Source organism: Natator depressus, chromosome 2, assembly GCF_965152275.1.
Source record: "Natator depressus isolate rNatDep1 chromosome 2, rNatDep2.hap1, whole genome shotgun sequence".
In the NCBI taxonomy this organism is placed as follows: Eukaryota; Metazoa; Chordata; order Testudines; family Cheloniidae; genus Natator; species Natator depressus.
Window position 1 is genome coordinate 15,172,432 of NC_134235.1, and position 72,089 is coordinate 15,244,520.

The following is a 72,089-nucleotide window of genomic DNA, read 5'->3' on the forward strand; positions in this document are numbered from 1 at the left end:
GAGATCAGACTCAGACCCCATTTTGTATCACTGGCCATGTCCAATTCCTTGGCAGGCTGCCACTTATTTTGAAGCTGCTCCAGCAATTTCTTTCCTCTAGAACGTGAACAGAGTTTTTCCCGCTTGCATTAAAGAAGTAAGCCTTTAATCAGAGCTGGTAGCCGGAGGTGGTCTCTCCATCTTCAGTTTTGATGGCATGTAATGTCTGAAGTTAGAAGAGCACCGCCTACCCCCCCCCCCAGCAGTCCTACATCTGTGAAGCAGCTAAAGAGGAGCTTGCCCCTAAGGGATTCATCCTAGTTTCCATAGGCACAAGGAATGCATCAGCAGGACTTTGGGATTTTAGTTAGTGCTTTGCATGTGCCCATGTGGTATGGACAATTAAATAAAGCTGACCATGACTTACTCTAATATAGAGATGTAATGCACTAACACAAAGCTCCTGGTGTATTGCTTAGCCAAAATAATAATTAGAAGTGGGCTGTAGTGGCAAAGCTCTGGTCTGAACAGGAACTTCCCCAGAGTTTGGAGATGTTCAGACCTGTCTCTTTGCTTCAGTCTCCTCTGGCTTCATAAGCCAAATATATGTTCATCGCACAGGTTCTACCTTGGTTGAGATGGGTTTCATACAATGTATCCATTATGAATCTCTTACTCCTTCTCCTTTTACAGCATTCATAAACTCTCACTTGCAGGCTGTTGATTTGTCCTGTTTGCCCAATCCCAAGGATTATCTCACATTATCTCCAAGAGTCGTAAAGAAGAAGATGCACACCAATTCATCTAATCTACTGATCTCACTGGAACGTCTTTCAACTGGTTTAGGGTTTAACAACATCTCGGAGTAAGTTTCATCAGTGTTAATAACTGTTAATCCATTCATGTGCTCATTTGGCTTAAGACCTAGTTTAAAGAGCATCCTACCTGAGAGAACACTCAAACTCACTTGAAACCATCCATGTTTTGAGAGGTTCCTGCTAAACCACAGTCTGAAGACTTGAAAGGGCTCCTGTAGTGCAAGGAAATGTTAATGTCCACATTTTTCCTATGGGTAAGTAAAGTTGCGATCTCTCAGCAAGTCAGTGCTAAAGTTGGGTGGAAAGCCCACGGGTCCTGATTTTAGCCTGCCCCAAGGACTAGACCGGACTGCCTAGCCATGAACTGAATGCAAAATGAGCACCAGCAGATGTCTGCTTGGCAAGTAAAAGAGTATGTGTGGTTGGTGACGATGGAAAGAGAAACATGACAAGGTGCAGACATTCATGTTACATAAGACATCCCCCAAATGTGTCACTCTCTCAGTACTGCTATTATTATTTGTATTACAGCAGCACCAACTGAGATTGGGGCCCCATTGTGTGAGGTGCGGTACAACACGTAGTAACAGACAGTCCCTACCCCAGAGATTTTATAATCTAAATAGACAAGAAAGACAAAGGGATGGGAAACAGAAGGGAAGTGACTTATTCAAAAATCACATAGCAGGTCAGTAGCAGAATTGGGACTAGAACTCAGTCTCCTGCTGCCCAGTCTCGGGCCCTGTGCACGAGTCCATGTTGCCTCCTTAACTACAAAGGAGAATACTTTAAAAATCTTATTCAGCATTTCCCCTCCAACATATGTTAATGGAAAACCCCATTGAGGAAAAGACACTGGCAAGTTTGTCAGCTCAGGAGTTCTGCCTGGCAGATCATCTTTGGGGAGGATTTACACAGAAAGTTACAGAATAAACCTGATCCAGTTAGCCTGGATGAAAACTCTTTTTAAAGAGGCAGACTCTGCCCCCCTTACTCACATTGGGTAGCATCTTATTCCACGAGCGGTTCCATCAAAATCAAATCTACAGTAAATAATGATATCCTGAAATCACATAAGAGAACACTGCGCGACTCAGCTGAGCACAAGACATTTTGTTTGTGTTCAGTGATTTTTGCGCTCTTAGGGAACCTAATGTATGGCTCCCATCCTGATAAATGAGTCAGGCTTTAAATAGGCACGGGGTGTGAACACACATTACCTCAAAGGTTAATTTAAAAAGATTAAGAATTACTCATTTTCATCATTGCTGTCACATTTGGCTGACAGCATCCAGAAGCACAGGGCAAACAAATCTTAGGGCTGGCCTACACATAGATTTTGTACTTTAACTATGTACACCAGCATTTTAATACAGGTGTAACTGCAGCTACACTAAGGAGTTGTATCAATTAAACTCTAGCAGTTACTAAGCCTAGAGGAAGTCTGCTCTCAAGTTTTGTTTGGGGCTCAGTAAGACCCCTTCCCTCAGTGGGAGGACCGGAACCACTACATCCCTTTGCCAGCTTGTTGCTGCCCTCACTTAGGGCTGCTCCATCCAGCTCTGGAAGGAGCAAGGCTTACAGATAGCTGGTACCTGGCAGACTTGCCTCTCCTGAAGGCCTGCCCCGTGGTTTGTACCAGCAGAACCCAGGGAATCACAGAATCATAGAATATCAGGGTTGGAAGGGACCTCAGGAGGTCGTCTAGTCCAACCCCCTGCTCAAAGCAGGACCAATCCCCCATAGTTGCCCCAGATCCCTAAATGGCCTCCTCAAGGACTGAACTCACAACCCTGGGTTTAGCAGGCCAATGCTCAAACCACTGAGCTATCCCTCCCCCCATTGCTGACATAATACCAACTTCAGCCAGATCACAGTGGGCACAGCTTCCATTGATTTCAATGGGATTTGCACCTGCCTAGAACAAGACCAGATTTGGGTCTCATCCTCATTGACAATGCAGCAGCCAGTCCTGTTTTCTTCCTACCGCTGCCAATCTTTTTATTCAAGAGATTGTATAACACAACATCAGTCCTCCCTGTGCCTTTTCAAAGGCTCAGCAGTGGCTAGGAAGAGAGATGATATAGGATGCTGCTGTGCTGAGCTGAACCAAATCGGCCTAAATCAATTTGCTTGCAACACAGTTTGACATTTTAACAAAACAGAGACAGCAGAAACTAACTCTCATTTCCCCTGATTGTGCTAAGCACAGGGCTAGCCAGTCCTGCAAATGAGAGCCTCACTAATTACGGAAGGGGAAAATCCAGACATCACTTTTGAGTTTGCATTTCAATGCCACTTTTATTTTTGGCCATCGGTGATGCTACAGACCTTTAATTGAGGCTGTTGGTTTAACTGGTTTAATGTAGGATGGCCCTTTGAGAAGAACTAGAAGGGAAAGAAACGTGTTCCGAGTTCCAGGTCTCATCAAGCTAGGGGTCAATAGCTATCGCTAAAGAATGGGATCGCATTTTTATTTCCAGAAGACAGATCTATGCCTTAGGAACACAACTTCCTGAGTAATCATACGTACTGACAGCACTTTTACATAATGACTGCATGGACCACAGCAGCTTGAGTTCTACTGTAGCACTTTGTCAGCTTTACAGCGTACAATATTTAAGCAAAACAAGGGCGGGTGAGGTATACAGGCAAAAACATTAACATTCAAATAACTGTCTATGGGTTTTTTTAAATGGTGTGGATTTAGTGAAAGGAGCTGCACTGACAGTCCTGGAAATTCACCTGAGATATAGCATAATAATAATACCTATCTCTCATAGAGTGCTTTTCCTCCATAGATCACAAAGCACATAACAAACTAGGTAAGTATCATTATCCCCTTTTTACAGGCGGGGAAATTAATGCACAAAGCGGGGAAGTGACTTGCGGAGGGTCACCCAGCCGATGGCAGAACCAGGAATAGCACCCAGGTCGTCTGAATCCCAGTCCAATGCTCCGTCCACTAGACAGGCCCTCAAAAATGCACTAGCTCACCTGAAATCCTTTAATCATATAGGGTGAAACTCACCCATGGGCAGAGGTTTAAGCTCTAGGGCCCTGACTCATCTCAGCCATGCCACATAAGAAGGCAGCAGATGGTGCTGCCAGTAGGTTCCAACTTGTGCTGGTTTGGAACAGGCTACCTAGGAGTGACATGCTCCCATTTCTGCTACCAAGCCACTGAAATCCCTTGTTATTGCAACTAACTGCTCCACCCTGATTTCACCCCGAGGTACCGAGTGGTGCTGCCAACCTGAACACTGGCTTTAGGGGGCTTTTTGTCTCGGGATTATGCTAATCGCTCCCCTTCACGTTGGCAAGGTTAGGGGAGCAACTGAGAGAACGTAGCTGGCTAGCTAGATGGAGGAGTGGGGGCCAGGCTGTGGCAGAGGGACCTGAAACACTTGGGGAAGCAGGAGAGGCCTGGAAGGGGAGGGGGCATCATCTGGTGTCCTTATAGCCCACTAGTATGGAGTCCGATCCTTGGGGGTTTGAAGTGCCCTGCCTGTGGGAGGCGAGATGGTTGCCCTGCTGAGCAACTAAACTGCAGGGTATTGCCCTGCCTCACGGGGGCTTAGGAGCTGCCTTCATGCTCAGGATGAAAGTAAGAGGAAGTGGGGTGGGATCGGGCTCTCATGGCTTGGAGGAGACGTGCTGCCTTCACAAGCCCCCTTCCTCTTGGCTGGCGTGGCGAGAACTCTCCCTCCGCTTGCAATCTACTGTAACCAACACTCCCTCTTTCTTCAGCCCCTTCTGCTGTGACCTGGGCCCCTTCCTATAAACAGACATTAGTACCCCTCTACAACAGGGCCAGTTAATGACAGGTCTCATCCACCCCAGGGCCGAGGGATGTCCCGAAACCCATTCACAACTTAAATCAGTGGTACGCAAACTTTTCCAGTCGTGTTCCCCCCTTACCAGTATGAGAATCTGTCTGTGCCCTCCCCTGCCAATCCCCATTACTGCACAGCCAAGGCTTCCTCAGCAGTGGAGCTTGGGCTGAAGACAGAGCTGGGGGCCGAACTGGGGGTGGGAGAGGAGCTGGGGCTAGAGGTGAAGCTGGCCTGGGGGCAGAGTGGGAATGAGGCAGAGCTGGGCTGGGAGGCAGAGTGGGGCTGGGGGTAGAGTGGGACTGGGGGCAGAGCAGGACTGGAGGCTGAATGGGGTTGGGGGCAGAGCTGGGCTGGGGGCAGAGTGGGGCTGGGGGCAGAGCAGGACAGGAGGCTGAATGGGGTTGGGGACAGAGCTGGGCTGGGGGTAGACTGAGACTGGGGGCAGAGCAGGACAGGAGGCTGAATGGTGTTGGGGGCAGAGCTGGGCTGGGGGCGGAGCGGGACTGGAAGCATGGCACTCCCTTCCTGCCCCCCAACCGGGCTGGCCCAGGTGGTGCTGTGCCACCCTCTCCCCCAAATATTCCTCTTATATTTAGCTGTGTACATTTCCCAGACTTACAGAAAAGCTCTGTGTAAGCTTGAAAAACTTGTCTCTCTCACCAACAGAGGTTGGTCCAGTAAAAGATAGTCCCTCACCCCCTTGTCTCAGAAATACGAATGGACAATTAACAAATGATTTCCTGTTAGGCTAATGCCACAGTATAATCCTGCTTGCCAAAGAACCCATTGTAGCTCTGCCACATACATTGAAGGCCCATGTTGCAGAGGCTTAGCTTACTACACCACTGAAAACAGACCTGGTAAACTTCTGGGAAGATTTTTTTTTGTGTCATGTTGTTTGTCTTTTTCCCCATTTTGCTGCCAAAACATTTCCATCTGCCCGAGAACTGGACACTGAGCACAGCAGATGTTGTGTATGTTCCTGGATAAGAGGACTTCATTAGCAGTAGGATACATACATGAAACCTCATCAGAACAGATCCTTTCCTTTCTCACATTTCCTTCCCTTGGAGCAGCGTAAACACTGACACCAACAGTGCACATTTAAAAATGATTAATGGTTCGGCAGCTGGTGCACAGAGACCATTGCCTATTATGCTGAGCAATATTGTCTCTTTATCTTGTATTCCCCTGTCTGTATCCTTCCATTGTCTCGTATCTTATACTTAGATTGTAAGCTTTTTGGGGGCAGGGACTGTCTTTTCATTCTGTGTTTGTACAGTGCCTAGCACAATGGAGTTCTAGTCCATGCCTGAGGCTCCTACATGTTAGGGTAAGACACGTGATATATGATATATTTTTCAAAATCCCACATTGTTTTTAATAGACAAATGCTCTGGTCCTCAGTGATTCAAGGAACATCTCCCCTACAGATTTTCTCTTGTGATTTTTATTTCTTGGTTTGTTTCTGAGAAATCTCATGCTTCAACTATAAATAATAGCCCTGAGCACAGCACAGTCCTGCACTGAGCGTGCCGAATCATAGTCAGCAATACTAGGAGCTGCTTTCATTAACTAAAGGAAGGCATGAATATTTATATGTAATAAGTGGCGTCACAAGCAGAGAACATGCTCTCTGACTAGAACCATGCAAAGATATTGTTTGGAGGACAGCAACTTATTCTCCATTCAATAAGAGCTCTATATTATTCTGGTTCTTACAGAGCCCTCATCACTGTGGCAGCAGAGCATCTACCAGAATTGCATTACGTGACTAGCTAAATTAAGTCAAACTATTATTAGCAGTTATGTTTATTATGGTATTGCCTAAGAGTCAAACAAGAATGGTTGGTGCCAGGTGCCAGGTGCCAGGCGCTGTACAAACTATGTAGTACGTGGTCCATGTCCTGAAGAGTTTACAGTCTAACTAGATAAGACAGACACTGGGTATCATAGAATCATAGAATCATAGAATATCAGGGTTGGAAGGGACCCCAGAAGGTCATCTAGTCCAACCCCCTGCTCGAAGCAGGACCAATTCCCAGTTAAATCATCCCAGCCAGGGCTTTGTCAAGCCTGACCTTAAAAACCTCTAAGGAAGGAGATTCTACCACCTCCCTAGGTAACGCATTCCAGTGTTTCACCACCCTCTTAGTGAAAAAGTTTTTCCTAATATTCAATCTAAACCTCCCCCATTGCAACTTGAGACCATTACTCCTCGTTCTGTCATCTGCTACCATTGAGAACAGTCTAGAGCCATCCTCTTTGGAACCCCCTTTCAGGTAGTTGAAAGCAGCTATCAAATCCCCCCTCATTCTTCTCTTCCGCAGACTAAACAATCCCAGCTCCCTCAGCCTCTCCTCATAAGTCATGTGCTCTAGACCCCTAATCATTTTTGTTGCCCTTCGCTGGACTCTCTCCAATTTATCCACATCCTTCTTGTAGTGTGGGGCCCAAAACTGGACACAGTACTCCAGATGAGGCCTCACCAGTGTCGAATAGAGGGGAACGATCACATCCCTCGATCTGCTCGCTATGCCCCTACTTATACATCCCAAAATGCCATTGGCCTTCTTGGCAACAAGGGCACACTGTTGACTCATATCCAGCTTCTCGTCCACTGTCACCCCTAGGTCCTTTTCCGCAGAACTGCTGCCTAGCCATTCGGTCCCTAGTCTGTAGCGCTGCATTGGATTCTTCCATCCTAAGTGCAGGACCCTGCACTTATCCTTATTGAACCTCATCAGATTTCTTTTGGCCCAATCCTCCAATTTGTCTAGGTCCTTCTGTATCCTATCCCTCCCCTCCAGCGTATCTACCACTCCTCCCAGTTTAGTATCATCTGCAAATTTGCTGAGAGTGCAATCCACACCATCCTCCAGAGCATTTATTAAGATATTGAACAAAACCGGCCCCAGGACCGACCCCTGGGGCACTCCACTTGACACCGGCTGCCAACTAGACATGGAGCCATTTATCACTACCCGTTGAGCCCGACAATCTAGCCAGCTTTCTACCCACCTTATAGTGCATTCATCTAGCCCATACTTCCTTAACTTGCTGACAAGAATACTGTGGGAGACCGTGTCAAAAGCTTTGCTAAAGTCAAGAAACAATACATCCACTGCTTTCCCTTCGTCCACAGAACCAGTAATCTCATCATAGAAGGCGATTAGATTAGTCAGGCATGACCTTCCCTTGGTGAATCCATGCTGACTGTTCCTGATCACTTTCCTCTCATGTAAGTGCTTCAGGATTGATTCTTTGAGGACCTGCTCCATGATTTTTCCAGGGACTGAGGTGAGGCTGACCGACCCCTGGGGCACTCCACTTGACACCGGCTGCCAACTAGACATGGAGCCATTTATCACTACCCGTTGAGCCCGACAATCTAGCCAGCTTTCTACCCACCTTATAGTGCATTCGTCTAGCCCATACTTCCTTAACTTGCTGGGTAGGGGAAGGGTGAACAACTGTGATGGCAGCAAACAACATGTTAGGGCCACACTTTTATTTTTTGGGCTTTAATTGGGAGGGGATCCACTCAGTGGAAAGAAAAGGGAAGGGAAGGGAAAGGGGTGAGGGAACAGGGCAGGGGAGAAGAGGGCAGTACGGGCAGGCATGGAGTGATGCTCAGGTGACAAGGGGAGGGTTGGAAAAACAGCCAATCAGCACAAGGGGGCAGAGAAAGTCCAGTCAAAACTGGAGAAAGTTCTGTGATCCTCCAAAGTCCCTGCTTTTGGCTGCTTCTGCAGCTGCTCCTGTGGGAGTCTCTGGCTGGTTGCTCTCTGCAGTTTTTCCCCATGGAAGGGGGGGAAGGGGCGGCACTGCCTGGGTCCTAGTGCCCAGAGTGGAGGATCTCTCTTGCACAGCTCTGGATTGAAGCGTGTGCTGGGGAAAGGGGTGGATTTGTCACACACATACTGGTCCTGCCACACGGTGTCCATAGGAATAGGACTCACTGAGCCAGGCTGTGTTTTTTGGGCTTAATTCCTAGCCAAGACTCTCAGTATATGTCTACACTGCAATGTAAGCCCAGACTCAAATTCAGGCTTGAGGCCAATCCGCCTTTCATCTACACACACATCTCTCAGACTCAGGCTCAGACCCAGTGTCCTAGGACCCTGCTGGGGTGGAGCATTTGAGCCTGAGTAGAGTTGGGACCCAGCATTCAAGCCCTATTGCATTGTAGTGTAGATGCACCACCACCCTGGACTCAGGTCCTGGGAGTCATCCTAAAGTATCTCCCAATCCCATGGGCAAATGTCCTTTGATCTCTTTATACGAGGCATCCTCAATTGACTCCATGGAAACAGCAGCAACTGCTTTGTTGGAGTGCAGCAGCTTGGCGAGTCGGGTTTTAACCCTTCCATTGTTTTCTGACTGCCAAGTTGCAAACACACCTATGGAGAACCTTCTGAGTTTGCAATGGTCACTGACCAGAAGACATCCTTTGCAAAGCACACAGCTTCATAGTCACAGGCGCACAGCCAGATTTTGCTTAATCTCTGGTGTGAGGCCAGCAAATCAGTGGATTTTAGTAAGAGTAGTAAGAATGACCACACAGACCAGCAAATAGCGAAGAAGCTGCCGGTGTTGGAAATTTACCAGACCGGTGACCAGTGTAAGGAGCAGATTAAGTGGCTCAAGACAAGTACAGGAAAACAAGGGACCAGAACAGCACATTGGGCAACTTGTGGACATCAAGCCTGTTTTAGGAGGACTTTGGCTAGGTGCTGGGCCCTGCATCGAGCATGGAGCCGACAGGGTGCATGATGACCTGGTCACCTGGGATAGTGCCCTGCTCTCCCCAGAATCCAGCATGGGGACTGATGGGAGACAGCAGCAGGAGCTGAATGAAGCCAGCAAAGTGAAAGAGCAGCTGCAGCACGTCCTGGGGCCATACTCGGAGGAGCTTTTTGATGACCCCCTGAGGAATGGCCCACTGCAGAACCAAAAGCAGGAATGGAAGAGACAGAAGCTTCCCTGGAGCCTGGTAAATTTCTGTCTCCATTTTAATGTTTATTAATATATGAATGGGAAGGATTTCCATTCTATGAACTAATGCAAAAGTTATTACAAGCTCTATTTAGCAGCATGTATCTGCTAATGGCGGATTGTATGCCAGCGCCTTGGCATCCTGATCCCCATGTGGAGTTCAAAATGGCAACTGAGAAGTGCAAACAGTCAAAAATGCCTCGAAAGTGAATTATTAGTGGAAAGGCCCAGATTTTTGCTACGTCATTCCTGTTTGTGAAAAATAGTAACCTTGCCTTGCTCTGTAACCATTCAACGTTGTAACAAGCCTCCTGGAAACAGTGAACCCTAGTGGGGGGAGCGTGGCAATGTATTCCAAGTACACATCTTGTCCGTTTCAATTAAATGTAGTCCAGGCAGTCCATAGGTGACAAAATCATTTGTCCCAAATATGACAGAGGGCAGGGTAAAATTTCGTCCAGAAATGTCCGGGCAGGGGGAGAGGAGAATAGCGGTGAAGCTTTGTGTTTTTGCAGGCAGTGATAATAGCCTAGACCATGTGTAAGCTAACTCAGCATCCTGTTGATTCCCTCATGAATTTTGACCCAATCCCGGGTGTCAATAGCTGCAAACTTTTCCTGTAGCTGGAACATCAGACAGGAAATCACATTCTGGGGAAGGATGTGTTTTCCAGGGCCACCTCGGAAGCCGAACAGCCCACTCCATTCGTAAATGTGTGTTCCGTCACTATACGTTTGAGTACTTTCGGGGGAATACACGGCTGGTTTCTCACCAGCAACTTGGGATAACACCTCTCTTTGCCAATCAGGTACTGCGAGAACTGTTACGTCCTCCAACCTGTGGAATGCCCGAAATGATAAGGAAACCTTTGTAGCCCAGCCACTCTCCCCACCCCTCCAAACCCAGTTGTTTGAAATTTTTAGGGAAAAAAGCAGCTGTGATTTTTAACTTACCGTTGTCTCTGCACTTCTTTTGCTGAGATTAACCAGGCTGTGTCCAGGGAGTTTCTGTGGACTGAAGCGTCCCTCTCACAGTTTGGAAAAGTAACATTTTCTGTCCTTGAAATGCCACAAGGAGTTTTTTTGTGCTCCTGAGACAATAACCCTCTGTGTCTTGTCCTCTTCCATGCTCCTCAACCTCTACAGGCTGCTGCACCTGCACTGCTCACCCACACTGCAGCAGAAACCTGGCTCACCGGACCTTCATGCACTGTTCCAAATGGAAACGTTTCTGTGATGAACTTATGGTTGAAGTTCTGGACAGGGCCAGCAAGCAGGTCCAGTACCAAAGACAAAAGGACTTGTGGCTAGAGGAAAGGCAGGGCAAAGGACAAGGGGAAAGGCTCAGGCTGGCTCCACAGCTTGTGGGAGCAGGGACTTGTTTGGAACAGGAACAGCAGGGGAGGACAGAGCTCAGCAGAAAGAACTATTTGAGCAGCCTGATATCCTGTGCTGAAGTCTAGTAACAGCTTGGACAAGTCCATGGCTGGGTGGCCCATGTAACCAGGCCCTATCAGCAGCTGGGCAGGGCAACTGTGCCCCATGCCGTCCTCCATGCTGACCCCCCCTCCCCTGTGGATGTCTCCATCTCCTCCCTCAGCATCAAGTGCATGGCCAACGTGGAAGAAAGGGAAGGGAGAATAGGGGGCCAGGGGACGTACATAAGGGATTTCTGTCTTGTGCATGGTTTCCCTGCTTGCACTTGTTCATGCACTTTGATGTTGGGTTTTTTTAAGGTTTTGTTGTTATGGGTGTTTTGGTGTGGCTATGGGAGCTGGCCTGCCTGACCGTGGGTGAATGCCATACTTCTCTAATAAATGTTTATAAATCAAGTGTTTTTTTCATCAGGAAAGTGTATCACTGTCCCTGCATCATATCATATAATATGTCTGTCAGATAATCAAGGGAAACCCAGGCAGGGACAACTGGGAATTTGTCCATGAACACTATTCCTCAATACAATGTACTACATCAATCCGTTCATCAATCGTTTCTCTACATCAGTCCATACTGTGAATCAGCCCCTCTCTCCCCCTCATTCGAGAAGTGCTCAGGTCATTGATAAGCACATTACATAGTAATCAACCCCCCACTCCTCCCATCCCCAAGCACTGACACCCCCCACAAGCAATCAGCCCCTTCCCCACCCCAACAGGCATGTTCTTAAAGGTCCTACTTCCCCTCTTCCACTGGGCCATGCAAGTCCTTACTGTGAGAGCACAAACCATCCCTGACTTCTGTTGCCTGGGTGCATCCAGCTGTGGTTTCTGCCTGAATGTACTGATTCAGCAGCCCCTTGCTGTTATAGGCCCTTCGGGGGAAATGGGTCACCTCTGGCTTCTCAGGGCTTGTGAAGAGCACAGCAAGCCACAGTAATGCACACAGCATTAATGACACTGGAATCCAAATGGGTCTGTAGATATCTCCAACGGGGTTTCAATCTGCCAAAAGCACATCCAACAGCCATTCTACACCTGCTGAGCGTGTAATTAAACCTTCTTTTGCCAGGGACTCAGAGATTAGGGTGTGGTTTCATAAGCCAAGGCAAAAGGGGGGTACCTTGGATCCCCAGAATAACGGTGCAGATAGTAACTCTGTTTATGACAATGGCATTTGGTGGGAATATTGTCCCAGCCTGTCCATGAATGTAGACTCCCGGTTGGTAGAAATCCCTGGCATCATGCACTTTTCCAGTGCAGTCTACACTGATATTCATAAATCAGTCTCTGCCATCCATGAGGGCCTGCATAATAATGCAGTTTATGTTCTCATATGGAGGAGGGCAAACTATGGTCACGAGCCCCAGTAATGGCCCCGGCACAATTTGGAAACCCCATTCTCTCTAAGCCAGCAGTTACTTCAGGAATATCTTTTATGCCCACCACTTTGGAGTAAACCACACGCCTGATTGACTCAGCGACCTCCACCACCGCTTTACCCACAGTCAACTTTTCAACACCACACTGGCTGGCAATGAACCTGTAGCAGTCTGGGGTAATCAGCTTCCAGATGGCTATAGCAACCTGCTTTTGGACTAGCATGGCTGCCCTCATGTGCGTGTCTTTACACTGGAGGGTTAAGGCAATTTGCTCACAGAGCTCCGGAAATGTAGCTTTCTTCATGCAAAAGTTCTGGACCCGCTGCTGGTCAAACCAGGTCTGCAAGATGGTGTAGTCCCACCACTTTGTGCTCATGGCCCTGCTCCAGAAGCACCAGTCTACACAGGGGGCACCACAGCTATACTGAGTGTCATGAGCAACATAAACCAGTTCCAGTCAGCCATGTCTGTGTCCTCCTCCTCCTGCTCCAGCATGATATTTGTCAGGCACCTTCAGTGAGTCAGCAAATGATGCTGCAATGTTCACCAATGTCTCACGGAAGCTCAGCCCGATTCCTGAAAGAGGAGTGAAAGCGCTAGCAAGAGAAGTTCTTTAGTTGGTGCGTCCTCCATATTGCTGGGTCCAGGTGCTGGGAGTGATCAGACTAAAATGACGGCTTGGCAGGATGTGTTAGTGGGCTGTTCAGACTTCCTGGAAAATGCAGGGTGGACAGTCAAGTTTTCCCACATTGCACCACGGTCAAAGGGCTAGAACGGCCACATTTTAGGAGGGTGTGTTAGGGGACTTATTCCTTCACCCGCTTACTTCCCTGGTCCTTCTCGCATGAACAGAGAGCAACAATACCCGAAGTCCAAAGGTGCAAACAATTCCATGTTTATTGGGGTGAACTTCCAGCAAGCATGATTCCAGTTTCCTACCTCAGTGTCCCCCTTCCCACCTCTGATACCACAGAGCGTTACCTGTGTTCCTGTTCCCATTCCCCCCCTTAGCAAAACATGATTCCAATTTCCCCAGCCCCATTCCCTGTTCCCATCGCCTCCCTTACTTCCTGATTGACTGCAGACTATATAGTAAAACTTGAGTTCTGCTTAGCTATACCTTAACCAATCATTTTACTGAAATTTAACTAACCAATCCTAACATATTGTAACCTGATTATTTAACCAATTATATCCCACCACCTTAATTGGTTTACACCCAGCAAACTTAATTATACAGCAGACAGAAACAATCACAGAACCAGGCAGAGATTATACAGACAAACAATAGCAAAGTGGGAACTATAATGACAAAACAATACAGAAGTGAGGATTTCACAACTACACCTATAAAGACATAAGGGTTTCCCAGCTGTGTCTATTGATAAGTGGGTTCTTACCGAACAGAAAACTATCACACTAAACTTCCTATTAAATCCTCTAGGCTCTTTCTTTTCTCTGGAGGTGATAGGCATTATCAGGACAGGATTGTATTCCTAACAGCCCACTAGCACCTTATTTCAATGTGACTAGTTTGGAATGTGACGATGTGACCGTTCGCTTCCCAGCTTATGGGTGCTTCTGCTGTTTAGCCAGAGGCCTTAGCCTAAGAACAGGGCCTCAGACTGTCACAGTGAGAAAAGGCCTTATACAGTCAGACAGTGATTTTGATTCTTTCTTTCTTTTATACCTCTATAACTAGCTAAGTGATAAACATATACCTAATTCTTAAAGTATAGGCCTTTGCAGACAGGACTGAATATCTATATCCTAACAGGGTGCTAGGAATTCTGGGATATGGCTGGTTGGACTTTGGTCTATATGATGCAGTGTAGATGCCAGAGCCCCGAGTCAAGCCCAGGTTAGAAAATTCTTAGCCTAGGCTCGACAATCAGTGTAGACGCCCAAACCCTTGGCTCTCTAACCCAGTGTCTGCTGACTTGAGTCCCACTAAACCTGAGCAGTGTAGACATACCCTCAAGCCAGCACTAGCAGCAAGGAACTGAACCTAGTAAGGCACAACCCCATAAAACAATGGTCTCATACACAAGGGAGCTCTGCTGACCAGAAGCTAAGGTAGGGCGCTTGGGGGAAACAAAACAGTGGGCCAGCATGCTTTATAAGTGTTTGTAATGCATTTTTTGCAAAGCTGGATGGAGGAAATGCAGCTAGAGACTTCTAGCAGTTGGGGTGAATTAAATTGGAACTCCTGCAATAAACCCCAGTCTGGGAACTGCCCCCATGCACCAGCGCGTGGCTGAAACAGCCTCCCCAGTAGTGACCAGCTCTGAGGGGCTGCTACTGTTAAAAGCAGAAGGACATATTGTTATACCAATAAAATAAAAACCAGCAGGATCTTATTAAAGGGGAAAAGGCAAAATACCACATTTATTGTGAATACAGAAAGAATCACAGTAAGCAGTTAGTTATAGCTATAACATTCCATTCAATCTCCTATTTATTCACACATTCATTCATGCACACACACACACACACACACACACACGTTCTGCAAGGTTGTTATCATAGTTATCAGCCTTACAGTTGCTCATGCCAAGCCACTGGCCAGGTGGCCTGGACATGAGGAGGGAGCAGGGCCTTGTCAGATGCACATCTGATGCTCCTGGAAGTTGGTTTGCAGAATCAGACCCCAAAGTTCTCACTTTCTAGAGTCCATTTTTATAGGAATTTCTTCCTATGCCAGTCTATGGGAATTGCTTCATCATGGTGTTGCTGAATCAATCAGCAGATGGCACATTCCTGACGGCTCCATGCTGCTAGATGTTATCTTGTTCTTTGGTTCTCCCATTCTTGAGGCTGTTGGGTGGATTCCAGTCTGCCCTCCGGGGGTCCTCTGGTTATTTCCACTTGACGCCTTCTTCAGTCGATGGACACTGGATTCTTAGGCTGGGACCTCCCTGATCATTCAGTTATTATCCACACCAAGCATCCATCCACATACATCCTCTATCTCTATTTTAATCACAATTGTTAATACAACAAAAGGGCGGGGAGTCTCTGGGTGCTGTTTCTGTTGTTACAGAGTATTACTTTCAGTCTCTCTCTGTGTGAATTGCTTTGAGAACAGATTCTGTCTTAGAATGTACTAACGCAATGAGCAGCTTGCAAGTTTCACCCATAGAGGGAGAGAAACAGTACCAAAAACCCAGAGACCTCTTAATTAGTAATACCCTGGAATTTAAACTGTGGGGAATCAAACTCATTTGTGATTTTAATACAGAACTTCCAACATAATCCCCTTTTTGACACTAAGATTAATAATCATCAGTGTCACTTTCTATGTAGCCTATTCAAGAGAACGTACTGTGAGGCTGTCATAAATATAAAGGGAAGGGTAAACCCCTTTAAAATCCCTCCTGGCCAGAGGAAAACTCCTCTCACCTGTAAAGGGTTAAGAAGCTGAAGGTAACCTCGCTGGCACCTGACCAAAATGACCAATGAGGAGACAAGATACTTTCAAAAGCTGGGAGGAGGGAGAGAAACAAAGGGTCTCTGTCTGTCTGTATGCTGTTTTTGCCGGGGACAGAACAGGAATGGAGTCTTAGAACTTTTAGTAGGTAATCTAGCTAGGTATGTGTTAGATTATGATTTCTTTAAATGGCTGAGAAAAGAATTGTGCTGAATAGAATAACTATTTCTGTCTGTGTATCTTTTTTGTAACTTAAGGTTTTGCCTAGAGGGATTCTCTATGTTTTGAATCTAATTACCCTGTAAGGTATCTACCATCCTGATTTTACAGAGGGGATTTCTTTACTTCTATTTACTCCTATTTCTATTAAAAGTCTTCTTGTAAGAAAACTGAATGCTTTTCCATTGTTCTCAGATCCAAGGGTTTGGGTCTGTGGTCACCTATGCAAATTGGTGAGACTTTGTACCAAACCTTGTCCAGGAAGTGGGGTGCAAGGTTTTGGGAAGTATTTTTGGGGGAAAGACGTTTCCAAACAGCTCTTCCCCAGTAACCAGTATTTGTTTGGTGGTGGTAGCAGCCAATCCAAGGACAAAGGGTGGAATATTTTGTACCTTGGGGAAGTTTTTGACCTAAGCTGGTAAAGATAAGCTTAGGAGGTTTTCATGCAGGTCCCCACATCTGTACCCTAGCATTCAGAGTTGGGGAGGAACCTTGACAGAGGTAATTTGAGTTTGTGATTCCTATTCATGCCACATACATGATCCTAGTGATGTATCTTTACTACAAGGTTCTGGGGCAACAGGCAAGGTGAGGCACACCCACTTTTGAGGAGTCCATTTGGTACAACCTCTAGTGTCCAATAGCTTCCCTCCCTCCCCAGCCCACTGGCTTGAGGTCCAGGGTAGCCAGAAGGATCCCATGTTTAATATGGGGAGTGGGTTAACCTTCAATACCTTTGCCTCCAGGGACTGTTGGTGTGCAATTTTGACAACAATTTCTCCCATTAACAAGTCTGGTTTACAATACTGGAAACATATTGCATCCATTCATATTGATAAGTATCAAACAATGATCTCTTTCTTTGTTTTAACAAATGCATCAAACCCTTAATATTTCCCAATAAGACCCAGAACATTGTGTGTTCTGTGCACACAGTGCAAGTATCTGCATTTCAGTGCATCCCATAGCTATGGCTGGGTAGTTTCCTATTTCTAATTTTTTTTTCTTATGGATAAGCCATGTGGTAGTATTAAGCCATTACCAAAGATTCCATCGGCCTTTTAGGTTACCCAGACCAACTTGGACCAAGTCTACATTGGCATGTACTTGTTTTTGTATCAGGCTGTCCTGTAGCTGGGACAGAGAGCTTAATTTATTTTTAAGTACCTGCAGGTCTTCAGTATTTTTTTTTTAAACACACAACAGTGCTAGCAACAAGACAAAACACAAGACAAAACATAGAACACAAAACACAATTTCTGTTGTGACAGTAGATTCATGGTATTGGGTTGCTCTTCAGCTGGCATCAGCTTTTCCTGATTTTCTGAAAGACAAAAAGAGCATGTTTCTACCCCTTTTGGGGTGGCAGATTATTGCTTAAAATATTTCTTTTACAAATACCCTTGCTGATTGCAGGCAAAACAGAGGAATTACCCCCACATTTTCCTGTTTTTGTTCTATAGGCAGGCCAGGTTTCAACAGCTTTTATCTTTTAAGGGTTATGGGGAAATTATCCCACTGTTTAGTCATTAAATCCCTGAGGTGGGGTACTTCAGGTTCCCTTCTTATACAGCAGATCAAGTTTATAATGTTTTTCCTGCTGTGTTAAGCTTTAAGTTTATTTACAGGTAATAGCTGAGAAGCATCATTACCATATGACCTTAAAGGGTTTTTCCAAAAATCATACACACCATACATTGTTACAGGGGTACTTATTATCATTAAATTTATTGAAATTATCTTGTTATCCCATGCCTCTTATTAGACAATTTGTTTGCTGACCAGGTGTGTCCTTTATCTGCAGCTCCTTTGTGCTGCTAGTTCTTTCCTTCCTTTATCGTTTAGATCATTTGCATTTTCACAGATGCTTCCTGCTTTTGGATTTAAAGCCATCAGCAGCTCAGAGACTCTATCTTAAAAGAGACACAATCAACTTTCACCAGAGTTTTGATTACTTTTAACTTCTACTTCCAAAACACACAGCAATCTGAAGAAGAAAACCCAACCTATTCTGGCTCCCTTTGGAGCCCTAATAGCATTTTAATTAAGTAGTGTGGTATGTTTGCATTTCTTTTGCCCCTTCTACAATATACCCTGCACATGTTCTGGGGCAAATGCACATTCCTTCCATAGTTTAACTTCTATAACATTATCCAGATCCATTTTTACATAAGGTGTAACGATTTCTTTTCTTTTTTTTTTGCTTACAGAGTTTTCATGTACCTTTATCAAAGTGACAGTCTGATTACTCAGAGCCATTTTAAGACTCAGTGTTTCTAACATTGCTTCTTTTTGTTTTGTGCACCTCACCCCTGCTGTTGCTTCAGAGGGGCACTGTCTTTTTTAATTTTTTTTTACTACAACTATCATCTGCTATTTTGTTACAAAAACAAACAAACAAAAATCAAACAAACAAAAAGAATCCAGAATTTTTTTTCTCCTAATTTTGACTGCCCTGCAGCCACAACTTAAAAACATTTTAAATTTTGTAAAGCATTGAGTTACCTTTTAAGGGTTAAATGCCAAATCCCAAAGCCAAACAACACTAATTACCTGTGTCTAGCAAAAAGGTCTGTCAGTTTTGCAACTTTGAATTAGAGTCAAATGGATTTTTAGTGGCATTATTTAAAACAAAAACAAAACCAATTGGTCCTTAGAACTTTACATATTTACACACACACACAGATAGATACGTACACATTTTCTTTTCCTTAACATCCCTTCCACACTGCTCTGTTTTTTACATCTTACATTCCCTTTATACATTTGAGGCAGCTAAGTTCCAATAGAACCCCCTTATGTTCTTTTAGTAAATTTGACTAAATTGTCCAGTCAAATGATTTTAATCAGTTTATTTTTGCCTGGCTAATTTACAGACATTCCTTTGGAAAAGGGCCCATTTTTCCTTCAGAATGGCTGCAAAGAAACCAAGAACACTCTTTCTCTAACACTTTTCCTTTTTAACATTTTCACAAAGTTTAGCTACTTAATTCCCTCCAGCCTCTGCAGAGTTAACTTTTTTTACTCTCTTTTCTCTTTGTAATTATGCCTGGGGGTGCCATACATAGGACCTTCTCCCCCTTTACCTGCGTCCCTCCAGCCTCTGCAGAGTTAACTTTTTCACTCTTTTTGTATTCCTGGAGTGCCTCTTTCACTATTTTCAGCTGGCTTTGGGTATTTGTAGCCAGCACCTTCCAATTGCCTGCTCCCTTTTCCGTTTGTGCCTTTTCCTCTTTACATGAAGACAAGCAGAGGGAAGAATCCTTACATGCCTCCCACAACAACCAAATTGCTGCTCTCTTTTGGCAGCACTAGAAGGTTTGTATATGAGGATATACTGAGCCAATCTATTCTCTAGGTCCGAAATAGTGCAGACATCAGCTAGGGCTTGTTTAGTCCAAGGACTGTGCCCAAATTTTTGAAGGATTTGTTTAAAAAGTGTAATTTCTTTAACAAAAAGTGAGGTTGGAGTTCCTTCTGACTCCATTCCTCCCTCTGGTACTGGCTTACCCTGTTTTCTTTTAAACATCTTAACATGGATATTTCAATCTCTTTGTCACTCCTGATATTACTTAGCAAGTGACACAGCCTAGATTCTCAAATCATAGCTTAATCTATGCGTTTTTCCCCTGCTACCTTCTTGGAGGCCAGCAGGTCTGGTTAGCCTGGTCTCTCTTTTTTTTTTTTTTTTTTTTGTACCCTTAGCTTGATTTATACACTTTTCCCTGCTACCTTCCTGGAGGCCAGCAGGTCCCTTACTACCTTCCCGGAGGCCAGAAATGCCTAAATGGAAGTCATGTCACAGCTTTGCCCCAGCAAAATGGCAGGTACCAATTCCAGGAGTGATGGAACAGCCCCGGAGTGCTATGGGGCAAAAGGCATACTTGGTACAGGTACAATTTTTTGGAGGCAGAAGTTGACAGTATGAATGACTACATGGCTGTGTATGCTAACACTCTAATGGATGCCTGTGTGTCACACAGGCTATGTGTGAGCTGAGAGACCAGATGAATGCTGTGGAAGGGCATGGATGTGGGTCAGAGGACATTAAAAAAAGTGGCACCTGCCATAGAAGCATGTGAAGAAAGCCCTGTACCACATAGCCAGTGTGTGTGTGTGTGTGTGTGTGTGTGTCAGTGGAAGGGGGGGAGCGGTTGTCCAGCAGCCACATCACCTGTGGGTGGCTGCCACCACACTCACTGCCACAGCCACCATGGGAGCCAGGAAGCCAGACAGCTCGACGATGAGCCCAGGCTGCACAGTGTGAACAGTATGTTGCACACAACAGGCTTCTGAGATGGATCAAACAACTTGCCGCTGTTCCATTGTACCAGCCACACCTTCCGAGGATGTAACTAGCATGCATAGAGCCACGGTCCAAAAAGGGTCAAGTGTTCCAATATATTAGCTGGTCTGAATGCTCTCCAATCATTCCTCCACTGGTTGTACTTCTACAGAAAGATCTTCTTTCCTGACACCTTCGAAGGGAAACATTAACTAAACTTTCAGGGCTAGATTGTGCTTAGTACTTACTCCATGGTACATTATGCTACAATTGGGTTGCGTTGTGCCTATGCCATTAGTCAAGCTGTGGGATACTCGTGTTCTGCCATGTCTCAGTGTGACCCATATGCAAAATGTGGGTGGCATCTGCCAGAGGCAGAACAAGAAATAGAAATAATAAATGTGTGATTCTGCTCAGAGTGTTGTCTGCTATAGTCAGGATCTAGCTCCTGCCCTCCCCTAGCTTGTGCAGGGACGGCACCACTAAAGGACAAGTGCAGGAAACTTATTTCAACAGCCCTTACGTGAGAATCTGGCCTGATCTGAAGTCACATAAAGATTATGGAGATGATAATTCCCAGGCATGCAATATTCCCCTCATCCTGCTCATTCCAGATGGGGAGATAGCCAGGTGGTATAGCCACATCATCAGCGGTGTCTGTCACCTGATCCTAATACCTATGTTTCCTCTGGCAAATACACTACCTCAGTTTCAATATTTCTCAATGTGAAACACTACTACAGAGGGCCAGCACAATGGTAAAGAACAGGAGAGTGTCATCCATTATCTCAGGTACCTGCAACACAATAAGGCTCAGGGATGTCATAATCACCGCAACATCTATCATCAGGCATTGGTCAGATCATGTACTTGTCAGCATTCCTAACAGAATCTATACAGCAAAAGACCTGACGGTTTGCTATACTGCAATAGTGTTCATGTAAACTCTTTCCCTGACTATTGATACATCCTGTACACAGCAGGGGTTAAAAATGCCCATGGAGTCAGCCTCAGACATGACATTGCTCTCAGTAAGCAGAGTGGAGCTGACAGAAATTTCTCATACCCCACAATTTTTGCCCCATAAAAGCAAATTTGGTGGTACACAAACAGTTCAGACATTCATGTCGATTTTGCCAAATTGTGTTTGGGTTTTTTTGGGGGGGTGGGGGGAAGAAGCCTTTAAATGTCAAAAAAAAAAAAAGATTTTTTTTAACATTTTCAAAACAAATGGTTGTGATTTTTCTGTTTGAAGTGACTTTGTTTCCAAATTGCCTTTATTTTATTTTTTAAAATGAAAAATGTTAAAAAAAAAAATCTCAGACTAATTGTTTTGTTTGACCTGAAATCAAACTGTTTTTTATTTGCCAAAAAATTTGTTTTCAATCTGATCAAAAATGAATTTCTTTTGGCCTTGCCAAAGAACAGAAAAAATCATTCTTCACTCAGCTCTACCACTGAGTTTTAGTTAAAGAATAGCTTCTTAGAAGAGCATAGACAAATCAGATGGTAACCTTGGACATGCAAAGAGTTGAACAGGTGTAGAGGAAGTGAAAAGCTAAAGCAGCACATTAGCAAAGTGCTGAGTCATCTAGTCCCTTCCTACTTTATATATTATAAATGTTACTTAAATTTAGTCATGGAGTCTTTTCTAGGCTCACTTAGGCATCAGAGTTTCCCTTGCAGTTTTGTTGGGGGAAGTCTGTACATGAGTTTATTTTTCTTAATTTTAGTTTTCATACAAATCAAAGGGTTCCAGTGTTGTCTGAGCTGAATTTCTAGGAGATCTGGTTACAAACTGGCACAAGGTTTTGTAGTTTACATTTCAATTACAGGGAATTACTACAGGGTGAAACAACATGTTTGCAGTCATCCATAGCTATGTAGAGCCCTGTGAGAGACTTCAAAATCAAATTACATCAGTGTATGGCTGTTAATTTTTATGGTAGCTACAGCACAGAAGAGATCATTCATCGAGATGTTTTTGCAACACAAACTCTGTTTTTTATTGCTAGATTATGTGTCAATTATTTTCAAACTACTTATAGGTAGCTTCCTGGAAGTGGCCGAGAAATGGATATAACAACATCAAGAAGTCACTAAATAAACCAAGTAAGCCAGTGGGCAGTGCAAGCACCTGGCCAACAGAGATATAGATCAACTCTGACTCAGAAGTAGCCAGGAGCTTTGTATAATATATCTATTAAAGATGAAGATCATTGTGTAATTGTGGGTACATTTTATGTGAATGAACAATATTTTTTCTAGTGTTTTGGCAGTCCCCAGATATGTTTCACTTACATTTAGTTTGTGATTCCAACTTTAACTTTTACATCTCATAGACTCATAGACTTTACAGTCAGATGGCACCATCGTGATCATCTAATCTGACTTCCTGCACATTCCAGGCCACAGAACCTCACCCAACCATAGAATCATAGAAGATTAGGGTTGGAAGAGACCTCAGGAGGTCATCTAGTCCAACCCCTTGCTCAAAAGGAGGACCAACCCCAACTAAATCATCCCAGTCAGGGCTTTGTCAAGCCTGACCTTAAAAACCTCTAAGGATGGAGATTCCATCACTACCCTAGGTAACCCATTCCAGTGCTTCACCACCCTCCTAGTGAAATAGTGTTTCCTAATATCCAACCTAGACCTCCCGCGCTGCATTTTGAGACCATTGCTCCTTGTTCTGTCATCTGCCACCACTGAGAACATCCTAGCTCCATGCTCTTTGGACCCCCCCTTCAGGTAGTTGAAGGCTGCTATCAAATCCCCCCTCACTCTTCTCTTCTGCAGACTAAACAAACTCACTTCCCTCAGCCTCTCTTCGTAAGTCACGTGCCCCAACCCCCTGATAATTTTGGTTGCCCTCCGCTGGATTTTCTCCAATTTGACCACATCCTTTCTGTAGTGGGGTGCCCAAAACTGGATGCAATACTCCAGCTGTGGCCTCACCAGTGCCGAATAGAGGGGAATAATCACTTCTCTCAATCTGCTGGCAGTGCTGCTACTAATGCAGCCTAATATGCTGTTAGCCTTCTTGGCAATAAGGACACACTTCTGACTCATATCCAGCGTCTCACCCACTGAAACCCCCAGGTCCTTTTCTGCAGAACTGCTGCTTAGCAAGTCGATCCCCAGCCTGTAGAGGTTCATGGGATTTTTCTGTCCTAAGTGCAGGACTCTGCACTTGTCCTTGTTGAACCTCATCAGATTTCTTTTGGCCCAATCCTCCAATTTGTCTAGGTCACTCTGGACCCTATCCCTACCCTCCAGTATATCTACCTCTCCCCCCAGCTAAGTGTCATCTGCGAACTTGCTGAGGGTGCAATCCATCCCATCATCCAGATCATTAATAAACATGTTGAACAAAACCGGCCCCAGGACCAACCCCTGGGGTACTCCGCTTGATACTGGCTGCCAACTAGACATTGAACCATTGATCACTACCCGTTGATCCCAACAATCTAGCCAGCTTTCTATCCACCTTGTAGTCCATTCTTCCAATCCATACTTTTTTAACGTGCTGGCAAGAATACCATGAATATCACTCTTGTAATAGACCCCAACCTCTGGCAGAGTTACTGAAGTCCTCAAATAATGGTTTAAAGAGTTCAAGTTACAAATAATTCACCATTTACACTTGTTTAAACCTGCAAGTAACCCATGTCCCATGCTGCAGAGAATGCGAAAAATCCACAAATCCAATCTGACCCAGGGAAAAATCTCTTCTTGACCCCAAATATGCCAATCGGTTAGACCCTGAGCATGTGGACAAGACCCACCAGTCAGATACCCGGGAAAGAATTTTCCATGGTAAATCAGAGCCCTCCCCATCTAGTGTCCCATCTCTGGCCATTGGGAATTTTTGCTTCTGGCAGTCGCCGAGGGGCCACATGCCATTGTAGGCAGTCCCATCATACCGTCCCCTCTATAAACTTATCAAGCTCAGTCTTGGAGCCAGTTAGGTTTTTTGTCCCCACTGCTCCCCTTGGGAGGCTGTTCCAGAACTTCACTCCTCTGATGGTTAGAAACCTTCACCTAATTTCAAGCCTAAACTTGTTGATGGCCAGTTTATATCCATTTGTTTTTGTGTCCACATTCGCGCTTAACTTAAATAACTCCTCTCCCTGATATGTATTCCTCTGATGTATGTATAGAGAGCAATCACATCTCCCCTCAGCCTTCGTTTGATTAGGCAAAACAAGCCAAGCTCTTTGAGTCTCCTCTGATAGGACAGGTCTTCCATTCCTCTGATCATCCTAGTAGCCCTTCTCTGCACCTGTTCCAGTTTGAATTCATCTTTCTTAAACATGGGAGACCAGAATTTCACACAGTATTCCAGATGAGGTTTGTCCAGTGCGTTGTATAATGATACTAACATTTCCCTATCTCTACAGGAAACCCCTCACCTGATGCATCCTAGGAGTGCATTAGCCTTTTTTCATGGCTGCACGACATTGGTGGCTCATACTCATTCTGTGATCAACCAATACACATGGGTCTTTCTCCTCCTCTGCCACTTCCAACTGATAAGTCCCAGCTTATAGCAAAAAATCTCATTGTTAGTACCTAAGTGCATGACCTTGCACTTTGAACTATTAAATTTCATCCCATTTCTATTTCTCCAGTTTACAAGCTTATCCAGATCTTCTTGTATGATATTCTGGTCCTCCTCCGTATTGGCAATACCTCCCAACTTTGTGTCATCCACAAATTTATTAGCACTCTCTCACTTTTTGTGCCAAGGTCAGTAATTAAAATGTTAAATAAGATTGGTCCCAAGACTCATCTCTGAGGAACTCCACTAGTAACTTCCCTCTAGCCTGACAGTTTATCTTTCAGTATGATCCATTGTAGCGTCCCTTTCATCAATAAGATCTGGTTCAGCAAACTACTTTATGTTCATGCCTAACTTGAAGCATGTGAATAATTCTTTTGTCTTCAATGAGGCTAAAAAAAGGCACATGCTTAAATACCTTGCTGAATCGAGACCTAGTTGCATTATAACTGCCAATAACAGATTTTATTATATCAGGTACATTTAGAGTGAAGTATTCTATCCATTTGATTAAGGGTGTGCATTCAAACCCCTGTGACTGGACAGGACCCACTGGTGTAACTGGAGTTATTAAAACTTGTGTTAGGAAAAGGAAAATGCATCTTGAGTTGTTGAAAGGAGATAAAATAATATGATTCAAAAAGATCTTATATAAAATTCACACCACCTATCTTCTATTTCTGGCAATCTGAATTACTATAAAAATGGTGTAAAACCACAAAACTCCTGGGAGGAAAATGAACCATTGGAAAAAAATAAAAGTTCTGTACTAAGGATGGCTGTCCTGAAGAGGATTCATATTTCTGAATATTTTTTTCTTGAGCTTTTGTGGGTTAAATAGCAAGGGACATCAGAAAAGTTCTCAACAGTACTTGAACTGACTTCAGAAGTTTCATAGTGGTCTATGAGTAAACAACTTGTTTGTTAAATGAGAAAGAGTAACAAACTTTTAAAAATCTAGATAAAATTCTACAAGATAGTAGAGCTAGTTGGAATCCCACCTTGGAAAATTTCATACTCTTAATCATTTTTTTTGCCCTTTTCTGAATCTTTTCTAAGTCCAATATATCTTTTTTGAGATGAGGGGACCACATCTGCATGCACTATTCAAGTTGTGGGCATATCATGGATTTATATAGAGGCAATATAATATTTTATGTCTTATTATCTATCCCTTTCTTAATGACTCCCAACATTCTGTTCGCTTTTTTGATTACCACTACACACTGAGAGAGTGGGGGAAGCAAGGAACTGAAGGCAGGTGTCCCAAGTATCAGGTTAGCACCTGGACCATCCTTCCTCTCTAGTGATGATGCTTCCACCACTTTCATGTGCACATAAGCAATCGTTGTCAGAATCAAGAGGGTCTGGAAGAATGGGAGAAAAACAACACTCAAGATAAAACACTAGCCCTGAAAGGAGGGCTAGAAAATTGATAATGGGATGTGCCAATCTACCCCAAGTCACACAATCTGAGAACTCCTGTTGAAATGAAGTTGTTACTAGGGCCTGAACTTGCAAGGAACTGCACACTTCAGGTTTCAGGTGCCCTCAACCCCAGGAGGCACTCACCACTATACAGAATAAGGGCCCAAGTGTCCTCAGCACAAGTGCAGATAAGAGGATGATCTCAGTAGAGATGCCAAGCACTGAATAACCCTGTCACTCCTACCACTGGTCCTGCTTCAAGCCAATCAGAATGCGGGGATCAAAGCATTCCACATGGGGCCCATTCCTGCAAGGTGTTGAGAAGCCTCAACTCCCACTGTCTTTGGACAGAGTTGAAGTTGCTCAGCTTCTTGCCTAATCTGATCCGTAGATTGGCAACTCCTCTGAGAAAAAGCACGTTGTTCTGTGATTTCTGATTATTGCTATTTGGTGGCAGTCATAAAGCTAGGGAAGGACTGAATTACTGTAATCTTTGTTTCAGCCTTTTTTATTTATTTTATTTTTTTTATGTGAGCACCAGAATGTTTGCTCTGGGTTTTTCTCATCTTCCGAGGCTATTCAAAACCTGTTACTTGCAGTTATGGACACTCCACCTTAGAGAAATGCTCAGTTCAGTGGTTGGGATCTTGTCAGCCTTTTGTATAGATTTATGTCACGGATTCTTTTCAAGTAAAACCTTAGGAATATGGTGGTGAAGATGATATGGGGGAAAAGCTGCCGTAGATCTGTTATTAGATTTCAAAGAGCCTGAGCATGGTAGAAGAGACACAATGCATTAATTCTTCAGGGCCTTCACCTTTTCACCTTCCCTGAAGCAGTTGTACTAATAGGCTACTGCCTGCAGAAATGAGCTCAGCAGCTGAAGTCCCCATTGCAATAAATGGACTTTTTGACATACTTGAAAGTCAAAGCCTGTAGCTACTAACAAAGCTGTCCAGTTCCACAGCTACATTTTCAAATTAAAACAAAGATGGGATTTGAGCAAATCCCATCTCCTATTTCTGTAGCACAAAGTGAGCACTGGGCTTTTCACATGGCCTCCAGCTTCCTTGGCCTATATCTGAAATTCAGTTTTTCTTTGTGGGGATAGGGACTTTGGATGGAGAGAGATATGACACTTCAGCCAAGCCAGGGGCATGGGACAGGGCGTTGTGCTGGCCCCAATCCTTGGCTGAAATCTTAATCTGAAAAGATGGAAATATATATATTAGGTTTCTATTGGAACTTAACTATATATATATATATATACATACAGAGATACTCATATATTCATACAGAAATCTAGTGATTTTGATTACAAACTATTCCTGTGGAAAAAGGGCCCATTTCCCCTCACAATAGTTGGAAAGACTTCTGGGGATAACACATAGTGGTAGTGGTAGCCACTCTACCTGACCCCCTTGTATAATTTGTTTCACTACCACGGTTCCACTCAATGTGACTGTACTGCATTGCACATATATTTATATTTACATAACTGGGTTTTATTATTAAACAAAAAATTCCCTTTTTATGACACTATAGCTGTTACTTTTTAACATTTTCACAACTCCTAAGTGTTTCCTTCCCTACAAAGTCTGTAGTATTAATTTTTGCAAAAGCTACTTGTAACTCTGATGAAGTGAGCTGTAGCTCACGAAAGCTTATGTGCAAATAAATTTGTTAGTCTCTAAGGTGCCACAACTACTCCTTTTCTTTTTGCGAATACAGACTAACACGGCTGCTACTCTGAAACATGTAACTCTTCACTTATTTTAAATCCCTTACTTCTGCATTCAATTCTTTAAGGTGTAATACAGCTGCCATACCCTGTGCTATTTTTTTCTTTTGTTTGCACCTCAGTTGAAGTGCAGAAGTGCTATTCTCTGTTGCAACTTTGTTTCTGAGCAACTTCATGGGTTAACCCACTCACTCTCCGTTTTTCACTTCAAAACCTTCTTTTTTCTTCACTTCCTCCAAGTTGAAGCTCCTGTCTCGTAAGGTGGTCTGTTAATTTTGCTTCTGACTCCAAACTCTGTTGTGCCAAGTATCTTTAACCACCCCTAACTTTAATTTACAATCCTCCAGTTGCCTTTATTGGAGTAGCACCAAACTTAAAAAAAATTACTGGCAGTCTTCCATAATGCTGCCTTTACTCTAAATCTCTTACAAGTGGATTTAAGTGCCTTCTTTCCTTCACCCTCTCCCCTGGTTCTTGTCACACAGACAGAGAGCAGAAGACCAGAAATCTGAAGTGCAGGCAATGCAATGTTTATTGGGGTTAATTCCAAGCAAACATATTCATAGCTCTACATGCTGGCAGAGTCTGTTCCCCAATATTCTATTCCCAGCTCTGATGCTGCAGAGCCTTGCCTGTGTCCCCATTCCATCAAGCCTGACCTGACATGACAAAGTTTGTTTTGCACAGACAATTCTTGACTACTCATAACCTTAAATCCTTTCATCAGTTGCCAACACGCAACTCACGTACTCATGTCAAGCATACAGCATTTATACTAGGCCCGTATGTCCTATAGCGTATTACAACATATACATCACAACATGTCAATGTCAAGTCCCCTTCCAGCAAGTCTTCTGACTTCACCTTCCTGTGTGGTATGACTTCACCTCAGGTGAGACTACAGTCCCCAGTGGGTTGTGAGGCTCAAAGGGGACACCAAAGCACATTCAGTATAGACACTTCCAGTGTCCTGCTTATAGCACCAGCCTAAACAAACTAAAACAGAAGAACAGGATTTTCTGGCGTTGACAGAAAGTGCTTATAGATTCATAGATTCCGGGGCCAGAAGGGACCACTGTGATCATCTAGTCTACATAACACAGGCCGTAGACTATCCCCAAAATGATTCCTAGATATATCTTTTAGAAAAATATCCAGTCCTTACAGTCAGTCCCTCAAAGTTACATTTTTCATGGTTCTTAAAAAGTACTTCTAAAGTCAATAAAAATCCTTCCCATTCAGGATCCGGTGTTCCTTTTATTTACACTGGTGTACCTTATATCAGCATAATCCCATTGACTTCAGTGGAATTATTTCTGATTTATCCCAGTGTGAGACTAGAATGAGTCCCTCCATTTTTCTCTCAGACTGGCTGGGTAGATACAAATTAAAATGGGCATGGGCTAAAGTTCTTAGAGCAGACTTTTAGAATACTACTCAATCGAAGACTTTTGTTATGAAGCAACCTTATTGGGCTATGGAACAAGCCTACATGAAGGTAAAAATAGAATAAATGATCAGCAAGAGAAGAAAATATTTCTGGGTATAAATACTGAAATAGATATTGGGTAGATGGACATATAGTTCTTTCCATCCAAGCTTCCTAAGGTAGTTCCTAAACATCGACTCTTTATGGCCAAGGATTTCCATTTGAAAACACTGTGATGCTAGTACATTTACTTTGTTTTACATTGTCCAAGGCACACAGGTTATACAACTTCCTGTACCTAACTCACAGTGCCTCTCAGCACCTTGAAGACAACAACAGCACAATTATAATGAATGATTCAACTAACTCCAGGTGGGTCAGCAATAGAAGACATGTTAATCTACCCTGAAGCATCTCGAAAGCTTGAATGGCATTAATGACTGTACAGAAATGCCTGTCTAATGGGAACAGCCAGTTTCCTACTTCGTGGAAGAGATAGGGCTCCTGTGAGAATACAGGGATTAAACACTTATTGGTGGTTCTCATATTGTGACCATGGAGCCACCAGTGATCTGAACAGCACTTCCAGGTTGTCTGCAAATCTTCTTTCATTCTGCTGGTAAAGCTCATGCTGGGGATAAAGTGGTAGTTCAGTCACACTAAAAACATTCAATTGTACATATTTCAGTCTTCAAGCAGAGCCACCTCATATTCCTGCCAGAGCTACCTTTGATTCCTAGGCCTGTTTGGGTTGCTGCATAGGAAATGAAGTCAGTTAATGTGCTATTTAGTTTGCTGGGTGTTTCTCTGAAGTAATTTCAACCATGAGTGAATTTTCTGATGATCACACCAGAATTGGAGAGGTAGCAAACATACAGAAGGGAAATATGCTGCCAAGCAACCTATGTGACATAGCAAAGCAAACTGCATCCATCACATTGCATCCTCTTTGTCCTCAACATTATTTAAGGAAATAAAACACTATAACTTCTGAAAAAAACAATTTGGGATCAAGACTGGAAAGTGGGAAGGTGACCATGAGACAATCTCTATGTAGTCTACTGTGTAGAACAGCCTGAAAAGCATTGCCTTGTATTCACCTATCAATCTGACCATCCACTGAACACACATGGGCGAGACTGGGGGTCACCATCCTCACAGAACTTTGTTCTTCATCTGATCTCTGCAAACCAGTCAGCAGTTCATGCAATTGAACTTAATGGACCAAATGCACCTATGACCTGGATCAATGGAATTACGCCAGTGATTAATTTATCCCAGTGTGGTTTTAAGGATTCAAATTTCAGTGCACGTGCACTTAGAACCAGGCAAGACAGAAAAAGGGCTGGCCCAGTAGCTGCTTTTTACACTGCCATGTGAGATCCCTACAGTAGGTAAGGTCTCTTGATCCCTGGAGGGAGCGGGCAATGCTATGTGTCCTGTATGCTAGTCCCCTGTAGAGGGCTGAGTAGTGGAGCGTCTTACATCACTCAAGAGTGAGATTTCTTGTTGGGTTTTTAGTCATGTCTAGTCCTTCTTGGCCAGAAGGAAAATGGCTACAATCCAGGGTCTCAAAGCAAAGGAAGAAATGAGAAAAGCATTAAAAATACTTTTATTTTGTAGGTTTGCAGACCCAACCGCGGGAAATGGTACTTTAAAGAGAGACAGGATGTTACACCTCTGTTGACAGACATCTGAGTTCACAGTTGTAGACAGTAAAACCAGTAACCACCTCCGATGTCTATTGCAAAGCAGCGAGAGAGATGGATAGGAGATCATTTTAAAGAAGACTTTTAGATAATAAACTATAAGTGGAAGAAACATAAGATGTAGAATATGTGAGCAATATAAATCCCATGAAAGATGCTTGAGGAACTTTACATAATCTGAGACTAACATAAGATATTGAAACAATAATTGGTTTTGTTTTAAATATGGCACAAGTAGACAATTACTCAGAATTCACCAAAAGCATCTTAGTACCCATCTACCACAAACTGGACAGCTGGGGCTCAGTAGAACCACAAGGAGTGAAACATTTCCATGTACAGAGCTCCTGAAGTAGGAACAAATGGGGCATATATTTATAGGCATTTCTATGGAGGTTGTCAACTGTAGTATCTGGATGCCTCAAAACACTCTAGTTAAATGGAGAGGTATCATCCACAGTTTAGGGCTGAGGAAACTGAAGCATGGAGAGTTTAAGTGACTTATCCAAAGTCGCACAGAATAGCTGTGGTGGAGCCAGGGATTGAACCCATGTCTCCTGAATCTCTGTTTTGAACATTAAATATAAAACCGTTCTTCTACCTGTTATATCTCTCTCTCACTCACGCATTCAAACACACCCATGCACCCACTATTTATCATCAATGAGTTTATAAAATATGTAGTGCGATATTTTTAAAACATTCCAAAGGTTCATCTTTGGCCTGATTAACATTAGAATTGAATGGAGCCTTAGAGCCCAAATGAAATAATGAGAGCAGACTGAGAACCTCATACAGTGGGACCAGATTATGCTCTCAGTTATTCTGGGGTAAATGAGTAACTCCACTGAAGCTGATGGATTTCCATCAGTGTGACATCAGAATCAGGGTTATTTTGTTTGTTTTTAAATTGAATCACTCCTGGGAAAGTGTGTGGGTTTATATTACAGGAAAAAAGGTTAATGAATTCCAAATCACTCTGAAAACCCAGAAAACATTTGCTCACAAAACATAGAGCTCACTGAGGTTCACCCATCTGCTCTGCTTCCTTTTGTGATTCAGTTCTTTCCTTCTGTGGCTTTAAAAAAAAATCCCAGTACTTTGAGTTCCTGGCATTGCTGGTACTTCTTCTTATGTGATCTTTGCCAAAACCACGTCTTCCGCATATCCTGTCTCTTGCTTCTGTCTTGCTATTTCTACTGTACTGTGGGAAAAGCACACATGAAAATATTGGCATCCACAGTTACTCACTCTCTATACTCATGTGTAGAGATATTGCCTTATTTTACTTTCCTGCTAGCTGACAGCACCTTTCCTATTTCATGGGGCACTGCTTATAAATACACATTAGGTACAAGTAGAGATGAGAAAATTCCCATCTAGTATCTGAATGCACCAAATTTCAGTGTTGTTGAGAGCCACGGTTCATTTTGAGCCACTGTAAAGAACGGGTCGTTTTAAAGATCCAGATTCTGATCCAGATCAGGGATCTGAAGATTGAAAATCAGAAGACTGATTTATCTACATAAAAGCCCCAACTAATTACCATTCCAATAATCCTGGATAAGATCTGCTCATATAGTGAACTGGATTCTGCTTTTATTACTGCTCATCAAATAACAAGAAATCGATGCGTGAAATCACATTACAACCTTGTTGCATTTCAAGATCATCCAAAGTGCCTCTGATAAAATCCATTCAATAGCAACTTTGTCAGACACAGAGTTAACAAGCTAGGCAGACGTTTTCTCTGTATCTCAGGTATTTCTATCAGGCCTCCATCACCATAGGACTGGAAAATCACACAATCTTTACTGTATTCATAACACTCTTGTGAGGTAGGGAAGTCCTAATATCTGTATTTTACAGATGGGGAATTGGGGATTAAGGCCCACATCCTCAAGGTATTTAGGTTTATATCATAGAATTGCTATGGATAGAAATTCCATGCTTGACTAATAAGAATATAGCAGTAGGAATGTACTCCTGATCACTTGACCAGGATGGTGATGCTGATTGTGAAATGCTCAGGGACATTAGAGAGGCTACAAAGGCAGAAAACCCAATAATAATGAGGGGTTTACTATCGCCGTATTCACTGGGTATACATCACTTCAGGATGATACTCAGAGGTAACATTTCTAGACACAATGAATGACTGCTTTTGGAGTTGCTAGTTCTGGAACTCACAAGGGAAGAGGCAATTCTTGATTTAATCCTAAGTGGAGCACAGGATCTGGCCCAAGAGGTGAAGATAGCTGAACCTCTTGGAAACAGAAACCATAATGTAATTAAATTTAACATCCTGGTAGGGCGGGCGAGGGGGGGGGGGAATGCGAAAGAAACCCACTACTGTAGCATTTAACTTCACAAAGGGGAACTACATAAAAATAAGGATGGTAGTTAAATGGAAATTAAAAGAAACAGTTACAAAAGTGAAATTCCTGAAAGCTTCATGGAAATTTTTTAGAAACAACATAATAAAGATTCAAACTAAATGTATTCCCCAAATAAAAACAAAACAGTAAGAGGACCAAAAAAAATGCCACCATGGCTAAACAGCAGAGTAAAACAGACAGTTAGAGGCAAAAAGGCATCCCTTTAAAATTGGAAGTCAAATCCTACTGAGGAAAATAGAAAGGAGCATAAATTCTGGCAAGTCAAATGTAAAGGTATAATTAGGCAGGACAAAAAAGAATTTGAAGAGCAACTAGCAAACCAACAGCAATTTTTTTTAAGTGCATGAGAAGCAGAAAGCCTGCCAAATGGTCAGTGGAACTACTGGATGATCAAGTTGCTAAAAGAGCACTCAAGGAAGACAAGGCCGTTTTGGAGAAACTAAATGAATTCTTTGCATTGGTCTTCACTGTGAAGGATGTGGAGGAGATTCCCATAGCCAAGTTGTTCTTTTTAGATGACAAATCTGAGGAACTGTCCCAGGTTGAGGTGTCAGTCTCCATACTAGATGACTGGAGAATAGCTAATACAATGCCAATTTTTTTAAAAGGCTCCAGAGGTGATCCTGGCAATTATAGACCAGTATGCTTAACTTTAGTACCAGGCAAATTGGCTGAAACTATAGTAAAAAACAGAATTTTCAGACACATGGATTAACACAATATACTGGGGATGAGGCAACTCAGCTTTTGTAAAGGAAAATCATGCCTCACCAATCGATTAGAATTTTTGAAGGGGTCAACAAGCTTGTGAACAAGTATGATTCAGCTGACCTAAAAAAAAACAGCAATGAGGAGTCCCTGTGGCACCTTACAAATTTATTTGGGCATAAGCTTTCATGGGCTAGAACCCACTTCATCAGACGCATGGAGTGGAAAATACATTTGCAGGTATATATACTGTGATAAAGCTCGGTCCTTGCCTCTGTGTATCCCATGTTTCCTGGGGGATTTTGCTAGCCTCAGAGGCTCACTGTGACCCTCTATGTAACCCTTTTCTCTCTAGAGACAGGAGTCACAGTCTACTGAGCCATTTTCATCATAAGCCAGCGAGAGAGGTGAGGAGAAGTTATCCTTCCTTGCACAGTCTCTGTTGTCTCCCAGTCTCAGTGATTAATCAGGGGGCAAAGGGTGGGGGGAGCCTGGGCCCACCCTCTACCCCGGGCTCCAGCCCAGGGACCCTAATAGTATCAGCTATGGTAGCTGACCTTTTAGAAACATGACACGTACAATTCCCTGGGCTACTTCCCCCACAGCAGCCCTCACTTCCTCAAGCTCCACTTCACCCTTACCTCAGAGCCTCCTTCCTTGTGCCTGATATGGTGTGTACTACTCAGTCTCTCCAACAGCGCAACTTCCTCCCACAGCTCCTGACATGCACACCCACCTGACTAACTGGGAGGCTTTTAACTAGTTTCAGCCAGCCCCTGATTGGCTTCAGGTGTCCCAATCAACCTAGCATTCTCCCTGCCTTCTGGAAAGTTCTTAATTGGCCCCAGGTGTCTTAATTGACCTGGAGCAGCTGCCATTTCACTTAACCTGGTACCAAGGATTTGTTTAGCCTGGAGCTGCTATATCTATCTCCCACTACTTTTCTATAGCCAGCTGGCCTTGCCCCATCACAATACATAGTACATGAAAAGATGGGAGTTGCCAGTGTGTTTGACAGAAAGAAAGCCAACAGCCTATTGCCTCATCAGAGCTACTACTGCCCCAATGACTACCAGCCAGGAGCAAAGGTTCTCTTTGGGTGCATTTACTTCCTTTCTGAACCTGAACTAAAGGCACTCCAGAGCTAGCTCAAGGAAAACCTGCAGAACAGGTTCATCCACATCCCCAGATGTGGGGGATGTGCCCCCCCATCCCCATTGGGGGGTCCCAGTCTCCTTTGTGGTGAAGAAAGACAGCTCCCTCTGGCCTTTTGTGGACTACCAATCTCTAAGCAAGATTGCAATCTGAAACCAGTACCCCTTACTGCTTATTAATGAGCGGTTCAAAAGACTCCACTCTCCCAAGGTCTTCACAAAGTTGAACCTCTGCAGGGTTTACAACCTGGTGAGGATCTGGAAAGGAAATGAATGAAGATAGCCTTTTATAACAGGTATGACAATTTTGAGTATTTGGTCATGCTGTTTGGGTTGTGCAACGCACTAGCAACCTTCCAACATTTCATAAATGACATCTTTAGGCACATGCTGGACCAATTTGTCATCATTTATCTGGATGATATCTTCATTTTCTTAGAAAGTCAAGCCTTCTATAATCATTACATGCACACTGTCTTGGAAAGACTCCACCAAAACCATCTCTACTCGAGCTCAAGTAATCCACATTCGATAAGGACACAGCAGAATTCTTGGAATAGATCATTTTCCCTCAGGGAATCACTATGGACCATTGTAAGGTGGCAGCAATGTCAAATTAGACTACACCCAAGGATATATGTGGCGTGCAACAATTTCTGGGGTTTGCCAATTTGCATAAGAGATTTATTAAAGGATTGTCTGACCTAGTGGAACCCATAACAGTGCTGCTGCAAAAGGGGCCTGGTTCAGTGGTTCTCGAAGGCTCAGTTGGCCTTTGGTCAGCTGAAGAAAGCAATCACCTCAGCATCCATCCTGATTCACCCAGATCCTATTAAAGCATTTATGATCAAGGCCAACACCTTTAACTTTTCCATAGGTACAGTATTATCTCAACAAGTAGGCCCCCTGTACAAATTTTAAAAAAATTTACAAGGAGCTGATGGCTATCAAGTGTTTTTTGAGGAGTGGGACCACCTGCTAGAAAAAGCCTGATTCCTGAGACTTGGATTAATTCATTTTGGCTAATTCAAGACCTGGAATCTTGTCTCAAGGAGCTTCTAGGAGCTGGGCCTATGTGCTTACATCGAAGATTATATAAGGTCCTGCAACCTCTCCATCCATGCCAAGAACCCGTGATCAAGACTTCTAGGTCTCTTCCAACCTCTTTGCACACCTCCACAGCCTTCCTCTACTATATCAGTGGACTTCATTGTAGAACTGCCATGCTCCCAGGGACACTCAGTAATCCTGCTTGTTGCTGACATCCTAACAAAGATAGAGAACTTTGTTCCAAGTTGAACTGTTCCCAGCACACAGGAAATGACTCAGGTCTGTCTGGAAAATGTCTTCTGCTACCATGGGGTAGGAGAGGGCATTGTATTGGACTGAAGTCCCCAGTTCATCTCCTGATTCTGGTGGGAATATCTCAGACTCTTTGGCATTGAGTCCCTCACCTCTTTCACCTATCACTTGCAGACTAATGGGCAAACAGATAGGGTCAATCAAATCTTGAAGGAGTATCTTTGCTACTTCTTGAGTTACCAACAGGATGACTGCCTTCCCCTGCCGTGCTATGCCGAATTTGCATATAACAGTGAAATCCATGCCTCAGCCCAACAGAGGCCATTCTTTGCAAACTATGGCTTTCACCCCTGCCTCCACCCAGACTTGCTCATGAGTTCCCCAATACCAGCCGCTGCAGATTTAGCCATCCACCTACACTAAGTGCACTGGGAGTTCACGGAACACTTGCAATCTGCCAAGGATACTTATAAACACCATGTGGACCAAGACAGTTGGGCTGCTCCCAATCTGTCTGTAGGGGACAAGATGTGGCTCTCTGCCCAGAACCTTAAATCGAGTCACCCATCAACCAAAGTAGACCACCAATACCTGGGCCCCTTCAAGATTGCATCATGAATGAACCCAATGGCCTTCAGGTTTACAGCTGTCTAAATCCTTGAAGATCCACCAAAATTTCCACATCTCACTTATAAAGCCCTGCACTGAGAATTCATACCCAGACTGTTCCTACCTGCCACGACCACCCATAACAGTCTGCAGACAGGAGGAGTACTAGGTCCACTGAATCCTCAACTCTGAGTGAGTAAGAGGAAGGATCCAATACTTGGTGGACTGGGGAAGCTCCAATCTGGATCAGTGGTCTTGAGAAGTGGTAGAGAACATAAACAAACACCCTGGACCTATTGCGAGAATTCCATCAGAGGTACCTATGGAAACTGCGCCTTGAAGCCCCTAGGAAGTACCCTTCGGGGGCAGGCAGTACCGTCAGAGCCTGCAGCAGAGCCAGTCTCAGGGTAACCTAACAAGCTCAGCCGGCCTGTCATAGTCTGTTTGATTTGTTACACTGCCTGATTGGTTGGAAATGTCAATGGACCACTTCTTAAGCCCAGCAGCCACTGTTCAGCAGCTACTCAAAGCATTCACCCATGCCTGTGATAGCTCCTGCTCCTGCGTTGCTCCCATCTTGTTCCAGCCCTGCTGCTGCCTTGGACCCAGCCTTACCCTTGCATTGCTTCACTCCAGGTAGTTTGGTTCTGACCCTTGACTCTGATTCCTAACCTCCGACTTCAGCTCTGACCCTTGACTCAGGCACATGGTCCCTAGGCTCCAATTCCTGGTTACCATCCCCTGCTCTGAGCCCTAGGTCTGACTCCTGCTCTGACCTTTAGGCACAAACACTCACGTCCTGGTCAGTGACACTCACAGCCCTCTCTGGTCCTAACTAATCTCAGTAAATAACTATGTCCTCTGCAAATGTTGCTATTTCATTGCTTAGCCCCTTTTCCAGCTCATTAGTAATAATTGTCTGGCCAGTTCAAGTGGATTTCCCATCCAAACCAATTTGCTTACATGCCCCATTTTTGAGTACTGAAGTGGAAGAGAGATCCAGCAGCAGCAGACCAAAAGAGGAGACCAAAACTGGATGGAAGCAGAAGAGCTTACTTTTCATTAATATGCAGACTACCCAGAACAGATATTAAAAAGCAGCAGGAGGTAAAGAGCAACAACAATTTTTCTGGACATGGATGAACATCCAGTCATTCCAAACCTGGCTTGTTTCCAGTTTTACTAGACTGGGGCTTTTCTGTTGGCTGGGAAGGCTGCCAGATTGCATGTGTGGTGGAGATCTTGCTTCAAGGTCTCCTTTTAATTCAGTACATAAAAGATACTTCTGTGCTTTCCACCCTAGGTCTATTTCTTGTTTTCTGCATTTATGTATAGCACATTTAAAAAGATGAGCAAAATATCGTGTGTGCGTGTGTGTGTGTGTAGGCTTCATACAATACAACTGCTAATGTAACTGATTGGTCTATGTACTAATATTTTGTTATTTTTGAGTTATTTTATCATGTTGTATTATTGAATGCTGTTATCTGGCACATAACTTACCTGCGGACAGTGTGACTGCTCGCCCCTCCACACACACGTGAGTCTAACAACAAGCCAGATCAAAGAAAACAACCAAACAAAAAGTTTGTTTTTTATAGTTTTGGCACTAGTGTTGTCAGCCTGTTCCAGTAAGTGGAGCTAGAGAGCAGGAACAAGCTTTTAGTACAGTATTGTTTCTAGACGTTAGGAGAGTATGGGCTGGGAGCAGAGATATAGACTTTCTCCTAAAATCAATGCAGGGTCTTTGGAGATGCTGGGCTTCATTTGAGATTTCAGGACAAAAAGAAATACTTGTTTGTTCTTTCATTTACATCCACTTAGCACTAATTTTTCATTGATTGCGAAATATTATCAGGGGAGCATGTTCCCAGTCTCCCCTTCACGAACAAAATCTTTCTGATGTTGCCATAAATTGATTCTGCAGAGGCATGACGGGCATGTGATGTAAGTCACATCTCCTCTTTGGTTTTTAAACTCCTGGTGTGCTCTGAAGTACATCAAATAGCGAATGCTCAACCAATGAGATCATGTCATTTGTGGTAGAGTAATTTCCTGTGGGACTTGCACGGTCAGCACCTGCAACACATAAAGCGCTATCCTGCAAATTACAGCTGCTGAGTGCAGCTTTGCTCAGTGCACCTGGGGTTACTGAATGGTTGAAGCCTGCCTTGAGCAGATATGAAGCTGCACATGTAAACACGAAGTACAAGGAGATGAGCAGGACAGAGTGCATGGGGAAACCCCACCAAGCATGAATAAATGTGGCTGCCAAATTACTCCTATGTAGTAGTATTAATTATGTGTATTCTTGTATTGTTGAGGACCTCTCCTCATGGCCCAGGATCCCATTGTTCTAGGTGATGAACAAACACAAACAAAAAGATAGTCCCTGCCCCAAAGAGCTTACAGTCTAGTTATAAGACAAGAGATGGCTATGGTTAGATGGGAGAGAACAAGGAAGCAATGAGACAATAATAGGTTGTGGTCTCAGCAAACCGGCAGTAGCAGGAGTGGAGCCTGGTGCATCCACATTACGAAAAAAAAGTGTTTTCGTATTACACTTACATGGTAAAATTCTAGTGAAGACAAGACAGTTTGTAGTTTTCAAACCTGTTAGTAGGTTGACGTAAACATTTGTGGGGAGCTTAGGGTTCAAGTAGTGAGTATTAGATGTTAGAGAGCTTATTCCTTCACTCTCCCACTTCCCTGGTCCTTCTCATGTGAACAGAGAGCAACAATACCCGAAGTCCAAAGGTGCAAACACTTTGATGTTTACTGGGGTGAACTCCAGCAAGCATGATTCCAGTTTCCTTCCTTAGTGTCCCCCTTCCCAGCTCTGACACCACAGAGCCTTACGCCTGTGTCCCGGTTCCCATTTCCACACCCCCATTCCCTGTTCCCATTTCCCCCCTTTAGCAAAACATGATTCCAATTTCCCCAGCCCCATTCCCTGTTCCCATTCCTGCCCTTAGCCAAACATGATTCCAATTTCCCCACCCCCATTCCCTGTTCCCATTTCCCCCCCACCCACACACTTCCTGTTTGACTGCAGACTATATAGTAAAACTTGAGTTCTGCTTAGCTATACCTTAACCAATCATTATCTCTGAAATTTAACTGACCAATCCTAACATATTGTAACATGATTATGTAACCAATTATATCCCACCACCTGAATTAGTTTACACCCAGCAAAATTAATTATACAGCAGACAGAAACAATCACAGAACCAGAGAGATTATACAGACAAACAATAGCAAAGTGGAAACTATAATGACAAAACAATACCGAAGTGAGGATTTCACATCCCAGCTATTGACAAGTGAGTTCTTGCCAGACAGGATGCTATCAAATGAAGTTTCCTTTTACATCTTCCAGGCACTTCCCTTTCTCTGGAGGCGATAGGCATTATCAGGACAGGACTATATTCCTAACAGCCCAATAGCACCTTCTTTCAATGTAACTAGTTTGGGATGTGAGGAAGTGACTGGTCGCTTCCCAGTTTATGGCTGCCTCTGCTGCTTAGCCTAAGCACAGGGCCTCAGACTGTCACAGTAAGAGACTGACCTTACACTGGCATACAGTGATTTTGATTCTTTCTTTTATAACTCTAGAACTAGCCAAGTGATAAGAATACACCTAAATTCTTAGAGCACAGGACTTTACAGACAGGCCTGAATATCTATATCCTAACATTAGCTAGCTAACACAAGGAGAGAACACACTTTTATTTCCTAGTAAAGACAAGGCCGACGTAAGGGACATGTAGCTAAGCACCTCATTGGAAAGCTGATTACTGCACTTAATCCCACATCTCCTCAGACATGCCCATTCTCTGTCCCTACCTGACAATTTTTACCTCACACTCAGTGCTGAGGATGACTGCTAGGGTTTAGCCTTATGTAGCCCCCGTCCTATTCACTGGCCCAGTATGAGGTTGTTCAAGATAGGGGAAGTCTGCCTTGTCACTATTTACACACCTTTGGGAAACTGAGCCTGAGGGGCCTCTGTGTGCTGTGTGTTGTGTGTCAGTGTGTATTCACCTCAGACCAGACCCACTCAGACAAACCACTAGGAACAAGGCTTTATTCTGTAAAGAACCTAGAACAGGATTACAGTCCAGCAGCCTCCTCTCTGCTTGCCTGCTTCCAGCTTCAGTCAGTGCTCAGACTTCCCAGAGGGTGCATCCTGGCGGGAACCAGGAAGTTCTCCTCACATGCTGCAGTTTGTAGTCCACAACTTGTAATTCTCATGGCTACTGCTGAAGCACACTGGACCTTGGTCTACATTTACATTAACCCACACGTAGCCACCACTCACACTCATGCTGGATGGCAACAAATGTTTTGGAGGATAGGATTAAAATTCAAAATGATCTGGACAAACTGGAGAAATGGTCTGAAGTAAATAGGATGAAATTCAATAAGGACAAATGCAAAGTACTCCACTTAGGAAGGCACAATCAGTTGTACACATCCAAAATGGTACTCCTAGGAAGGAAGACTCCAGAAAAGGGTCTGGGGGTCATAGTGGATCACAAGCTAAATATGAGTCAGTCAACAGTGTAACATTGTTGCAAAAAAAGCAAACATCATTCTGGGATGTATTAGCAGGAGTGCTGCAAGCGACACAGAAGAAGTAATTCTTCTTCGCTACTCACACTGATTAGGTCTCAACTGGAGTATTATATCCAAGTCTGGGTGTTACATTTCAAGAAAGATGTGGACATATTGGAGAAAGTCCAGAGAAGAGCAACAAAAATGAATAAAGGTCTAGAAAACATAAACTATGAAGGAAGATTGAAAAAATTGGGTTTGTTTAGTCTTGAGAAGAGAAGACTGAGAGGGGACGTGATAACAGTTTTCAAGCTTATAGAAGTGTGTTACAAGGAGGAGGGAGAAAAATTGTTCTCCTTAACTTGTGATAATAGGACAAGAAGCAATGGTTTTAAAATGCAACAAGGGCGGTTTAGGATGGACATTAGGAAAAACTTCCTAACTGTCAGGGTGGTTAAGCACTGGAATAAATTGCCTAGGGAGGTTGTGGAACCTCCATCATTGGAGATTTTTAACAGCAGGTAGACAAACACCTGTCAGGGATGATCTAGATAATACTTAGTCCTGCCTTGAGTGCAGTGGACTAGCCTAGATGGCCTCTCTAGGTCCCTTCCAGTCCTACAATTCTGTGATTCTATGAACATTGCCCATTCTGGTGTGTACGGTGCAGGGATCTGCAGGACCAAGACCACAGTGCCAGCTGCCTGTTATTTCTCTGATGTGGGAGGGATCCAACATGTTTATTCTATTTAAGTTTATTATTTTGTTGCTACAAGTCAAGATTTTCATGGCCAACATCTTGGCCGGCACACCAGGGATCTCCACAACTAAAGGCATAAGCTACTACGCTTGAGCCAAAGAGCCAAGCCTTACTGCTGGGGCTGTAGCACACTCATAACCTCTACAGATTTGGCACGGAGGAGGACCTGTAACATACACTCACCAGGGGATCACACCGTTGCCTAAAGTTAGGCTCCTAAATCTATAGTCAGGTGTTTTTGAAAAGTTTACCTCTAATAAATAATGGCCTCTTTTCAAAAGTGCTGCGTGTCCAATATCTCTTAGTGAAGCCAATGGGAGCTGCTGGGTACTCAACCCTTTTGAAAATCAGACAACTTATTTAGGTTCCTATCTATGGATTTTAGGAACCTAATGCTTAGCTCTATTTCTTGGATTCAAATGCTGCACTGGTGTGTGCAATGTCCCTGTGCGGCAGCCAGGTTGTCAGCCTCCATTTCTGTAATGGCAGTTTATAATTAAGTGTATTTCTCATGCAGGCCATTTTTCTTGGGGCACAATCATTTTCAGGCATGATCGCTTTTCAGAAATTAATTGCTACACGAGCTTGGAAGCATTTGGAATGACTGATCACCCGGAACTTCAGAGTTTATGGAGATGCAGTCCAACCACATCTGAATTCTCCACTTATGCAAACCTGGCATGAAGGGTCTTTAACTGCAATACCAGTTAAACTATAATAACACACAAAATGGACTTAGCGTGGTCCATGATTGCCGGACGTTTGAAAACCACTGGTCTATGAGCCAGATGTATTCAAACAAGACATGCTGAGAGGTCGAGACAAAGGTGTTACGTTGTAGGGAGGGGGGTTGTTTGTAAAAGTAGGGGTGGGCTCTTGTTTGTGGGGAGGGTGGAAGCAGTGTGTCTTTAGGGGTGATCTGAATGAGGGAGTGTGAGGGTTAAAGCACTGGGTGTGAGAGGTGAATCCATGCAGAATGGGCAGCATGAAAGAGGGCATCGAGCAGAGACCTCAAGTCTCGCACCAGAGCTGTGAGACTCTTGGATTTGAACCCTGTCTCCTATACTCAGGCTTACCTCTTGAAATCTCATGGAGCAGAGACTAGGTCCGAAGCAGGAGCCCCTGAGCTGGGTTGCAACACCACTCACATTTGACCCGGCCACACCTGCATCATGCCAGCAGGTAAGGGGCTCTGCTGTTACTGCCTCCCCATTGGTGGGGGGCCTGGCCAGAATCCGATTGGCTCTCAGCTCCTAAACCGTCAGCCAATGAGGAGGCAGGAAGTGGAGCGGTGTGACATGAAAGCAGAGCAGTATGGGACAGCAACAGCTTGACAATAAGACTGGGCCCCTCAGAGACCTGTCTCAATCTTTAAAAAATGTATTTCCAGGCTGCAACTCTGTGTATTCTGTGACATCATAGCAGCATTCAGAAAACTCCACATGCCACGACTGCACCAACCTGAGACCTCTGCACAGAGATGGAAATGGAAGACGCAAACAAACATGGTGGAAGGTGGCTATGTTGGGCAGCATGACATGGAGGATGATGGGATACATCTTGGATCCCGTTTCTTAAAATAAGCCCGGGTGGACTTGTGCAGGGGTGTCAGGGCAGGGATGAGAAATTTAAGCTTTACACAGTAGGCAAAGGAGAGCCAGTGAAGATGGGAGCAACATGGGGGGAGATCCTCACACACACCTCTGGCCCCTTTATGGTATGTAAAAGGTTGGCAGTTGCAAATAGCCCTTTGTCTGGGTGAAGATTCCCTCAGCACAGGGACTGTGAGGACTGCCGTACGGGTGTCATTTGAGGACCCCTCGCAAAGCCCTGGGGTATGAGCCATGCAGGGGCATGAGGGATCAGATCGGAGTTTTGGGGCAGGGCCTCAGCACTCAGTACCATGGAGATTCTGGGCAGTGTTGTCCAATGTCTATCACAACCTGGTGACACTGCTATAAGTTACACAGCCTGTCTAGGGGTTATGCTGGGGACCCCCGCCCCCACTCCACCAGCCAGTGCTTAAAGTGCAATGGGTGGCAGTGGGTCCCTGACCCAGGAAATAAAATCACTTAAGATGAGCTATTACCAGCAGGAGAGCGAGGGGGGGGGGGTGTTGCGGGGGGAGAAAACCTTTTGTAGTGATAATCAAGGTGGGCCATTTCCAGCAGCAATAGCTGGTAATAGCTCATCTTAAGTGATCACTCTCCTTACAGTGTGTAGGATAACACCCATTTTTTCATGTTCTGTGTGTATATAAATCTCCTCACTGTATTTTCCACTGAATGCATCCGATGAAGTGAGCTGTAGCTCACGAAAGCTTATGCTCAAATAAATTTGTTAGTCTCTACGGTGCCACAAGTCCTCCTTTTCTTTTTGCGAATACAGACTAACACGGCTGCTACTCTGAAACCCTTATTCTCCTAGAATCTCACTGTGGTCTGAATCTCACAGGCTCAGCACAAAATCTCACTGAACAATGGTGCTGTGCTCTGAACAATGGGTGAGGAAGGTAACTGTGGCAGCTGCACACAGGGAGGTCTGGAAGAGAGTATTGTGGGAATCAGGGAGGCTACAGGAATTGAGACAGGAGTTAACTAGTGCATGGATGTGTTAAGCCATTTCATTCTGTGAAATTTATGTGCCTGCTCAGTTACAGTGAAAGTGTCTCAATTTGCAACACTGTTTATAGTTGGAGCTATTGCCATTAGGAAGGAACAGCTGTAGGAAGGTGAGAGTTGGTTATTCAAAGACCTGTATGGGGCTTACCAAGAGTGGGAGTAGAGGAGCTAAAATCCATGCATGTTTGGAAGCTGTGTCCAGATTCAGAAGGACACAGCTGCCAAAAAATGTTTTGGGAGGGAAGCACGTACTGAACTGCATAGGTGACTGAAAAGTCAGTTTGGCTTTGCAATTAAATTTTGTAAATTTAGGAAGAATGAGCATTGCCCCTGAGGCATGTCACATATGGTACCTCACCCTCATATCTATATCATCAATGTTCCCAGCAGTACCTGGCTTTCTCATAACCTCCATCTGAAGGCTTAGTTCTTGTCTTGCTTCTGTATTAAGACACATCATGATCTGACATTAATAAGATAAACAGAAAAGATACCTACCCATTACTTCAAGCATGAGAAGCCAACTGGTGGGTTTGCATCTGGGTTTTCTGCCCATCTAAGTAGAATCTTTCTGGGAAATGGGCAGCTTGACAGACATGAAACTAGACGCTTCCCTTTCCCTTCTGCCCAATGATGAGTATCCTGAACAATAAAGTGAACAGTTGGCAGGTATGGCTGTATAAGAAAACATAGGATTCACCATACAGATACACCATGGTCCATCAAGCCCAGTATTCTTCCTCCTGAATTGGCCAATCCAAAACATTCCAGACGAAGGCAAGACAAACCAACAAACAAAAACAATGCCCAAATTAAACCAGAAGACACCTGATAGACTGTGCAGTGCTGTACATGGGATGAAGAATTCCTTCCTGCCCCCTATGGTGATCAGGTGACTTGAAGCATGAGGGCTAATAGGCTGATTGCCCCATCTAACTGTAGATATTCTTATAGGTCTTGAAAGTATCCGGCTCGAGACCTCTGGTAATAGTGCCCTACACAGGCTGGTTACATACTGTATGAAGGAATGGGAAGATGTAAGGAGTCTGGCACAAAATGCTGTAGGCAGGTTGAACAATAAAGTACCAAAACTTGTGAAGTCTGCTGTTTGATCAGCAAATCTGCAAAGCATCCAGCTCAGTAGTGAGGCAGCATTGTTATACTATTTGTATAACACCAGGAGAGTTCAAAGCTATTTACTGACAGACAAGAGACAAGAGTATAGGTCCTCAGCCCTGCTCTGACTCACAAAGTGGCTACAAAGCCGGTGGATATAAGCCCCAGGGATGTCCCTGCCAAGGAGCTATTGGAGTAACTCTTACACCCCTCCCACTTTGCACTCCCCATCCCCCAGAGCAGGGTGTGTTCCTAGGGGAAGGGAACACAACTGAAACAAAAACCAGCTACCAAACAGAGGAATGGCCATCTCTGTGTAAGTCAGAACAGCCCTTCTGTAACTTATGCCAGGGAGCAGCCTAGTCTTCTTGCTTTTATTCATACTTCTATGCATCAGTTTAAAGCCCTTAAAGTCTGTAACTGACTTCAAACAAATGGATTTTAGCCAATTTACTCTGCAATAAGAGTGTCCACACAAAGACTTGCACCAAAATAACCAAATCAATTTTAAATCACACCTTTTGTTATTTTGGTGCCAGTCTGTATGTAGACCACCCCTCGCAAAGTGCAGTAAGGACTTGCCTACATAGAGACAGTCAAGCAAGTTAATCAAAATTAACTGAAGATGTGAATTTAAAGTGGATTACTTAAACCATATTAAACCCCTCTGTCAATGCTCTTATTCCAAATTAAAATTCCAGATTTCTTCAGCGCATTTTAGCAGATTCTCACAATTTTCACAGAGCAATTTTACTCCATGTGGTGCTAATTCCCTTGAAAAGTAGCAGTTGTCAATCAACTTCTATTTTGTAAATGCTGCATTCAAATGGGATTATCACCAATCCCTCCTCCTTTCCTCTGAGGAGGAGGGGAAGGGAAAGAAAATCTGGCATTCATTTAGGGGAGAGAAATTCCTGGTTCTATATTTCGCAGCAGGCACATTCAAGAGTCAGGATGGTCTTTCTACAACTGCTCCTTTCTAATGGATTGTCTAGTATCTTGTCTAGACATGGAGCTATTCCAGAATAGCTATTTCTGAATCACACATTTTATACTGGTAAAAGGAGTTCTTCACTAGGAGGCTTGCTGGTATAACTATACCAGCAAATCCTGACTAGGGTAGACAAGACCATAGTCCCTCTTATAGCTGTTATAGCTGAGCTCTCCTTATAGGGAGGTTTTCTCGTGGTAGAATTTATCATTCACTATAGACTAAATCTTAGAGTCACCAATGATTCAAGGACTGGGATGTGCCAAGGATGGAAAAGTTTGTGGCTTTGTGGAAACTACGACTGCACACTGGGGCTGAGTATGATGGAAGTAGAGTTGTAGCCATCCAACCTCAAGCAGAAGTGCATGGAATCAGAATGGACTGCAGGGGTCATCTCGTCTGACCCTCTGCCTAGATGCAGGATTTGTTGTGTCTAAACCAGGGATCGGCAACCTTTGGCACGCGGCCCGTCAGGGAAATCCATTGATGGGCCGGGACGGCTTGTTTACCTGCTGCATCTGCAGGTTCGGCCAATCGTAGCTCCCACTGGCCATGGTTCACTGTTCCATGCCAATGGGGGCTGTGGGAAGCACCATAGGCCGAGGGAGGTGCTGGCCTCTGCTTCCCGCAGCCCCCATTGGTCTGGAAGGCGAACCATGGCCAGTGGGAGCTATGATCAGCCAAACGTGCAGAGGCTGCAGGTAAACAAACCGTCCCAGCCCGCCAGCAGATTTCCCTGATGGGCTGCGTGCCAAAGGTTGCTGATCCCTGATCTAAACCATCCAACAGAGCTGGCTATCCAGCTCTTTTTGAAAACCTCCTGGGAAGGAGCTTCCACCACCTCTCTTATGCTCTCTTATGCTCAAATAAATTGGTTAGTCTCTAAGGTGCCACAAGTACTCCTTTTCTTTTTGCGAATACAGACTAACACGGCTGTTACTCTGAAACCTGTCACCACCTCTCTAGGCAGTCTACTGTTCTTACAGTTAGGTCCTACTGTTCTTACAGTTAGGAAGTTTTTCCAGAGATTTAATCTAAATCTGCTATGCTGGAGTTTGAACCCATTGCCTCTTGTACTGCTCGCTGTGGTGAGAGAGAACAACTTTTCTCTGTCTTTTTTATGGCAGCCTTTCAAGTATCTGAAGACCACTATCATGTCCCCCCTTAGTCTTCTCTTTTCCAAACTAAACATACCCAGTTCCTTCAGCCTTTGCTCAGATGGCTTGCATTCCATCCCTTTGATTATCTTTGTCACTCACCTCTGGATCCTTTCCAGTTTCTCTATATCCTTTCTATACATTGGTGACCAAAACTGGACACAGTGCTCCAGCTCAGGCCTAACCAACACCAAGTAGATCAGTACTACCATGCTGCCCACCATGACTAGCATGCTATTCCTCTGTTAATGCAACCTAAAATTACATTTGCTTTTTTTGCAACAGCATCGCATAGCTGACTCATATTGAGGTTATGATCTATCAGAACTCCCAGATGTTTCTCAGCAGTGCTGCTGCCAAGCCAGTTTTCCTCCATCTGTATTTGTGTACTTCGTTTCCTTCACAAAGTGTAGCACTTTACATTTGTCTTTGTTGAATTTCATTTTGTTGTCTATAGCCCAGTTCTCTAGTTTATCAAGAGCCCTCTGAATTTTAGTTTTATCCTCCAAAGTGGTAGCACCCCCCCACCAACAGCTTGGTGTCATCTGCAAACTTGATCAGTCCTGATGTCCTTGCTTTGACGAAAGCTCCCCTTGAAGCCAGAGTAAGTCCTAACCAAGTAAAGATTCCAGAAATGGGTCCAAGGCATGGGACACATATTTACTTATTACAGGATATACAATTACTTTCAAATACTTCCCTCAATATGGTGTTAGGGTGCTGTCACAGAACATGCCTGCACTGTTGCACCCCATGCTGACCTAGTGTGGCACTTAGGCAATCCCTGCCTCAGTTTCCCTTCTTTCACGGTTCCTTAGGAACACTAGACGGTGCAAAAGGGTGTAAGACAAAAACTCCCCTGCTGAGGTTCTATTTTTTAAAATACAATAAATTTGAAAATAAAGTCTCTCTCTTTGGGTTTAGAAGTTGCACATCCCTCTTTCATGGGACCTGTGTTCTCTGGGACCACCTTTCCCATAGGAGAGCATCTTTCTCTGTGATCACCTCCCTGCAACTGAGCCCAGATGCTCTAGCTAGATGGGCTCATTTCCTTTAAATTACCTTGTCACAAGTATCCTGGGGCCAGAAGTCCCATCACAGGTGCCCTGCTCTATCACCTTCCACTGGCAATAATTCACTAAACCATCTCCCATCAGCAATAATAAACCCATCTACCTGCCTAACAAGAAGGTGAACAAGCGACTTGCAAACACAAATTTGTATGTTATAATTGTTTAATCACCTTGATGCCAAGTTACATTCAAATTACATTGATAGCCACAATTTCCCTACAGTTCTGCTAGCCTCCTTGCTCCAACGGGGCATTCAGAAGGGAGGGCATTTTGAATGAGAAGCACTTTGATTCAGTGGTGAAGGAGTAAATGAATACCAGGCTGCTAAACCTTTCAGTCAGGCAGCTTCATAGACACATAGATTATGTGATCATCCAGTCTGACCTCCTGTGTAACACAGGCTGTAGTACTTCCCTGAATTAATTCTCGTTTGAACTTGAGCAGATCTTTTAGAAAAACATCCAATGTTGATTTTAAAAATGCCAATGAAGGAGAATACACCCCCACCCTTGATAAGCTGTTCCAATGGCTAATTAGCCATCTACATGGTAAGAACCAGAGCTACTCTATAGTGGAGCTATGGGATTCCTTTGCACTGAGCTATCACCTCTCATCTTCCAGTTGGCATGATGACAAATAGAAGCTACGGTATACTGTCTTCTGAGGAAAGCAAATCTTTATTATAAAAACAATTAGGGCTGTCAAGCGATTAAAAAAATTAATCGTGATGGATCACGCTGTTACACTATAATAGAATACCATTTATTTAAATATATTTGGATGTTTTCTACATTTTCAAATGTGTTGATTTCAATTACAACACAGAATACAAAGTGTACAGGGATCACTTTATATTTATTTTTATTACAAATATTTGCACTGTAAAAAACAAAAGAAATAGTATTTTTCAATTCACCTAATACAAGTATTGTAGTGCAATCTCTTTATCATGAAAGTTGAACGTAGGAATGTAGAATTATGTACAAACAATAACTGCATTTAAAAATAAAACAATGTAAAACTTTACAGCCTACAAATCCACTCAGTCCTACTTCTTGTTCAGCCACTCTCTTCGACAAACAAGTTTGTTTACATTTGCAGGAGATAATTCTGCCCACTTCTTGTTTACAGTGTCACCTGAAAGTGAGAACAGGCGTTCACATGGCACTGTTATAGCCAGTGTTTCAAGATATTTACATGCCAAATGAGCTAAATATTCATATGTCCTTTCATGCTTCAACCAGCCTTCAAGAGGACATGCATCCATGCTGATGACGGATTCTGCTTGATAACAATCCAAAGCAGTGCAGACTGATGCATGCTCATTTTCATCATCTGAGTCAGATGCCACCACCAGAAGGTTGATTTTCTTTTTTGGTGGTTCAGGTTCTGTAATTTCCACATCAGAATGTTGCTCTTTTAGGACATCTGAAAACATGCTCCACACCTTGTGCCTCTCAGATTTTGGAAGGCACTTCAGATTCTTAAACTTTGGGTTGAGTGCTGTAGCTATCTTTAGAGATTTCGCATTGGTACCTTCTTTGTGTTTTGTCAAATCTGCAGTGAAAGTGTTCTTAAAATGAACAACATGTGCTGGATCATTATCCGAGACTGCTAAACATGAAATATTTGGCAGAATGTGGGTGAAACAGAGCAGGAGACATACAATTCTCCACGAAGAAGTTCAGTTTACAAATTTAATTAATGCATTATTTTTTGAGCGAGCATCATCAGCATGGAAGCATGTCCTCTGGAATGGTGACCAAATCATGAAGGGGCATATGATTGTTTAGCATATCTGGCACGTAAATAATTGCAATGCTGACTACAAAAGTGCCATGCAAACGCCTGTTCTCACTTTCAGGTGACATTGTATGTTGGTATATGGTAGGGTTAAGTAAAGACCTGGGAAGCTGCTGGTGTGCTGACATAGCATTAAGGAATAAAGGCACAGGCAGACAGTATTCCTCCATTTGATAAATAAGTTGCCATCCTTTTCCCTTCCCTGTTGCTTTTTAAGAATTGATAAGCATTGCAGCTACATAAGGAATGTAGCTGTCTAAAGAATACCCTTTGTGTAAAAAGTGTTATCTCCCTCTCCCTTTCCCAGCTACATAAATGAGCCCTGGGTCATGGCCCCTTCCTCCCTCCCCTGAGAACTGCTGACTAAGGGAACTTTTAGCAACAAATTACTGCAAAGAAATGTATTTTCAAGGTAAAGATGTGTGTATAATGTGCATAATGGTGTTATCATAACCATACAGCTAAGGGTAGCCTAGAATTCCTCCTTACTTGTAAGGGGTTAAGAAGCTCAAATAACCTGGTTGACACCTGACCAAAAGGACCAATGGGGAAAGAAGATACTTTCAAATCTTGTGGGGGAGGCTTTGTTTTGTGTGTTCTCTTGGGAAGCAGAGAAGCATCAGGTCAGAAAACTCCTTCTCCTATAAACCATCCTAAAAGTCTCTCATATTACAAAAATTGTAAGTAAAAGCCAGGCAAGGCGTGTTAGATTATCTTTTGTTCTGCTTGTGAATTTTTCCTTTGCTGGAGGGAGGTTTATACCTATTTTTTGTAACTTTGAAACTAAGCCTAGAGGAAGTTCTGCTGTGTTTTTTAATCTTTTGTTACCCTGTAAAGTTATTTTCCATCCTGATTTTACAGAGGTGATTTTTTACCTTTTTTTAAATAAAATCCTTCTTTTAAGAATCTGACTGGTTTCTCTATTGTCCTAAGACCCAGGGGTTTGGGTCTGTAATCACTTTGTAACCAATTGGTTAGGATATTATTCTCAAGCCTCACCAGGAAAGGGGGTGTAAGGGCTTGGGGGGATATTTTGGGGGAATAGGAACTCCAAGCAGTCCTTTCCCTGATTCTTTGTTAAATCACTTGGTGGTGGCAACGTACCCTCCAAGGGCAAAGAATTTGTGCCTTGGGGAACTTTTAACCTAAGCTGGTAGAAATAAGCTAAGGGGGTCTTTCATGCGGGTCCCCACATCTGTACCCTAGAGTTCAGAGTGGGGAGGGAACCCTGACAGCTGTAATCAGTCAATAAGGGTGGGTATTATCATAGTATGGGTGTTTCTATTACTTAATAAGGGCTTTGGGGGTGTTGTAGCAGATATAGGCACTTACTCTTTTTATCTAGGTTAGTATGTATGCTGTAACTAATCCAGTGCTTACTCGACAATTGGGTCAAGGGGAACAAGCACTGCAATAAAGAAGCCCATCTACTCAATCTGCCTCTGGGTCCGCCTGCTCCTTCTCTAACATTGTAAATAAGAAATGGGCAGCATTATCTCCCGTAAACAAACTTGTTTGTCTTAGCGATTGGCTGAACAAGAAGTAGGACTGACTGCACTAAAAATTTTACATTGTTTTGTTTTTGAGTGCAGTAATGTAACAAAAAAAATCTACATTTGTAAGTTGCACTTTCACAATAAAGACATTGCACTACAGTACTTGTATAAGGTGAGTTGGAAAATGCTATTTCTTTTGGTTATCATTTTTACAGTGCAAATATGTGTAATCAAAATAATAATAGAAAGTGAGCACTGTACACTTTGTATTCTGCATTGTAATTGAAATCAATATATTTGAAAATGTAGAAAAACATCCAAAAATTTTAAAATTTTAAAATTCAATTGGTATTCAATTGTTTAACAGTGCGATTAAAACTGCGATTAATCATGATTCATTTTTTAAATCACAATTACTTTTTTGAGTTAATCACGTGAGTTAACTGTGATTAATCAACAGCCCTAAAAACAACATACATTTTTATGAAGAGAATTGTAGGAAACATTTCCATGGCTGTTCACAGGGGCATCGCAACCCAAATGATCCATACATCTATTGCCTGGACAACTCATAATCTGTGATGAACTGAGTGCCAGGATGCTGGTGCTGAAAGACTGCACAGAAAAACATTGGGTCAGAATGAGCCACGTGGGCCTGAGGGAAGCTGTGTGAGAGGAGCCATTCACACCTCAGAGAAGGGCAGGTGACAGCATCATGGCCACCGTCTTCCCTAAGAGAAAAGCAGCATTAAGTTAAGGCCACGGCAGCCCCCAGGAACCACAGTAGCAGAAGATCATCAAGAGATGCACTGAGTCATTTAATATTGGCATTGTAGTGTGTAACAGGGTGGCTTGCCCTTAAGGGCTGGAGGGCCTAGGCTAGCCAACCCTGATTATGAAGGAGCCACACCTGGGTTGAATCAGATGGTTCCATTACAGGAGCAGCAGGAAGCTGCAGTGAAGGGGGATGTGAGAGCTTCTGAGACGGCCAGAGGCAGAAGGCTGGCAGTGAACCCTGAAGGACAGAGCCTAAGACCAGCAGGGTAATGGCTATGCTGTTGTTTTCAGTTTTGGTTTCCTGTGTTAGGAAAATGACCAATGAATAAAAGCCTGGCTGGAAGGGCCTGGAGACTGTTTGTTTGGTGGGAATGCAATGGCAGAGCTCTGGAGACGGGAGAAATTGTTAGCAGGGCACCCCTGGCCACGAGAGGGTGCATGGGAGAAAGCTGACCCTACTACTAAGTTGCTTAGTGCCACCGTGCAAGGGCAGTTAGGTCGTTGCGTCAGACCCCAGAAATCAAAGGAAAGATACCCAAGGTGAAATAGAGCACTGTGTTTTTAAGTCACTGGCTTCCCGCAGCTGCCTGCTCTGATCAGTTTTTACAGAAGTGAAGCAAGATTTCCCTCAGCTTGGCTTCAGAAAGAGAGAGAGTCCCCTGCCAAATCCAGCAGGCTCACTTCAGTCAGACAATTCAGCTAAAACTCCCGACCGAGAGGTGTCATCCTCTGGCAAGGGACATTTGGTTTCCCCACACCACCTGGCAGGGGCGGCTCTACCAATTTTGCCGCCCCAAGCAGTCGCCGCTGAATTGCCACTGCTGCAATAGCTGGTGCCTGGAGCCGGCCCTGCCACCTGGTCAGGGGCTCAGTCTTGTGCCTCCTGGCTCTATTGTCTCCCCAGTTTAAAAAAACAAGTTCCCAGGTGTGGACAAACCTATCATTTCCATGTCCCCTGAGCCCCAGGGTTAGGCCTGGTCTGGGGGGTCTCCCGTCTCATCTCCCTAGGCTGTGAGGACAGGGAGAAGCACATTCTTCAGGGGTGACTGCAGCCATTCTCCCAGTCACTTCACAGCCTCTGCCCAGGATTGGATCTGGGAGCCACCAGCTTTTTGGCCTGCTTGAACTGGGAAGCATAGGAGACAAGAAACTTCCTCCTTTCTTCTAGGAGACCCCCAAATTACTTCCTTTTCCTCCTTAAACTCCAGATTAGCCCACTGAGGGTTAGCAGGCTCTCCAGGATGGAGCAGTTCCTCTCTCTGGTTCCCTTTGCACAGAATGAACCCCTTTCCTGCCTGAAAGGTTAGGGAGGTCATAAAGGCACCAGTCAAAGATCAGGGCCCGATTACACAAGAAAATATAGGTTTCAGGTAGCAGCCCTGTATTCGCAAAAAGAAAAAGAGGACTTGTGGCACCTTAGAGACTAACAGATTTATTTGAGCATAAGCTTTCGTGAGCTACAGCTCACTTCATTGGATGCATTCAGTGGAAAATACAGTGGGGAGATTTATATACATAGAGAACATGAAACAATGGGTGTTACCATACACACTGTAACCAGAGTTCTCTATGTATATAAATTTCCCCACTGTATTTTCCACTGAATGCATCCGATGAAGTGAGCTGTAGCTCACGAAAGCTTATGCTCAAATAAATTGGTTAGTCTCTAAGGTGCCACAAGTACAAGAAAATATAGCAATCGAAGAGTAAAATAACAGTGAATTTCCTCGTCTCCTTTTTCTGAGTCAGCCCTGTGCACTTTGGGGCTACTCCGATAGGCTTCCAGCCAGTCACTAGCTCTCCTCTCCAGCCTGAGCCAGCTGTCAAAAATAAAAAGGGAGGGGGAAATGTCTGTTGTGGAAAATGAAAAAAGAAAAGGAGTACTTGTGGCACCGCACCTTAGAGACTAACCAGTTTATTTGAGCATGAGCTTTCGTGAGCTACAGCTCACTTCATCGGATGCATAGCATATCGTGGAAATATGCTATGCATCCGATGAAGTGAGCTGTAGCTCACGAAAGCTCATGCTCAAATAAACTGGTTAGTCTCTAAGGTGCCACAAGTACTCCTTTTCTTTTTTCTTTTTACGAATACAGACTAACACGGCTGTTACTCTGAAACCTGTTGTGGAAAATGTGTCCCTTTTGTTCCATCAAAACAGTTCAAAATTCCAGTTCTGTGCAGCAGACATTATGGAGAGTGAACTAAGGTGAGAGCTGGACCCCAAAGATACCTGTAAATATTTTATGATTCAAGGTTTTTAATGATGACATTGAAACCTGTGCTTTGGGGTAAACAACAAAACAAGGCACTAGGAAAGAAAATAACGAGAGATGTAGGTTTTCTCTTTGCGTATGGAAAATGTAACAGTCTGTTTGTTTGGTGAGTGTCTGCCTAAAGTTTCTTAGTGACAGTCTTAAGAAAATCATGAACAGGAAACAACTTCAGACTATTGGGTGTGTGTGTGTGTGTATATATATAGATACACACACACACACACACAAAGCATCACACACATGGGAATTGCTCTGCTTGCTTGCTTTTCTGCATATGGTAATTAAATCAAGACAAGAAAGATCTTAGGTGGTAAAGCACACAATGTTCTGACCTGTTAGCTCAGATAGCACGTTGGTGATTGCGTGGTCTTTACTAAACCACAGGGAAGCAAAGAATAGGCTGTTTTCAGATACTGCTGCTGGCACTTTTAGTAAGATGTTTTGTAGCAAACCAGCCACAGAACTGTGCAACTCTCTCAAGTGTTTTGCATACGTTTTGCACACACTCTATTGTCTTTCACTTCTGGGAGCAGGTTACCCTCACTTTCTCACAGCTTGGGCTTATAGTTAAGTTAGATACCCACAGGCCTGAGTCCCTATTATGCAAAAGACGTTTATACCATTCTGGGAGTACAAAGGGACCTTAAAGTGAATATACCCAGCCCCTCCCACTCCCCACGAGACTACCCACAATGCACAGTGCTTCCTCAGCTGGTGCAGAGCTGGCACAAGGACTCTATGCTGGCCCTGTTCTTAGTTCCTACAGTAGAGGATGTGGATTAAGTGCACTCACTATTCTTACTCTTTGGTTCCCAGGGCTCCTCAGGGGCCATAAAAATCAGAGCAGCCTTGACGCTGCTCTGACTTACACTAGGGAATAGGCAGGACCCTGCATTATCCCAGAATATGGGGAACACAAAGGTGGCTTGAAGCAGGAAGGAAGTAACTGAGAATCAGTACTTCAGTCTCAGGTTCAGAAGGCTTGGGGTTCAGGGTCTGAATCACCATCAGAATTGCTACTGCTGAAGACAAATGTAGGGAATAAAAGACCACGTAGCTGCATGGGATGTTTTGTCTCCCTAAAATGTACCAGTTTGCACCATTAGACATATAACTCAAGTACATGTTGGAGCTATGCATTATTTGCACATAATTTGCAAGTATTATTGCAAGCACTTAAGCCACTCTGCTCACATGGGCAGGCTACCTCATCTCCACAGTGATATGCACAAAACTTTGGCAGACTTTTTCCCCATACAGATGCAGTGTCCATAAGCTAGAGCTGGAACCTGGAAGAGGGTCAACTGTGAAACCAAAATGGTGGAAGAAATTGAAATGGAGAAACATTTTCCACTCCAAAATCGAAACCACAAGGGAGCCCAAGAAAGACAATTCCTTGCATTATCAGCCAGGATAAAAATTCTCCATTAAAAAGCAGTGAAGAAAAATAGCATATATATCTGGAAGTAAGAAGGATGGGGTGCAGAGATGGCATCACGCAATGGAGCGACCTGCTAGCGACTCAGGGACAGACAATAATGACAAGTGGCTACAAGAGATAAAACTGCAAAAACCCTGTCAAGCCTTATTCTGGGCACATGCTTGATGTTCTGTATCTATTTCTCACAGAGACCTGCTGCTTCTGTCTCTTTCACGCATTGGCAACACTTGTATAGCTTGTCATGCCAATAAAGTACTATGGATGGAAATAAAAGGAGTTTCTCTCTCTCTCTCTCTCTCTCACACACACACACACACACACACACACACACACTTTCCCTTCACTGATCTAGCTGCAGCATCAGCACTGAGAAAGAAGACATGGGGGTTCTATTTTATTACTGCAGGATGTGAATAAATATCATTGATTTCAATAGGAGTTATTTATATCCTGCAGTGGGAGAATAGGGCCCTGGTATCTCTCTCAGCTCACTGTTTGTTCCTCTGTAGTTTGATCTCTACAGTAATAGCAGGGCTGTTGCTGCTGCCAATTTCCTTTGTTATGGTTGTTGTTGCTTTCATTGAATCAATCACTGGCCATTAGGAAGAAACCTTCCCTTTGGCCTATTATTCCATTAGTGTCCACTATGGTATTTCTTGCCCCCTTCCTCTGAAGCATCTGGTGCTGGCCACTGTCAGAATACTGGACCTTGGCGCTGATGCAATGTGGCAGTTGCTATGTTACTATGTATTTGTAAAGTTTCATTGTAAATGCCCGTAGAGCTCACTGGTGGGAGCAGGCTATAAACTGAAAAAACAAGATTGATAAATAGATACATATACTGTGAAATATGTTCCAAAATCTTGTGCTATTGCTCTGTTCGCGAGCATGCTTCCATCCCTGCAGCTGACGTATTGTATTTACATGCCATGATCTCATATGCCTCCCAGGTTTTCAGCTGGTTTGAATTTCGGAGGGCCTCATATTCCATTAGCTTTTCCTTTTGGCCTCAGTTTGCAAGCCTTTGTAAATGACTTTGGTGAGCTTGTTTGGGCAATTTCAAAGCTTGCAACCAAGTCACGGCATCTCTCATGTTTTGAAGCTATTTAAAAGAGATAAGAAAGGCTAGCTGGACAAGAATCTGTTCTGTGTGCTTTCAGATTGTGTAATGTGTTTGTCAATACTCAGATGAAAGTCGATCTGCTACATAATTTTCATTTGATTTCTTTCAGTCGCTGTTGGATTATCTTCACACACATTCAGCCAGAAGATGTGATTTAATCATCTTGTAATCTTCCAATACTTTCCCTCCCTGATACCGCATATCCAGTTCTGGGGGGTTGACTCTGCCCTTCATCCTTCCAAGGTAAATAAATAAATTGAGTACCAAGCAGTTTACTGTGTGTGTGAATTCTGCAGATGGAATCTTAAAAACGGAGGATCTGGGTACATTAAAGATTTCTTCACTGTATATAAAAGCAGAGGATTGTCTTAGCATCGTTGGTCAAAAAGTCTGTGAAGTGTACCATCCACGCATGGCTACGTCTCACTAGGGGTTGTACTTCAGCGATGGTCTAGGCACACTCTTTTGTTGTTGTGCGCTGCACGAGAGGAATTCTTATGCTTGAGAAGATCTCATGTGAGAATATGAGCTATATCCTAAATGATTCAGAAACGGAAAATCTCAATAGCTGCCTGTTCTTTTCTCTACTATGAACTGAGGGGGAGAGGTGTTTTGTAGTGTGGAGTGAATTATTTATGGAGAATAATTTATTCAAGAAATTATGCCTTTTTTCTGTTCATAAACAGGTTGCTACATTCTCCTATCCCCTCATTATTCAGAATGATGGGTACATTTCTTTATCTATTCATTCTTGAGCTGCATCATATTTTAAATAGGTTGTTGCATATATTCACAGGTTTTAATTTGACATTAGTGCTGCATTGGTTCGTTACAAAAGTCATGTGATATTTTTTCTGCCTCTTGATTGGATTCCTTATGTAATTGACCAAGCCAGTGTGAATAGCAGAACTGCACTAGGAACATAGAATTGTGGCTTCCCCTGCTAGACCACTAGTTCATCTAGGCTGGACAGGTATCCTGCGTTCAAATATGGCCATGCAACTCCAGTGCATCAGAAGAAAGGACTATTCCCCAGATGTTCATTGCTCTACATTTCTTCTTCCCTCCTGCAGTGATCAGCTAACATCCTGAAAGGGGAGATTTAATTATCCACACCATCATCTTAAACTGCACAGCTTCTAATTTTGCTAATCATAGCCATTAATGATGGATTGAAAAGAGGCATGAATAATTTAAGGCCCACTTCTGCCACTCTTACTCACATTGAATAGTACCTTGGCCTGTGATCACTCCCATTGAGTGGGATGATTCACAGGTTGGATACTCCTCCCTGGGTGTAAGGATAGCAGACTTGGGCCTTAAATTATCCAGCCCCCTTTTCAATTCATCTTTATCACTCAATTTATTTTCTACCAAAGAGAGGAAATCAAAGTTTTTATTAATGTTTCCATTTTAATCCAAGAAAAAAAATGGACGTTTCACTTGCTGAGGTAGCTGTTCAAACCATGGACTGTGCTGGCCCACAGCCAAGCCAGCAGCTTAGCTTGTAATAAGAATTAAAGAAAGAAAAATTGAATTAAAGAAGAAGACTAATCAAGGAGCTAGTTCTCTGAAGTCAGAAAGCTTTATTTCCTCATTTCCACACTGTGTAAGGCTCTAGCTGTGTACAGCATGTGAGCAGGTAAGTGTGGAGTATTTAGGTCTGTGTAACAGATCGCAGCACTAATGGTCTCCCCAAGACTGGTTTTATTGGTCACACTGCTGGGTGAAATACATCCCTTTGCAGAGGGCTGGTAACAGTATTATGCACCAGTCAGGTCCCAAGCAAGTCCTCAAAATGGGGTTTAAATGGGACTTCAGTGATACCTGCCCCTCTGCATTTCACCCTGCCATGGCTTTGTTGCTGTGTGGTGCCAGGAGGAGCTCTAGAAAGGAACGGTCACTCTGACCTCTCTGAGTCACAATTTCCTCAGCCCCCTGTTTTATACAAGCTGAAGATCGGGATAGCAATTTACCAGGAAGAGCAGACTGCCCCCCATGCACTTGTGTCCATGGCTGGTGGGGGGGAGGCCTGGATTTACATATCCCCTGCTCCCACCCTGCCCCCTTGCTTACAGGAGGCAGTATCGGGTACACAGGCCCTGCTCTCCTCCCCGCTCCAGGTAGATCCTGAGCAGCCACGCAGGGAGCTGGGGTTACTTTAAACTCTCCTTTTCACAGGCATGGCCACATATGTCACTGTCACAATCTGGCCCTTTGGGTTTGCAGCTGGCACCAATGCCATTGACTGCTGCAGTCCAAGAGTGAGTTCAGAGCACTGTCTAGTGCTCAGCATAATGAGGCCCCGATCCCTACTGAGGGCTCTGGGCGCTATCATACTGTTAATATTTACTTCCCTACCATGAGCCTCCTACGGTCCTCTAGTCAGAAGCCTGACTTGATGAGAGCTGGTCAATCCCTGTGGAGATGGATGGGGGGGGCGGGGGGGGGCAGAGAAGATGTGTGATTTCTAAGCCTGAAAGCCTGCACAATCAATAACTTTAGCAGATAGCCCTGTGGCAGGTCACAGAGTGACTGCTTGTCCAAGGAGGAAGTAAGTAAAAGAAAGCAAGAGATAATAAATGGCAACCAGTGATGCTTTAGGGGATTCACAAGGAGCCCCCTTCACTGCAGCCATGGTTAGAATTGCAATTACTTCTTTGCAAAATTAAATCTGGCAGCCCTGTGGTAGGTAGGAGTCTTGGATCTAGTGAGCACAGCTTATTTGTTCTGTGTCTGGTATTTTGGAGGAGGTAAACTCAGTAAAGAGAGCTTCTTCCCCCTGCCCACCACATCTTTATTGTGAAAACAGCTGCAGTATTGCTAGAAAACAGGCACAAAATGTCCCACTATAGCTGCATCCCTGGAGAGCCTTTAACAGCCCATGCGCCTGCCCCAATTAGTTATTATCTACTGCTCCCTTCCTATCTCTTACAAGTACCAGTTGGTGTCACCTGAAGCTCTAGCCCCTTTGGAATCTGCATTCCCCAAGAGTTTATTTATCTTGTGAATAGCATACGTCTCACTCCACCCTTTGCCAAACACCCACCACTTTCTACCCATACAAGTTTTCCTGGGTTCCGGCAGAGGTGACTAAGTAAGTGTGAGACCCATATTCTGTTTGTAATATTGCATCACACCATCTTTGACTGGCCAAGAGACTGTATGCTTTCTTCTCAGATGCAAACCTTACTGTGGTCATGCATGACTCAGTTTTCTCACGGCGCTGCCTTTCAAAGAGCAACTGCGGAAGACCAGTCAGAGGGTTCAGTGAATGCAGAGGACAACTGCCTGCCTTTTGACCAGGGCAGACTGGGAGGAGTGTCCTACCCAGAGATAGTCACAATATTTTCATCTAAAAGTGCTTTTCAATGAGAAGCACCTTTCGAATGATAGGAAGATTTTTCACAAAGTTTGTATTTATTAATTGTTTACATTTTTCATTTAAATTAAACCCCCCAAAAATCCCTCCACTCAAAACAGATATTTTTCCCCCTCTTCCACTCTGTCCAGATGAAAAATTGAAAATCCTCCCCCAACCCCAAAATCCCAAGTTTTCTTTTCCTAAAAAAAAAAAATGTGGAAAATTATTACCATTATTTTGACCAGCCCTGATATTACCCCCATGGTCCACACACTTCATGGGCTGCTCTTTTGCTTCCAGACAGGACTTGAATTGGACTTATGCAAAGTGGTATGACATACGGGCATGTCTGTCAAGCTTCTGTCCTGGTCTCCAGAATCTCAGCTTTCAATAAAAACAAAGTAAGTCCCTAGCTGTCATGGTTGAAAAGAGAGCCTCAAATGTAAAGTGAGTATAACCAATGCAGAGACAGAGGTCTATGGGGCTCTGCAGAGAGCCTGGAACAGTGGCTCTGGACCACCAAAGGCACCTTGGTGAGCCATAAATTCAGGTGCCCAGTGATGATAGTTTAAATGTCAATATAGTTACCTAGTTAATACCTCCTGTAAGAAATGAGTCTGGCTCACAGCTCTGCACAATTTATTGGGAGTGATTTTGATGACCCAAATGGGTGATGTCCAGGACATGCTACCACGTATGATTTTACCCTGGTCAAGAAGGGGTCAAGTTGGAGAAGCCCAGCAGAACCAACGGGAATACAAGAGAGAGAGAGACAGAGCCAGTCAGTCAAGCTCAAGGGGGCCAGTGGAGCTCAAAGAGTTGTACAGTCCTATTTGGACCATCTGCACAATCTACTGTGAGTGGTGTCTCATTTGATGACTTGGAGCTTATTTTGCGGTTGGAGCTTGGAAAAATAATGCCACAATTTCCCCTCAATGAGACCCTGCTTCCAGTCTTAAGTAATTACGGGAAAAACAGACTTCTCTCTACAGGCAGGGAGCTATCTATATATTTTGCTTCTTGCTTGTTTCCTTCTTCTCTCTCCTCTCTTCTTGTTTCTCCCTTTGCATTTGCCTCCCTTCCCAGCTCCTCCCTTCATCTTTTTGGGTTGTGTCAAGCTGATTCACTTAAGAGATTCCTTAACCCACCATTGAACTGAGTAACAAGTTTTGATCCATGTGGTTTAGCTGTTTACAACTCTCTCTTTTTTTCTTCTCCCCCTCATCATGTTTAAATGTTCCCTGAAGTCAAACCACTGGATGTTTCAAACCCGGAGCACAGCATAGGCATTGTGTAAATAATGTATGTCAAGCACTGCAGTTCAAGAAGTCTTCACCACATGCTGAACCGTTGGAGTTTGGGGCTTAGTTTGACAGGAAGTGCCTTGATGAAGGGCTTTTCCCGTCGATAGTCTGCTGTTTTGTAGCTCCTCTCTGGGCTGCACAGCAGTTGCGTTCCAGACAGGGTCCCTCTGTCTGACCACTGAATCAGGCTCCTCACTTGTTTCCAGTGAAGTGGAGCTGCTGTGGCTAGACAAGAAACAGCAGAGCTAATGGGCAGAAGGGGATGTTAATTTGCATTTGAATGAAGCCCAACAGTTACTCAATGTTACTGCTGGGTAATTGGAAAATTAAGCTAAAAAGGAGTTAGCATATGGAAAAGAAATGTAACTGAGGCTGAGAAGACAGACTGCAGTTGCAGTCAATTAGAGTCCACAGCTGTTGTGCGAGGCTTTCTTACAGACCTCCGTGCAGGTAGCATTTCAAAGAAAACATTCTCTTTTATTCATCTCGTTAAGGAGCAAGGAGCCAGTACAGAAAGAAAACCAACCAAAAAAAAAAAGAGTCATTATACTATTAAGGAATGAAGCCCACAAAAGCAAAGGAGTGCAGAGGTAAAGGGCTCCTGCCTGCATAAAAACAAATGATATATGAACGTTTCCTTGCATAGAAATGGGCCTGAGCTGCTAGGTTGGAGTGGGTTTGGGTATGGAGCCAAATTCCAACTGAGCTGGAAGGAGTGTGGATGCATATGTCTATACAAGGATAAAAACCCGTGGCTGGCCTGGGTCAGCTGACTCAGGCTCTGGGGTTCAGGCTCTGGGGCTGAAAAGTTGCAATGCAGACATTCGGGCGCGGGCTAGAGCCCGAGATCTGGGACCCTGCAAAGGTGGAGGGTCCCAGAGCTCGGGCTCCAGCCCAAGCCCAAATGGCTACACAGCAATTTTTAGCCTTGCAGCCTGAGCCCTGCGAGCCCGTCAGCTGTCCCGGGGCAGCCGTGGCTGTGCTTTTATCTCTGTGTAGACGTACTCCGCATGTGTTACTAACAACACCTTGTTACCTTATTGTAACTGAAAAGGATACAGCTTCCATCGGGTGTCCCTTGTCTTCCTTTCTGTGAGCTTGATCCTGCAAAGGAACCTACACATACTGACCCCCATCCCCACCTGCAATCCCAGTGAAATCAAAAGGCCTACAGACTCCTGTAGATCCCTCTGCAGCATGGGGTCCCTAGATTGATGCAATCTTGCTTTTTGTTGATGCTTGTTCTATATTTGTTAGCACAATCATAGAGCAATAGAGTTAGAAGGGATCTCATCTAGTCCAACCCGCTGCTCAAAGCAGGACCAACTCTCATTTTTTGGCCCAGGTCCCTAAATGGCCCCCTCAAGGATTGAGCTCACAACCCTGGGTTTAGCAGGCCAATGCTCAAACCACTGAGCTATCCCTCCCCCCTGTTAGGCTTGGCTACCCCTTAGTGAAGGGGGATGTTTAAATCTGACAATCCCCCTTTTTTCACTGAATTATTCCTTTCTTTTTTTTTTTCTTCAAATAAATGAAAATAGATCTGTTCAGATTTAGAACCCTCCACCTTACTGTAACCAACTCAACATCCAGGTTAAAGTTTTCAAAGTTGGCTCCCACTTATGTAATGAGCAGCTAGGACCCTGAAGTTCACATTGAAGTCAATGGAAGCTGTGGCTGCTCTTTGGCTTTGGCCCTGTAAGTGCCAGTAAGACAGAGGTGCAATGCCTGGGCTTTAGCCGCACATCTGCTACTCACATTCATGTCTGGCTAAATGACACTGACTGGGTTTCCTACTGGTAATGTTAAGTGAGGCCCTCTTCACTCATTTGTTTGCTCTGCTGCTCTGATTAGAAATAATTAAAGTTTCTGTCTGGTTCATATTTAATAGCCTTGTTTATTTTTGAAAGCTCAACTGTGCTCATTTACTTCAAAAAGTCTGTTCCCGTCTGCTGGCCACCCGGACTTATTATTATGACATTCTTTCTGGGTGTTTGCTCCATTGATCATAAATCCTTCAGTTCATACAGAGTAAATTTAATAGAATCTGGTTTCCAAAACTACCCGCGCAGCAAAGCCACTTTGGCTTTTCATCTGAGAGAGGGACGGGATCAGATGTGTTTGATTTTCTGAGCTGCTTTTCCAACCATCGAAGCTGTTCTAAAATATGTCACCTTTAAGGCCATATTGATTGTGGATAGAGGGCAACATGGTTATTAAAGTGAATTGTGCCTGTTTAATCACTCGTGCTAGAAAAGCTTTTTCCAGTGGGCTGAGATAAGAAGTGAGTCTGTTCAAATTCAGAGATGACTTGTGAATTTCCATGGGGCTGAACAGTGAATAGAGAGGTAGACAGGCCAGATCTTTGTTTGAAGCAATAGGGCTATATTGATTTACACCAGCTGAGAATCTGGCCCTTAACAGTCATCTAAAGACAGAAACAAGATAAAAGCAATGTGCCAAAGAAGAAGCAATTCACCTCTAGGGGAGGAGTTCACATTTGTCTAGCTAATTTAAGTAATTATGGGATCCCCATTCCTGTGGTATCTGAGCACCTCTTGATCTTTAATGTACGTATCCTCACAACACCTCTGAGCGGTAGGGACCTGCGTTTAGCCCATTTTACAGATGGGAACTTGAGGCACAGAGAGACTGAGGGTGAAATCCTGGCCCTGTTGAAGTCAGTGTTCTTTGATTGGTTGGTTAGTTCAGCAGTTTGGGAGGGGAGGGGAGGCAAAAATGACAAAAAATCCCATTGACTTCAAAGGGGGCTATGGTTTCACCCTAGATGTCTTGCCTGAAGTCACACAGGAAGCTTGTAGCAGAGCAGGGAATTGAATGCAGGCAGCCCCAGTCCCCAGCAAGCACCTTAAGCGTTGGACCACCCTTCCTCTTGCTTGCCTTTGGCCAATCAGAATGGAAAGTTTGGAGGACTGAATGAAATGAGGCCAGTCTCAGCCCAATGCCTAGGGGCAAGTGACCGCATTGCAAAACCCACCGCCACCATTTGACATGAATCGTTGCCCCTGCTGGGAGCCTCAGCAGCAGAGGGGCTGATCCAGAGAAGTCACTGGACAGACTCTCAGTGACTTCAGAGCGCTTTGGAGTCAGACCCCTCTCACATCTGAAAGGAGATTGCTTGCCAGCCCGGCCTGAGACGCTCTAGTGGCAGGCTGTGGGGAGAGGGGTGTCATGCCCCTGTTACTGTCCTGGGGATGATAGAGCAAACCATGCTCCTTGGCTTTCAGGCAGCCACACTTCATCTGCTCTGAAGTCCCTTGCAGTTTGAAATAAAGGGTGCGGGAGGAAATCAGTCATATAAAGTGTAGGAAATATGCCACATTAGGCCATAGTTCTCCATATTATTGTCTTTTTAAAACTATCATCATAATTAGCATTTATCATTTATTTAATAATCCCTAATGGTTTCTCAAAAAGTAGTTTCTGCGTATAATCACTTTTATTTTAATCACAGTCATCCCTCATTGGCATTACCAGATTCATTCTCCTCTGTCTCTGATCTCTCCCCTTCTCAGACTCCGCCTGGCACACCAGAGGCAGAGCAGCAGGAGAAAAGAGAGGGCCACAGTGGTGTCTATATTCAAGCTAAACACTGGTGGGATCACAGCTCTGGTCTTCATGAGAAACACAGTGAGACTCAGAAGCTTGATTGATTGAGAACGCAGTGTGTAAGTTAACAGGGGCCATCTCTGTCCTGCTCCACTCGACCAACCCAAAGGGAGCAGGGATTGGTCACTTCTCCCTAGCTGAGGTTTGCCCGCTCTGGCAGCATCCCCAGCAGACACAGAGCTAGTGGAGCTGGCTCCTACACCCCACGCTATGCTTTATCTGTGCTTAATTGGGGACCATGGCCAGCTGATGCAGGTTAAAGCAGCCCCTGGGTTGCACTGGGATGCAGGCAGTCAGGAAGCTGTAACTAGCTCCTGAATAGCCCCTCCTCTTTGCCGTGCTGAGCCTACACTCAGAGAAGATAATCTGGCTCACAACCTGTTTCATCCTTGGATTTCCTGCGTATGATGTGATCACCCAAGAAGTCCTTTGTTTACCCATCCCTTTTCCCATCAGCGGTTAATAATGTCAGTGCTGCGGTCGCTCGGCTGTACCCTCCATGTCAGCATGTCAACAAGAACGTATTTGGCCTATGAGGCTGCACTGAAGCTTCTCATCTTTTTCCTGCACACAAGAAATAAGATCAGGATGTAGGAGGACATGGGGGAGCTATTGGGAAGCCTGTTACAGGGCAGATCTTCACCACCCTGAGCACTGAGGCAGGCTATGGTACTCTGAGGGGCTATTAATTTATAACCTCAGTTGCTGGCTTCAGTCCCTAAAAATGTATATAGCCAGAGTGCTCCACCCAGTGACCCCTTTGCTGGGGCTAAGTGAGTGGCAATATCACATTAGCCAAATGTGCCAGCTCTGTGTCAGCTGGGAGGGAGCTCAACCACTCCAGCTCAACTCGCACGAGCAGCTAATCTTGTTACTTTCTGGGCCCTTTGCCCTCGCCAGGTGGCTCGAAGGCGCCGTAATGCAGCGTGTTGTGTCTCTAACTCATTGCATAGCGCTGTAAAGGGGCCACAACGCCACTCCGTTACTGTGCCCCAACCTTCTTTCAATGAGACAACTTTGTTTAGCAGAATTGTGCAGATATCCAGGTTTTCCTTGCTGCAGTTCTCCTTTGATAGATTAACATATACATTTTTCACACACATTTCAAAGTGTTTTTGCCAATGAAATATTGTCGTTTGTCAGCTTTGTACCATTAATGGGCAACACATTCCAATCAGCATGCAACTAGCTCTGTTTTGCACTAAGAAACAGAGGGTGTTACACTCAAAACTGGGGATGTTATGGGTGTATCACTGAATACACAGCATGCTGCCACTCTCAAAGTGTTAGCCAAGCATTGCTAAGAGATTGAATTCAAGTCAGTTGGGATCCTCGTGGCTGCATGGAAACTGGCTTTGATGCAAGACACATATTTACTGGCCATGTATTAGCCTTCTAAGTTGCCCTCCTGAAACGCCCTGTAACCTTGGGTGTCTTAATGCTATGCTGCTACAGCTCACATCCCTGATGTCAGTAGCCAGCCCACAAGTCTATTTACTCCTTGCATGGTGACTCCACCGGCCTTTCAGTCCAGTCCTGTGTCTCCCCAGATCCCTCCTTCCCAAGTTCTTAAATACCAGACACTTGGACGTTTCCCCCTCTGATTCATCAACCCTGAAGGTATGAAACCTGCCCCCCAGCTATCAGCTCACACACACACACACACACACACTTGCACACCAGAGACCTTCTTGGGGCAAAAATAAGAAAAAAAGCAACATTATTTAATAGAAAAACCACAGATTGAAACATGAACTAGTGAGGGAAAGCAAACATACAAGTTGCGCAGGAAACAAACAAAGATGCAATTTCAGGCTATACACTTCTAAGAGAACATATTAGATAAAATCTAGAAGTTACCTATTACCTTTGAACAGGTTGCCAGCATAAACCCCTAACCATAGGGGAGAACTAGCATTCACAGATACCTCCCACCTTCAAGACTATCCCCCAAGTTCTGGATAATCTTCAGTTCAAACCCCTTCCATTTAAAATGGGTTTGCAGTTTAATAGTCAGCAGGTTTAAAACAAATAAAAGGAAGTATTTCTTCACACAATGCACAGTCAACCTGTGGAACTCCCTTCCAGAGGATGTTGTGAAGGCCAAGACCATAACAGGGTTCAAAAAAGACAGGATATGGGGCTAGATGGACCCTTGGTCTGACCTAGTAGGGCCATTCTTATGTTCTTTTCTTATGTTCTTCAGTTACTGTAGATATTTAAGAAAGGAGGGCGTTTTCCCCACTTTGGTTTACAAAGACTGGGGTTTTCTTTCAAGCTGCCCCATTTGCTTTGAGGGTTTCTCATTGTTTTTTCCTGGGCTGGAAAATGGCTATGTTGCTTGGAGCCAGCCTTGTCTGGTTGGTCAGAGAGTCCCTCTCCCTACTGATTGCCTAACTGCCCTGTTGCAAGCTGTTGAGGTCACACCATAGTTACAATTAGTTTTCTAGAGATACACATACTTCGGGTTACCATGTCTGAGGTTCACAAGAAAAGGACGCTGCTGGAGGGGGAGGGTACAGATGGGGGGATGCTGGAGGGATGTGTGTGTACTGGAAGGAGGAACCTGGAGGTGCTAGAGGTGGTGCTACCTGGGGCCTCGCTCAGAGCCACAGAAAAGCCTGGATGTGGCTTCTTATTTGAAAAATCTGCCCAGACAAACATCAGAGGATCAAGAAAGAAGCAATTCCAGGAAAACCTGGCTGTATGGTAACCACCCACATACATACCCAAAACCTGTATACACATCTTATGACTATTCAGTTCAGAACCTTACAAACTTTCATTCAAGACCTTACTCATTACACTTTTACAGTACAATCATACAGTATGCAATCAGTTGGTTTAGCTGCTCATTTTGGAGGTTTAAACCTGTTCTCCTCTTGGACTCTGATTGTCACAGAAATTAATGCAAGTGCTGAGATCTTATCTATCCTACGTATTTTCTCTAACTGAAGTTCTTGAGAAAATAAGTGGAGGCAAAATACTTAGGTGTCAACAGGAGCCTGTGGAATCGCAGGTCAGTTTAACCTTGTCAGGGCATCCCTGCTTCCAATATTACAAATGAACAGCAGCACAACAATATTAATTTGTGCTTCTTGTTGATCACCACTGAGACCTCTTGAGTGCCATCCTGTCCCTCTTCTCTCCATCTATCAGTCACAGGATTGTGAACTACATGGGGCAGAGACCATGCTCTTGTCTCTGTTAGGAAAGCATTATGGACAAAGAAAAAATTAGGGCCAGATTCTGAATTTGGTCACAGGGTTGTAAATCCAGAGTGACTCTGAAGGTGGACAAGAAGCTTTAAGAGCTGATTGGTAGTATACAAAGCAGGTTTATCTACTATTGATCTAAGATAGCGATGTACACTATGAAGTTATGTGCAAAGTTGCTAATAAAGGAAATCCAAGTACTGCATCAATTGCTAGAAGAATAGTAAGAGGTTCCCAAACTGAAGTCCATGGACCACCAGTGTTATTTAGTATTTGTATTACTGTAGCACTTAGGAACCCCACTCATTGATCAAGACCCCATTGTGTCTTCTATGGATTACTTCCTAGTTGTCTTTGGAAGAGAGATGGTCACATGGGTCTCAATTCAGCAAAGCATTTAAGATCCTGCTTACCCCCCGGGTCCATAGCAATCTATTCTATTCCAGTTCTTGTACTACAGTGATCACCATAGTATTTGAGCACCAATGGGACTTAACCACACATTTGAAATTAAGCACATGATTAAGCGTCATAGTGTACTGGAGCCATGGAACCAGCTCTTTTTTCCTCTCCAGCTGCTAAACTTCATTAAAAAGAAAAGTGTATAGTAAATACTTTTCTGCATTTCTTTGCCATGTAATTGGTTGCCCCAAAGATGTTGTGATTGTGAGTGGGAGAAGAGGTATCCACAGGACAATTCTCTTTTCAGGTATGTGAAATTTTGTTCATTTTGTGAAAAAGTCCAACGATCCTGTATTAGCATTTTCCCCCCTGGCAGGAGCTTTTCCTGCTTTGTGTATGACAGCACAATAGAGAGGATAATTTAAGCAACCTACATTCTTTGAGCAAATCCCAGCTCCTCCCCAGTGGTATATAATGTATGTAATCAACTGCTGTGATTTCACATTATCCAAATACTTGAGTCCAATTTAAAAACAAAGACCCTTTCAGACCATGTGATGCCTTCCCTTTGGAGTGAAGCTATGTGGAATGTATGTCCTCATTTGAGCCTTTTAGCCATGCAGGGCTGTAAGTGTTTTGTTCATCATATTTATTTGACAGAGCTACAGAGACAGCCCTTCTCCGTACTTTTGTTCTGTACAGTTTGCAGGCTCTTTTATGCCAGCACTTTTAGGGAACTGAATTCCACTTAGGACCTGACCCAGAGCCATTGAAGTCAATAGGAGTCTTCCCACTGATCAGGCCCTTGAACTGCAGCATAATAATTTGAGCAGTTTGAAAAAAGTTTCTGCATAAAATAGTTTGATCTCATTTCACTACATCTTTGTTTTGCACTTTTAAACATTGTGTTCCCAGAATACCACAGTTTTCTCTTTCCCAAAAATCAGCTTTCATTTTCTAATATAATTGTCCCACAAAGAGAACAGGAGCAAGGGCAGAAATAAATGGAAATTGGCCAGTGGAAATAAGTAAAAAGCATGTCCGTCCCCCAACCAAGAGAGAGCTAGAGAGGACTGGAACATATTGCAATACTCATCATTATTTAATGTTTTTCATTTTTATAGGGCCATCGATCTGATGATCTCACTGTGCATTATAAACATTCATTAATTATCTTTCTCCACACCCATGGCGGGCAGGAGGTGGGAAATATTATTGGGGAAGAGTTTCAGATGTCCCTCAGGAAGTTAGGAGCACAAATCCCATTGACTTTCAATAGAACTTGTATTCAGCTCCCTGAGATGATGTTGCAAATCCCTTGATTATTGTCCCCATTTTACAGCTAGGGAAACGGAGACACAAATAAATTGATTTGCGTAAGATTACGCAGGACGAACTGGGAATAGAAAAGAACCTGAATTCATGTTAAATAACAATTGTCAAAGTGAACAAAGCACAGTTTGAAAAACTAGGAGTAGAATCCATATCAGCTGACCTCATTAACCACCAGACCATCCTACTTCTTGCCCTCCAGTTCTTCCTGCCTGATTCATTA